Raw genomic sequence first — 68927 nt, 5'->3', positions numbered from 1 at the left:
AGACAGTCAACCCGACAACACGCCCCTCAGGGAGAATCCCCTCGGGGTCAGTGGAGGCTACTGAAGAACTGAAGAGACGAGACAAAGCATCAGGCTTGGTGTTCTTAGAGCCCGGACGATAAGAAATCACGAACTCGAAACGAGCGAAAAACAGCGCCCAACGCGCCTGACGCGCATTAAGTCGTTTGGCAGAACGGATGTACTCAAGGTTCCTATGGTCAGTCCAAACGACAAAAGGAACGGTCGCCCCCTCCAACCACTGTCGCCATTCGCCTAGGGCTAACCGGATGGCGAGCAGTTCGCGGTTACCCACATCATAGTTACGTTCCGACGGCGACAGGCGATGAGAAAAATACGCGCATGGGTGGACCTTGTCGTCAGAGAGGGAGCGCTGAGAAAGAATGGCTCCCACGCCCACCTCTGACGCGTCAACCTCGACAACGAACTGTCTAGAGACGTCAGGTGTAACAAGGATAGGAGCGGATGTAAAACGATTCTTGAGGAGATCAAAAGCTCCCTGGGCGGAAACGGACCACTTAAAGCACGTCTTGACAGAAGTAAGGGCTGTGAGAGGAGCTGCCACCTGACCGAAATTACGGATGAAACGACGATAGAAGTTCGCGAAGCCGAGAAAGCGCTGCAGCTCGACGCGTGACTTAGGGACGGGCCAATCAATGACAGCTTGGACCTTAGCGGGATCCATCTTAATGCCTTCAGCGGAAATAACAGAACCGAGAAATGTGACGGAGGAGGCATGAAAAGTGCACTTCTCAGCCTTCACAAAAAGACAATTCTCTAAAAGGCGCTGGAGGACACGTCGAACGTGCTGAACATGAATCTGGAGTGACGGTGAAAAAATCAGGATATCATCAAGGTAAACGAAAACAAAGATGTTCAGCATGTCTCTCAGGACATCATTGACTAATGCCTGAAAGACAGCTGGAGCGTTAGCGAGGCCGAAAGGAAGAACCCGGTATTTAAAGTGCCCTAACGGAGTGTTAAACGCCGTCTTCCACTCGTCCCCCTCCCTGATGCGCACGAGATGGTAAGCGTTACGAAGGTCCAACTTAGTGAAAAACCTGGCTCCCTGCAGGATCTCGAAGGCTGAAGACATAAGAGGAAGCGGATAACGATTCTTCACTGTTATGTCATTCAGCCCTCGATAATCTATGCAGGGGCGCAGAGACCCGTCCTTCTTCTTGACAAAAAAAAACCCCGCTCCGGCGGGAGAGGAGGAGGGGACTACGGTACCGGCGTCAAGAGCTACAGACAAATAATCCTCGAGAGCCTTACGTTCGGGAGCCGACAGAGAGTATAGTCTACCCCGGGGGGGAGTGGTTCCCGGAAGGAGATCAATACTACAATCATACGACCGGTGTGGAGGAAGAGAGGTGGCCCTGGACCGACTGAACACCGTGCGCAGATCGTGATATTCCTCCGGCACCCCTGTCAAATCACCAGGCTCCTCCTGTGAAGAAGAGACAGAGGAAACAGGAGGGATAGCAGACATTAAACATTTCACATGACAAGAGACGTTCCAGGAGAAGATAGAATTACTAGACCAATTAATGGAAGGATTATGACAAACTAGCCAGGGATGGCCCAAAACAACAGGTGTAAAAGGTGAACGAAAAATTAAAAAAGAAATGGTTTCACTATGATTACCAGAAACAGTGAGGGTTAAAGGTAGCGTCTCACGCTGAATCCTGGGGAGAGGACTACCATCCAGGGCGAACAAGGCCGTGGGCTCCTTTAACTGTCTGAGAGGAATGTCATGTTCCCGAGCCCAGGTCTCGTCCATAAAACAGCCCTCCGCCCCAGAGTCTATTAAGGCACTGCAGGAAGCTGACGAACCGGTCCAGCGTAGATGGACCGACAAGGTAGTGCAGGATCTTGAAGGAGAGACAGGAGTAGTAGCGCTCACCAGTAGCCCTCCGCTTACTGATGAGCTCTGGCCTTTTACTGGACATGAAGTGACAAAATGACCAGCGGAACCGCAATAGAGACAGAGGCGGTTGGTGATTCTCCGTTCCCTCTCCTTAGTCGAGATGCGGATACCTCCCAGCTGCATGGGCTCAGCACCCGAGCCGGCAGAGGAAGATGGTAGTGATGCGGAGAGGGGGGCAACGGAGAACGCGAGCTCCTTTCCACGAGCTCGGTGACGAAGATCAACCCGTCGCTCAATGCGAATAGCGAGTTCAATCAAGGAATCCACGCTGGAAGGAACCTCCCGGGAGAGAATCTCATCCTTTACCTCTGCGCGGAGACCCTCCAGAAAACGAGCGAGCAAAGCCGGCTCGTTCCAGCCACTGGAGGCAGCAAGAGTGCGAAACTCAATAGAGTAGTCTGTTATGGATCGATTACCTTGACATAGGGAAGACAGGGCCCTGGAAGCCTCCTCCCCAAAAACAGATCGATCAAAAACCCGTATCATCTCCTCCTTAAAGTCCTGATACTGGTTAGTACACTCAGCCCTTGCCTCCCAGATTGCCGTGCCCCACTCACGAGCCCGTCCAATAAGGAGAGATATGACGTAGGCGACACGAGCAGTGCTCCTGGAGAAAGTGTAGGGCTGGAGAGAAAACACAATATCACACTGGGTGAGGAACGAGCGGCATTCAGTGGGCTCCCCAGAGTAACACGGCGGGTTATTGATTCTGGGCTCCGGAGATTCGAAAGCCCTGGAAGTGGCCGGTGGATCGAGGCGGAGATGGTGAACCTGTTCTGTGAGGTTGGAGACTTGGGTGGCCAGGGTCTCAACGGCATGTCGAGCAGCAGACAATTCCTGCTCGTGTCTGCCTAGCATCGCTCCCTGGATCCCGACGGCTGAGTGGAGAGGATCCGAAGTCGCTGGGTCCATTCTTGGTCGGATTCTTCTGTTACGGTGCGTGAATGAGGACCCAAAAGCGAATGAACTTAAACAGAGCTTCTTTAATTACCAAACATAGGTAGGCTCAGACGGACCGGCAGATTCCGACAGGACAAGACAAGGTTACAGCAAACATGACGACAGTCTGGTTCAGGCATGAAACACAACAAACAAGAATCCGACAAGGACAGGAGCAGAAACAGAGAGAGATATAGGGACCTAATCAGAGGGAAAAAGGGAACAGGTGGGAAAAGGGGTGACGAGGTGGTTAGGAGGAGACAAGGCACAGCTGGGGGAAAGAGGGGGAGAAAAGGTAACCTAACAACGACCAGCAGAGGGAGACAGGGTGAAGGGAAAGGACAGAGACAAGACACAACATGACAGTACATGACACTTGGCTTTTACTTCGAGCACCACCCCATAGTTAACACCCTTGTTAGGCGCAATGCTTCATAGATCCACATTCCAGTCACTCCTATCTTCTTGAGTCACAGAGCATGCTCCTTCTGTTCCAAAGATATCAGTGGAGGCTGCTGAAGGGAGGACGGCTCATGATAATGGCTGGACTGGAGTCAATAGAATGGCATCCAACACATGGAAACCACATGTTTGATGTGTTGATACCATTCCATTGACTCCATTCCAGCTATTGTTATGAGCTGTCCTCCCTTCAGCAGCCTCCAATGATAGATATACAAAAAAACTAAATATACCCACTTCCCGTTACTCTCATCTACGCCACCTCATCCAATGCATCCACAATTTTCTTCTTCTTCTTATGTTTTTAAATGGCGATTGGGAATCACAAGGTGCATTACAGATACAAATTGAACTGGAGTGTAAATCCATTACACTTTGTAAAACAAAAGGGAAAAAACAAAACAAAACATGCTTCTGACTAACCCTTCCCTCATTAAAACCCATTACCCCATTCCACTACTTTGACCCTATCTGCTCCTACATCATGCCAACGGCCTGTGAGGACAGGACACCACAATTAAACACACCCTGTAACTCTACTGAAGTCAAATCTCGTAAACCCAAGTACTTCTCTGCAGCCATGAACACTAAGAACCTAACCTTATTGAAGCATATATCACTCATTGGCCAATCCCTCTGTGCTGGCACAGATCTACTACTCACAGGGATCCTCTCAGGATTCCTCACCATTGACCCATCCTCCTCTACTTTCTTCATTGCCTCAACAATGACACCTTCTGCACTACTCTGACCCTGGCCACCGCAACCTCAAAAAGGCTCCTCGTCATCTCAACATCACAACAATTGTAAACCTCAGCATTGCCTTCCAGTGGCGATGTATGGTAGAGAAACTCACCTTAGAAAGTATGAATATTGACAACTAGAAACTGTTTAACACGAAGTGTATTAGTTTGATTAGTGTAATAGTCTGATTTCTAATCAGATGTAGTGTCCATCAGTTAAACATTTATTACCATAGCTGTAGCTGCTGTGCATCACCCGACGAGTGCATTATTTGAAGAGTGCATTGGTTGTGAATCTGGACTATGTAGACTTCAAAACACTCAATCCATTTATTCATCATTATTTTACAAAATCAGTATCAGTATATACAACTTATTCCAACATAGATTACTGGTTAAACAAATATTGAATAGTGTCTGAACATCCCCCAGAGCAAAAGCTTGACTGATTCAACTGTTCTATCGTTTAAAAAAATAATTCAACATTAAAAAACTAAGTCTAGTTTCCCATAGTATGTTTATTATTTTATAATAAATGAATAACATAAATACAATCAATTTGATTGAGAGCAAAACACTTTGGCATTCATTCAAACCTAAGACAATGAAAAGTAAGAAATCATCATAATGCATGATTTCATATAATCTAATTGTCACTTCAATGTTTCTATGAAACATTACATCAAGTCATTATAATATCATACAACACTGTCATGACAATATGCAATCATGTGCCTTACTAGATTGTTTTTAAACATTAGATAAACAAATAAAGCATCACATAGAATAGGCTTATACAAAGACTAAGACAGTTTGGCATAGACTAATTAGTAAATTAAAGGTACTGTACCCGAACTACCTGCACTGACTCCATCTTGCACTGACCCTACACACACTCCCTAGACCAGTGCATCCCAAACTTTTTATAGTCCCGTACCCCATCAAACATTCAACCTCCAGCTGCGTACCCCCTCTAGCACCAGGGTCAGTGCACTCTCAAATGTTGTTTTTTGCAATCATTGTAAGCCCGCCACACACACACACTATATGATACATTTATTAAACATAAGAATGAGCTTGAGTTTTTGTCACAACCCAGCTCGTGGGAATTGACAAATAGCACTTATAGGACCAGGGCACAAATAATAATATAATAATAATCAATAATTTTGCTCTTTATTTAACCATCTTACATATAAAACCTAATTTTGTTAATTGAAAATGGTGAATAACTCACCACCCGTTAATGAGAAGGGTATGTTTGAAAGGATGCACATCACTCTGCAATGTTGAGTTGTATCGGAGAGAAATTCAGTCTTAAATCATTTTCTACACAGTCTGTGCTTGTATTTAGTTTCCATGCTAGTGTGGCCGAGAATCCACTCTCACATAGGTACGTGGTTGCAAAGTGCATCTGTGTCTTAACAGCACGATTTGCCAAGGCAGGATAGTCTGAGGGCAGCCCAATCCAGAAATCTGGCAGTGGCTTCTGATAAAATACAATTTTCACAGAACTGCTTGTTGCAATTTTGATGAGACTCTTGTTCAGATATCGGTAAGTGGACTGGAGGCAGAGCATGAAAGGGATAATGAATCCAGTTGTTTGTGTCATCCGTTTCAGGAAAGTACCTGCGTAATTGCGCACCCAACTCACTCAGGGACTAAGCTATATCACATTTGACATTTGCAAACAAAAAAATCATACAATGATTGAAAGACCTGTGTGTTGTCCTTGTTAATGCAGACAGAGAAGAGCTCCAACTTCTTAATCATAGCCTCAATTTTGTCCCGCACACTGAACATAGTTGTGGAGAGTCCCTGTAAACCTAGATTCAGATCATTCAGGCGAGAAAAAACATCACCCAGATAGGCCAGTCGTGTGAGAAACTCGTCATCATGCAAGCGGTCAGACAAGAGAAAATTATGGTCAGTAAAGAAAACTTTAAGCTCGTCTCTCAATTAAAAAAAACGTGTCAATACTTTGCCCCTTGATAACCAGCGCACTTCTGTATGTTGTAAAGGCGTTACATGGTCGCTGCCCATATCATTGCACAGTGTAGAAAACACACAAGAGTTCAGGGCCCTTCCTTTAATAAAGTTAAACATTTTCACTGTAGTGTCCAAAACGTCTTTCAAGCTGTCAGACATTTCCTTGGCAGCAAGAGCCTCTCAGTGGATGCTGCAGTGTACCCAAGTGGCGCTGGGAGCAACTGCTTGCACGCTCGCTACCACTCCACTATGTCTCCCTGTCATGGTTTTTGCGCCATCAGTACAGATACCAACACATCTTGACCACCAAGTCCATTTGATGTCACAAAGCTGTTCAGTATTTAAAAAATATCCTCTCCTGTTGTCCTGGTTTCCAGTGGTTTGCAGAAGACGATGTCTTCCTTAATTGGATCCCCATAAATGTAACGGACATATACCAGGAGCTGTGCCAGGCTCGCCATGTCTGTTTACTAATCCAGCTGTAACGCATAGAATTCACTGGCTTGTATGCGAAGCAGTAATTGTTTCAAAATATCTCCTGCCATTTCACTGATGCGTCGTGAAACTGTTGTTTGATGAAGTCATTGTCTGTATTGTTTTTTTGGCCTTTTCCCCCAGCATTGTCCCAGCCATATTTAATTTTTTAACCTTTATTTAACTAGGCAAGTCAGTTAAGAACAAATTATTATTTTCAAAGACGGCCTTGGAACAGTGGTGGGTTAACTGCCTGTTCAGGGGCAGAACGGCAGACTTGCCTTACTTTAAAAAAAAACATGTATCCATTTTCGAGCGAACGGAATGAGCAGCAGCTACGTTTGGGTACTACAGACTGTTAGTGGAATTCCCGCGAGAGTAACGGTTAACGTGATTGGATGTTAATTATTTGACTATGCTGCCTTAAATACACACGATACCCCATCACAACAAAGCAAAACGTTTTTTTATTTTAGCAAATTTACAAAAATAAACAGAAATACCTTATTTACGTCAGTCTTCAGAACCTTTGCCAAGAGACTGAATTGAGTTTAGGTGCATGCTGTTTCCATTGATTATCCTTGAGATGTTTCTACAACTTCATTGGAGTCCATCTGTGGTAAATTCAATTGATTGGACATGATTTGGAAAGGCACACACCTGTCTATATAATGTCCCACAGTTGACAGTGCATGTCAGAGCAAAATTCAAGCCATGAGGTCAGAGGAATTGTCCATAGAGCTCCGAGACAGGACTGATCTGGGGAAGGGTACCAAAATATTTCCGCAGCATTGAAGGTCCCCAAGAACACCGTAGCCTCCATCATTCTTAAATGGAAGAAGTTTGGAACCACCAAGACTCTTCCTAGAGCATGCCACCTGGCCAAACTGAGCAATTGGGGGGGACGGTTCTTGGTCAGGGAGGTGACCAAGAAACCGATGGTCACTCTGACAGAGCTCTATAGTTCCTCTGTAGAGATGGAAGAACCTTCCAGAAGGACAACCATCTCTGCAGCACTCCACCAATCAGGCCTTTATGGTAGAGTGGCCAGATGGAAGCCACTCCTCCGTAAGAGGCACATGACAGCCCGCTTGGAGTTTGCCAAAAGGCACCTAAAGGACTCTTAGTCCATGATAAATAAGATTCTCTGGTCTGATGAAACTAAGTTTGACCTCTTCGGCCTGAATGCCAAGTGTCCCATCTGGAGGAAACCTGGCACCATCCCAACAGTGAAGCATGGTGGTGGCTGCATCATGCTGTGGGGATGTTTTTCAGAGGAAGGGACTGGGAGGCTAATCAGGTACGAGGGAAAGATCAACAGAGAAAAGTACAGTACAGAAAAGTACTCAGGACCTGACTGTGGTGAAGGCTCACTTTCCAACAGGACAACAAACCTAATCACACAGCCAAGACAACGCAGGAGTGGCTTTGGGACAAGTCTCTGAATACCCTTGAGTGGCCCAGCCAGAGCCCGGACTTGAACCCGATCAAAAATCTCTGGAGACCTGAAAATAGCTGTGCAGCGATGTTCCCCATCCAACCTGACAGAGCTTGAGAGGATCTGCAGAGAAGAATGGGAGAAATACCCCAAATAGAGGTGTGCCAAAATTGTAGTGTCATACCCAAGGAGACTAAAGGCTGTAATCGCTGCCAAAGTTCCTTCAACAAAGTACTGAGTAAAGGGCCTGAATACTCATGTAAATGTGATATCAGTTTTTTACTTTTAAAAAATGTATACAGACCTGTTTATGCTTTGTCATTATGGGGTATTGTGTGTAGATTGAGGGGGGGGGGGGGGGAACTATTTAATACATTTTAGAATAAAGGCTATAACGTAACAAAATGTGGGGGGAAAAAATCAAGGGGTCTGAATACTGAATCCGACTGCACTGTTTGTATGTGTATACACGCAAACCATATATTTGCACTCCCACACTTTCACTACATCACACACACCTTTACACTCATTTACTGCTGCTGCTCTGTTCTTTATTTTACTCTTATCTATCCTGATGCCTAGTCACTACCTTGCCTTCATGTACATACCTCATACCCCTGCACATTGATCTGGTACTGGTTCTCCCTGTATATAGCTCCACATTGATCTGGTTCTTCCTGTATATAGTTCCACATTTATCTGGTACTGGTACTCCCTGTATATAGCTCCACATTGATCTAGTACTTCCTGTATATAGATCCACATTGATCTGGTTCTTCCTGTATATAGCTCCACATTGATCTGGTTCTTCCTGTATATAGCTCCACATTGATCTGGTACTTTCTGTATATAGCTCCACATTGATCTGGTACTGGTTCTCCCTGTATATGGCTCCACATTGATCTGGTTCTTCCTGTATATAGCTCCACATTTATCTGGTACTGGTACTCCCTGTATATAGCTCCACATTGATCTGGTACTTCCTGTATATAGCGCCACATTGATCTGGTACTGGTTCTCCCTGTTTATAGCTCTACATTGATCTGGTACTTCCTGTATATAGCTCCACATTGATCTGGTACTGGTACTCCCTGTATATAGCTCCACGTTGATCTGGTACTCCCTGTATAAGGCTCCACATTGATCTGGTACTTACTGTATATAGCTCCACATCGATCTGGTACTGGTTCTCCCTGTTTATAGCTCCACATTGATCTGGTACTTCCTGTATATAGCTCCACATTGATCTGGTACTGGTACTCCCTGTATATAGCTCCACATTGATCTGGTACTGGTTCTCCCTGTACATAGCTCCACATTGATCTGGTACTGGTACTCCCTGTATATAGCTCCACATTTATCTGGTACTCCCTGTATATAGCTCCACATTGATCTGGTACTGGTTCTCCCTGTACATAGCTCCACATTGATCTGGTACTGGTACTTCCTGTATATAGCTCCATTCTTGTGTATATTATTTTATTTCTCATGTTACTATTTTATTTAGATTTTTAACTTCTTATGGCTGGGGGCAGTATTGAGTAGCTTGGATGAATAAGGTGCCCAGAGTAAACTGCCTGCTACTCAGGCCCAGTTGCTAATATATGCATATTATTAGTAGATTTGGATAGAAAACACTCTGAAGTTTCTAAAACTGTTTGAATGATGTCCGTGAGTATAACAGAACTCACATGGCAGGCAAAAAACAGAGAAAAAAATCTAACCAGGAAGTGGGAAATCTGAGGTTTGTAGTTTTCAAGAAATTGCCTATCCAATATACAGTGTCTATGGGGTCATATTGAACTTCCTACTGCTTCCACTAGATGTCAACAGTCTTTAGAAACCTGTTTGAGGCTTCTACTGTGAAGGAGGGGGGAATGAGAGTTGATTAAGTCAGGGCTCTGCCAGAGTGCCATGAGCTGATCACGCGCGCTCACGTGAGAGTTAGCTGCGTTCCATCGCATTTCTACAGACAAAGGAATTCTCCGGTTGAAACATTATTGAAGATTTATGATAAAAACATCCTAAAGATTGATTCTATACTTCGTTTGACATGTTTCTGCGAACTGTAATATGACTTTTCGTCTGAACTTTTGCCTGAACTTGCCTGCGCCTCATGAGATTGTTTACTAAACACGCTAACAAAAAGGAGGTATTTGGACATAAATGATGAACTTTATTGAACAAATAAAGCATTTGTGGAACTGGGATTCCTGGGAGTGCATTCTGATGAAGATCATCAAAGGTAAGTGAATATTTATAATGCTATTTCTGACTTCTGTTGACTCCACAACATGGGGGATATCTGTATGGCTTGTTTTGTTGTCTGAGCGCTGTACTCAGACTATTGCATGGTGTGCTTTTTCGGTAAAGCTTTTTTAAAATCTGATACAGTGGTTGCATTAACCTCTTAGAGCTCTAGGGGCGCTATTTCATTTTTGGATAAAAAACTTTCCCGTTTTAAGCGCGATATTTTGTCACGAAAAGATGCTCGACTATGCATATTCTTGACAGTTTTGGAAAGAAAACACTCTGAAGTTTCGGAATCTGCAAAGATTTTGTCTGTAAGTGCCCCAGAACTCATTTTACAGGCGAAACCAAGATGATGCATCACCCAGGAATTAGCAGAATTTCTGAAGCTCTGTTTTCCATTCTCTCCTTATATGGCTGTGATTGCGCAAGGAATGAGCCTACACTTTCTGTCGTTCGCCCAAGGTCTTAGCAGCATTGTGACGTATTTGTAGGCATATCATTGGAAGATTGGCCATAAGAGACTACATTTTCCAGAGGTCCGCCCGGTGTCCTTTGTCTAAATTTGTGCGTAATCTTCAGGTGCGGGCATTTTCTCCTGGGATTCAGGAGAGAAAGCATGTGTCCAATAACGATGTATCAATGAAGAGATATGTGAAAAACACCTTGAGGATTGATTCTAAACAACGTTTGCCATGTTTTCAGTCGATATTATGGAGTTAATTTGGAAAAAAGTTTGCGTTTTGAGGACTGAATTTATGGATTTTTTTTGGTAGCCAAATGTGATGTATAAAACGGAGCTATTTCTAATACACAAGGAATCTTTTTGGAAAAACTGAGCATCTGCTATCTAACTGAGAGTATCCTCATTGAAAACATCAGAAGTTCTTCAAAGGTAAATGATTTTATTTGAAGGCTTTTATGTTTTTGTTAATGTTGCGTGCTAGATGCTAACGCTAATGCTAACGCTAAATGCTAACGCGAAATGCTAACTCTAGCTAGCTACTTTTACACAAATGATTGTTTTCCTATGGTTGAGAAGCATATTTTGAAAATCTGAGATGACAGTGTTGTTTACAAAAGGCTAAGCTTGAGAGATGGCATATTTATTTCATTTCATTTGCAATTTTCATAAATAGTTAACGTTGTGTTATGCTAATGAGCTTGCTGATAGATTTACACAATCCTGGATACAGGGGTTTTTTCATAGCTAAACGTGACGCAGAAAACGGAGCGATTTGTCCTAAACAAATAATCTTTCAGGAAAAACTGAACATTTGCTATCTGAGAGTCTCCTCATTGAAAACATCTGAAGTTCTTCAAAGGTAAATGATTTTTTTGAATGCTTTTCTGTTTTTTTGTGTAAATGTTGCCAGCTGAATGCTAATGCTAAATGCTACGTTAGCCATCAATACTGTTACACAAATGCTTGTTTTGCAATGGTTGAGAAGCATATTTTGAAAATCTGAGATGACAGTGTTGTTAACAAAAGGCTAAGCTTGAGAGCTAGCATATTTATTTCATTTCATTTGCGATTTTCATGAATAGTTAACGTTGCGTTATGGTAATGAGCTTGAGTCTGTATTCACGAACCCGGATCCGGGATGGGGAGATCAGAAAGGTTAAGGAGACATTTATCTAAAGTTCCATGCATAACACTTGTATTTTCATTAACATTTATGATGAGTATTTCTGTAAATTGATGTGGCTCTCTGCAAAATCACCAGATGTTTTGGAAGCAAAACATTACTGAACGTAAAGCGCCAATGTAAACTGAGATATTTGGATATAAATATGAATTTTATCAAACAAAACATACATGTATTGTGTAACATGAAGTCCTATGAGTGTCATCTGATGAAGAGCAAAGGTTAGTGATTAATTTTCTCTCTATTTCTGCTTTTTGTGACTCCTCTCTTTGGCTGGAAAAATGGCTGTGTTTTTCTGTGACTAGGTGCAGACCTAACATAATCGTTTGGTGTGCTTTCGTCGTAAAGCCTTTTTGAAATCGGACACTGTGGTGGGATATAACAAGTTTATCTTTAAAATGGTGTAAAATACTTGCATGTTTGAGGAATTTTAATTATGAGATTTCTGTTGTCTTGAATTTGGCGCCCTGCACTTTCACTGGCTGTCATATTGATCCCGTTAGCGGGATCTAAGCCACAATAAGTTTTTAAACTCTATTGTTGGGTAGGGATGGTAAGCAAGCATTTCACCGTGTTCGGCACAGTTGTAATTGTTATTAGTTTATTAGTATTTTATTAGTTATTTTTCACATAATTCCATACAGAAACATAATTAAATCAGTAAACATATCAATAAATCTCAGAACGCAGTAAGATTTGACAGAAAATACGTTCTTACCACTGGAATCCCTCTAGTCCTAGAAAATGTATGAATAATAGCTCAGCAATCTAAACATACCAGTTAAAGAATCAAGGTCCAAAAAAAATCCCTCATATAATAAATGCCTGCATTATGTACATCCTATGGAAAGCATAGGAATACTGCTATGGCACAATTTCAAAGATGATTGTGACAATACAAAAGGCCTTGATCCAAACCTCCTCAATGCAAACCTATAGCCACAGTAAAACTACTAGAATTCAACCACACCAGCCTGACAGCTGAAACAGTGGAACGCCCCATATATTCAAGTGCACATATTAGGCTACCTTCTGACCATAACATGCTATGTCTATCCAAGCGAGTACTACTACTGCCCATCGGCTATTGAACCAGACACTTAGCAAGCTGTAGTGACTGTCACACTGCCCTGTCACGCAGTATGAATGGTCACCTTGGCCGGGTTAACCTCCATCGGGGTGGTGTGGAGCCCAGGACCAAATATGGGGAACACTCTCTCTGTAAACTTGTGTGTGAAGGTGCACAGGTGCTTCCCTCCGTTGCCTGCATCCCAAAATGATACCTCCCCCTTATCCATGTTTAGCTTGACCCGGATCCTCTCTGGCCGCCTCTCCACGACCAGTACTGTACGTTGGCCCGTCAGGGCGCTGTACACCCCTTTGCTCAGCCCGATGGTCCACACGCCCCTGTCTGTGGACACGGTGAACTTCCTCTTGCGAGCCACAGACTCCTTACAGATTCCCAGGATCCACTTCGGGTTGTCTCCCACATGGACCTCCCAGCGGTGCTTGCCGGAGCAGAAGCCCTCAGCTCCAAGGACAAAGACACATGGGTCGAAGCGCTCAGGGTTGTCCGGGAGAGACTGGCGCTCTGGGCTGTCCCGTACGCTGGCCAGGTCTGGGGACATGGAAAGCCAGGGAGAGGCTGTGTTAGGGTCCATCACCACTGGGACTGGAGAGAGAGAGGGAGACGTGTTACGACACATTATGATTGAAGCATAACTGTTGCTCAGTGTTTCCTCCTTCATTCAAAACATTGATCCTTCACATGTTATATAGCCATCCACACCCATTTTATTGTGTGTCATAACTTATGTAGCAAGTTAGAACCCTAACCCTTCAGTACATGTACTCACTGCATGTGACGTGAGCCTGCATGCTCTTCCAAATGCTGTAGCCCAGAGAGCCCACGTGTTTGGCCATGTTCAGGAGAGCATCTGAGGGATTCTGGGGGTCTTCACGAGGCCACTGGGCTCTGTGAAAACATGACATCATAGAAGATGACCATGATATTAGAGGGAGGGTACCTGAACTGTTGGGCAACTGATAGGATGTTACTGTACTTACTTTTTCTTTAAAGCTTGGAAGTTCTGAAAAACAACACAAATGAACCCATTAGTTCATTGTGAATAAGATCGACAAATGCGTGCATTCAAAAATGTCTCACTGTCATGCATAGTGACAATGTACAGTTAGGATGAGAGAGGGCGACCCCCAACCCACGAGAGAGAGACCCATGAACCCCCTCCATGAGGGAGACCCCTCCTGCTTACCTGCAAGAAGGTTAAATCCTCCGCCCCCATCTCCCTCTTTACTGTTTGGACCAGCTTAGTGAGGGCAGCGATGTCACTGGTCAAGGAGCTGATCCTTTCCTCCATACTGGATCTCTTGTCCTCCTCCTCGTCTGCCAGGGCCTTCAGCCTGGCAGCCTCCTCTACACACAGCACCTGACGGAGCCTCTCAAACTCTGCCTTGATCTGCTTCTCTGCCTGCTCTGTCTGGATCTGGGTACGAGAGAGGTTGGAGGAAGAGTGCCATTTTGTAATGATACGGACATACCTCTTGCAATTCATATCTCACACAACATTACTCATCTATAGGCTATAATTATAGTTTCCTCTAGAGTCTTTCCTGGAGTTTTTCCTTGTCAGGACTCCAGGCCCTAGGTTTGATCTACAGTCAACTATTTTGTTATTTCCAATTCTTTCTGGAGGATCAAGGAATCTCAGTCTGTCCCTACCAGTCAAACAGGTTGGTTCACATATCTCATTACAGAACAATGATGAACATCAAACTGTTGGGCTCTGGATAGGCTACACACGTCTGGATAGAACTAGTGAGGGCATCAAAGAGCTCCAACAAATCCCATTATCTTACACAAAACCTTCACCATTAGTCATGGTCATGGATAGGCCCTACAGTGTAGATGTCAGCAGGTCAAGCAGATACAGTATTATAGTACCTTCATGAAATCAACTGTGTTAGAGTATTTCTTTTTCATTCTCTTGAAGGTCTCCACTTTCTCCTCCAATATGTTGACTTTAATGGTCAGTTCTTCCTGCAATAGAACACATAAAACACAATTAATATGCATATTAGTTTGTGATCTAGTGACTACCAGATAATAAAAACATACAGCAACTTATTTTTCAGTATTGTTTCAGGTCCTAAGCTATTGGGTGTTGATTAAGGCCTTGTTCCATAATAACAATAAAGCCTTGTTCACACTACAGGCTTTAAATGCTCAAATCTGTTTTGGAATACTGATTGTCCAAACACCAAGTTACAAGTGACCAAATTAGATGTGTGTGTTCAGACAGCAGTCATTAGCTGACATGGCTATGCTAGTTGTCATAGTAACAACAGGTGTGTCCACAATGGTGTAGGATGATTGGTGGTGGTGCTCATGGTTCCTATCACTCAGAAGTTATATAGCAAGCTAAGGTGACAACAATGCCTGCCGGGAAAGTTTGATTGTTGTAAGCATTAACTTGGGGAGGGAGAGCGATGGCGGAACCAGAAGCAATGCTTGATTCTGTTGGTGCGAGTGAAGACAGATATTTCCGTATTCCAATCATTTCCTCTAAGAACGGAGCTAAAAAAGGACTAAAGTTGTAAATCAAGATAAGCCTCGGTATGATACTGCCTCATTCCTTGTTGGAGTGCGATTCATGAGCAAGGATGTTTTTTGGGGAAACCCGTTTGGTCACAAAAAGGGTAAAGGATGCATTGGGAGAAGTGGAGTCAGAGTGACCAGGAGTGGTATGATGTTGATTTCATGTGTGTCAAAGGAACAAAAAGGAGAATGCACAAATGATCGACGCACAAAGTGGAATGCTATGATTATCGGAGTAGGGCACCAATAAAAGGTGTCATATCTGGCCTCTCTATGGATATTGAGGCTTCAATGGTTTAAGATTAACATGCCAGGAACAGTTTATTCACGTTGCTTAATCCGCACTGTGAATGGAAAGGAGGAAAGCCTTTCTGTGTTATTGATGTTCGATGAAGAATTTCTCCCAACCCATGTAAAGCTGGGATATATGAGATATGTGGTGCGAGTTTATGTACAAAAGCAACTTCAATGTCATAAATGTAAAAAGTTTGGCCATGTGTCAAGTGTTTGCAAACGGAATATCATTGTTGAAGAGTCTGAGGATGCACAATGTTGCCATTGTGATGGGAATCACATCCCAGAGTTCCCCGAGTGCCCTGTTAGGATGGAGGAGGTCGTAGTAGGAAGGATCAGGGCTGTTGAGAAGGTCTCCTATGGCAGAGTCAGTGAAAATTGTCAAAGCAGCAAGTAGAGATGATGAAGCTATGGCAGTGGATGCCCATCAGTCTGTGAATGTAAGTTGAGAGATCCTGAAACACTAATCGTGAAGAATGTTGATTTTGTTGCGTTCATTGCGCAGGTGATTAATTGTATAGGACAAACAAAACCAAAAAAATATAAATATTGTGAAAGCGGCTAAGAGGTTCTTATAACTCCAGGATTTCACATCCCCCTCTCAGGCCCTAGAACCTGTGTAGGGTTCTGAGTACATTTTGACTAAGTGAAGGAGTCCATAGACTTTGTTATGTTTTTTAAGAATAATATGAGTGTTTTATTATGTATTATTATTATTTATTTTCGTTGTCAGTTCTATCCCCCCCAGTAGGTGGCGACAATACACCTTTCGGATGTAGTCTGCCAATAACATCTTGAAGAAAAAGGCCTGAAGAAAAAGCCCTGCCATGGACGTTTCCCAGTTGCTTTGAATGTTCAAAATCATAGTGTAAGAACACGCTTAAATCCTCAAAGGACAAGACGATCGAACGTTTTGGCTAGCCACTGCAGTTCATACAAGTCGCATGGCCAGGAATCAGATTTGTACCTGACTTCAAACCACCTATCAAGGGCAAAAGCGGTGAGGGAGGAGAGCCCTTCTCAAATGAACAGTTATCTGTAGCGCTTGGTCATGTTGTCAACAAGGCAGCATGGTGCATCGTTCAGAAACATACAACATATATTTAACATAAAATAAAATGTTCTAATTTTCAAACGAGTTTTCATTGGGAATGCAGATAAAGCGCTATTAAACGCAATCGCTTAAATCGTTAAAACACAGCATTCTATTAATTACTCCACGTTCTTAATTAACCTGTCACTTTTTTTGCCAACTTCGCCACCGGCCAGAGCCGGGCACCTGGCTCAAGCCCCGGAGGAAAATCGGTTCCAAAACGATTGCAATCACTTTTCACCCAAATCAAACCCCTCTCACCTAGGAAACCCGGCCCAGATAATCAAATCTCCTCACTTCACTTACCTTACACAACGGCGCGCCCTTGTTGAGTGGCAGTAGCTCGTGAGTTCGATGTAGAGTGACACAGTCAACGCACACGGGCTCCTCGTCCTTTACGCAGTAAAGTTGAAGCTCCAGACGGTGCAGGTTACAAAGAGGCACGTTATTGATTGCGTTCGGTCCCCGCCAGCGCTTCTCCTTCTGAAAGGACTCGGTAGCGGCCATCAGCGCCCGGTTAGAGATTGGTTGCTCCCCGTCACAGCTCTTCCTGCACACGGGACACCTCTGCACCATCTTTCGGCTTTGCTCCAAGCACTCCTTGCAGAAGCTGTGGCTGCAGGAAAGAAGCACGGGCTCCCGGTAAAGATCTTTACACACCGGACAGGTCAGATCTTCCTGAAGGAGGTCTGGACCCTCTGACATCTCCTCATTCCAAGCACATTCAGCCATGGTGTCGCTGTCGGCAATGCAGGCCCCTTCTGAAAACGCGTAAAGTTTACTTTCGCTTTCTTCAAAATGCTCCTTTTTATACGCGGACTCTTCCGTTCTGTTTGACGGTTTACCTTTATTGTTTGTAGGTTTGTTAACACCAACACAAAACTTCAGTTTGTAAACAGGTAAAATGTGCCTTTTTGGAGAGCCACCGCTTACAGTTTCAACTGTAACCTCCCTTCTGACTTCCTTCCGCAATGGAGTGGGTGTGTGTATGGTGCGCACCTTTCTTCTTCGATGAGCTTCAAATAAAGGCGGTTGCCACCCAATAAACGTTGCATTACCGCCATCTACTAGACTGGAGTACTACTTTCCTTGAAACAAAATATAAATAAACAAATACCCTACCATCTAACACTAGTCTCCAATAAGATAATACAAAAATAACACCACCCTACTCCACAATTTAAATCTATTTAGTCCTACCTTAGGCCAACAACCTGAAAGGATGGGACACCACTTAACACACCCTGTAACTCTGATGTCAAGTCTTGCACACCCAAATACCTCTGCAGCTGCCACCACAACCTCAATTTTCTGTGACTTACATTCCATCCCTGCAGTACAGTTAATAACCATTGCTTTAAATGCTAAAAATCTAATCTTACTGAAACATCACTTGTTGGCCTATCCCTCTGTACTGGTACAGATCTACTACTCACACCACTCCTCTCAGGATCCCTCCCCTTGACCCATCTTCCACACTGCCTCAGCATTACAACTTCTGCACTACTCTAACCCTGGAAAACTCAACCTGCCTCTCTCTCACGGGACATTTCTCGCACGGACTTTCCCCAATGCTACACATTCCTTTGTCTCATGCCCTTCTGCACACTTCTCACATCTAGTAACCTCCCTCCTACACATTGCTTTCACATGTCCATAAGCTTGACACCTGTAACAACGTAATGTATTGAGCACAAAAGCTTGTGCAGGATAACTTACATATGCTAACATCACTTTGTCAGACAAAGACTCAACATCAAAACTCAAAAGAACAAACAATGACTCTTCTGTTTCACCACTCACACCTGTCTGTGTCGCACCAAATGAAGAGCATCAAAAACCCAGGGAATCTTCCCCTTCAGTTGGTCAACTTTTACATTTACTATTACCCCAGCAATCACTCCTTTCAATGGTGTCCTTTTCTTGAGACCATTCGTTTAACTCGGAGCACCTTTTCCATCTGACCAGCTGAAAAACAAACAATTATCTCAAGACCACTTTTGGTTACCCTCACCGATTTCACACACCCTGAAACCACAAATGGATCAGCCAAAAGGCAAGGGTCCACTTTTTCCTAATACTTTACTCCTACTGTCACAGACTCATCTCTATTCTCTTTTCTGATCCTCGGTGCAAGCCTCTGGCTCAGAGAACTTCACCACACCTACCACCTCCGATACTTCGTCCTCATTCACTTCCATTTCTCCTCCTGTCTTCAGCTCATTCTGCTTACACTTTCTACCATTCTTCTTTAACAAACCATCTCATTTTTAACCAACTCAAGCTCACTGCACAACGGTCCCTAGTGGAGCTTAGGGTGTACAACCATGTATTATACACGTTGCTATTGAATTGGTACATGTAATGCAATGTTAAGTATACATGATTGAATGCTGTGTCAAGATGCATTTCATTGTATACATTGTGCCAGCGGGTAAATTGCTCCTGTCATTGCTGTCTCCCCCCTTTCCCCCAATCCATGATATCCTCCTAAATGGATTTAGGCCTAGAAACAGACTACATGTATGTTCATGATCAATATTTTCTCTCCAACAGAGGGAGCCCAAACATTTGATAAATTATGTTCATAATTGCTCATGAGAGTTTTACCATTGTTTGTGATTTATGAATCACATTTATTTAATGAAATTGTGAAATAATGTTTCCACCATCAAATATTTCTAAATGCAAAAAAAATGAAATGCACATGATATCATTTTTTATTATTGTAAGTATATTTGCATTACAAATCAGTGACAATAAGACCTGAGTTCCACATTATGTGAATGCAAATGTCTCATTGTCGATCAAATGATCTTCATCTGCTGGATGAGTCGCTCCATGGCTCCACTCTGCGTGTCCAACACCATGGAAACTATTCCCAATAATAAACACTTGTTTTATACCTGTTCTCATTATTAACAAAAACATATCAGTCAAGCTTAGACACACTCCACAGGTAATACTGGTTTTATATGTTGCTAATAGGATCTGATTCTATGGTCTGATTGGTCACCATTTCAGCACTGAATCTCACTTGCATTTTAGCAGACACTGTTATCCAGAGTGACTTACAGGCACCATTAGGGTTAATCGCCTTGTTCAAGTGCACAGACAGATTTTTCTCCCAGTCAGCTTGGGGATCTGAACCAGCAACACTTTCAGTTACTGGGCCAACACTCTTAACCACCCCTTGTGGTCTGTGAGTAGTAGCCATAGACACAATATGACATTATTGATAGTAATAGCAGTGCTTGACTTGCATTCAACATATTTTGTTGCCTTACAACCTGGAATTAAAATGTATTTGGGGGGGGGTTGTATCATTTGATTTACACAACATGCCTACCGCTTTGAAGATGTAAAATATATTTTATTGTGAAACAAACAACATAAGACAAAAAAACTGAAAACTTGAGCGTGCATAACTATTCACCCTCCCCCAAAGTCAATACTTTGTAGAGCCACCTTTTGCAGCAATTATAGCTGCAAGTCTCTTGGGGTATGTCTCTCTCTATAAGCTTGGCACATCTAGCCACTGGGATTTTTGCCCATTCTTCAAGGTAAAACTGCTCCAGCTCCTTCAAGTTGGATGGGTTCCGCTGGTGTACAGCAATCTTTAAGTCATACCACAGATTCTCAATTGGATTGAGGTCTGGGCTTTGACTAGGCCATTCCAAGACATTTAAATGTTTTCCCTTAAACCACTCAAGTGTTGCTTTAGCAGTATGCTTAGGGTCATTGTCCTGCTGGAAGGTGAACCGCTTTCCCAGTCTCAAATCTCAAGACTGAAACAGGGTTCCCTCAAGAATTTCCCTGTATATAGCGCCATCCATCATTCCATCAACTCTGACCAGTTTCCCAGTCCCTGCCAATGAAAAACATCCCCACAGCATGATGCTGCCACCACCACGCTTCGTGTTCTCGGGGTGATGAGAGGTGTTGGGTTTGCGCCAGACATAGCGTTTTTCTTGATGGCCAAAAAGCTCAATTTTAGTCTCATCTGACCAGAGTACCTTCTTCCATATTTTTGGGAAATCACCCACATGCCTTTTGGCAAACATAAAACATGTTTGCTTCTTTTTTCTGGCCACTCTTCCGTAAAGCCCAGCTCTGTGGAGTGTACAGCTTAAAGCAGTCCTATGGGCAGATACTCCAATCTCCGCTGTGGAGTTTTGCAGGTCCTTCAGGGTTTTCTTTGGTCTCTTTGTTGCCTCTCTGGTTAATGCCCTTCTTGACTGAGATTTGGTGGGCGGCCCTCTCTTGGCAGGTTTGTTGTGGTGCCATATTCTTTCCATTTTTTAATAATGGATTTAATGGTGCTCTGTGGGATGTTCAAAGTTTCTGATATTTTTTTATTACCCAACCCTGATCTGTACTTTTCCACAACTTTGTCCCTGACCTAGTTCCTTGGTCTTTATACTGCCTCTTGCTTGGTGGTGCCCCTTGCTTACTGGTGTTGCAGACTCTGGGGCCTTTCAGAACAGGTGTATATATACTGAGATCATGTGACAGATCACATGACACTTAGATTGCACACAGGTGGACTTTATTTAACTAATTATTTGACTTCTGAAGGTAATTGGTTGCACCAGATCTTATTTAGTGGCTTCATAGCAAATGGGGTGAATATATGTGCACACACCACTTTTCCCTTTTCTTTTAAAAACATTTTTAGAAACAAGTAATTTTTTTCATTTCACTTTATCAATTTGGACTATTTTGTGTATGTCCATTACATGAAATCCAAATAAAAATCCATTTAAATTACAGGTTGTAATGCAACAAAATAGGAAAAATGTCAAGGTACCGTTTATATTTGGGTGCAGGTGCACCACAATACTTTTGATTTAATATTTTATAAGAGGAATTGGAACTCAAGCTGTAGAACATATGAGGCACCGGTAAGCTCCTGCCCAAGTCAAGCACTGAGTACTACTAGTATTTTAACTAGGCAAGTCAGTTAATAACAAATTCTAATTTACAATGACGGCCTACCCTGGGCCAATTGTGCACCACCCTATGAGACTCCCAATCACTGCCAGACGTGATACAGCCTGGACTCAAACCAGGGACTGGAGTGACACCTCTTGCACTGCGATGCAGTGCCTTAGACCACTTCACCACTCAGGAGCCCAAATATGAAACCATCGCTTTAAGCTTAAAAGGCCTCAGGCAAAGAGACACAGGAAACCGACAAAGGTGCAGCAGACAATGTGAGAAGGTTATATGCCTGTACCACATACACACTCACAAACACACGCACTATAGGGACCACATGCTACAACATCCTCAACACACACATCTAGATCAGACCATATATAGAAATGTATCTATATGGATACGTTGTAGACGCTACAAACTTATCTCTGTCACACAAAGGCTACAGCAGAGCACAACCTACACCCCTGTGGCCAAACTCACACATATACACCATGTCTGTGGGTGTACAACTGTGTCAAATTGATGATTGGAGACATAGGCATAATTACTCTGATAATGTAGCAATTACTAAGAATAGAATTGATAGCAAGGATATCAGCTCCTGTGCCAGATTAAACAGGGTTCAGGTGATTACAGATGACTGGAATGATAAGAAACTGTAGCAGACATGTATGCAAATAACACATTTGTAGGTATTGATATCGTTTCATATCTAGATAGAGCTTGTCATCCCCTTTGATTTCAGCTGTGTCTGACTGTGTCAGTGTGTCAGGTTAGCGGCTGGCTGTGTAGTGTGCTGTGGTGACCCCATTTCTTCCACCAAACAGAAAAATTGAGAGATGAGGTAGGAAAGAGTGGTTTTACGAGAGACCTATTCAAAGTCATATCTTTAGTGCAAATGGCAAAACTCTGGTTTTAAAATAGATTCAGTATTATTTTTCTCAGAAAAAATCACTTGGTGTGTACACCAATTTGAAAACACTAAGAATATATTAAATAACCTTTTAAACTCGGTCAAATTCAGTCCTAATATTTGTGATGTCATTGATACGGTTTGTTTGCTGCTCAAGCACCACAGTGAACTATAATCACAGCTCATGTTTTGTGGTACCAGTTCCTGAAACAACAACATCTATAAAAGAGTTTCCTTTTGACTATGTTTCAGTTCCTGTACCATGTGGAAGTAGTGCACTCAGTCAAACGTGTTACCTTTTTGAAACAATTGCCTTTTTGATATGTTTTGAGAACCTAATATCACGGTTTTCGGGGAAACTAGAAAGATAGACGACAGGCAGGCAGGCGGCAGTGGAAAGAAAGGGGGAGGAAGAGGTGCAAGTTTAGGGTTTTAAGCGGCACAGTGGTTCAGAGTGAACTAAAGGGGGAGAGAGAGAGGTTCCCTTATGACACATCTTTGACATGAAGTAATAATAATAATTGTCATTGTTTTTCACAACACTCAGTGACTTTACATACACAAGATAATCAGCAGGATAAAAAGCAATACAATCACACAAAATAAGTCAGTATATAAAAGTAGACAAACCATTGAGAACACTAACCATGATGACAGACTAACCAGGGAGAACACTAACCATGATGACAGACTAACCATTAAGAACACTAACCATGATGACAGACTAACCAGGGAGAACACTAACCATGATGACAGACTAACCAGGGAGAACACTAACCATGATGACAGACTAACCATTAAGAACACTAACCATGATGACAGACTAACCAGGGAGAACACTAACCATGATGACAGACTAACCAGGGAGAACACTAACCATGATGACAGACTAACCAGGGAGAACACTAACCATGATGACAGACTAACCAGGGAGAACACTAAACATGATGACAGACTAACCAGGGAGAACACTAACCATGATGACAGACTAACCAGGGAGAACACTAACCATGATGACAGACTAACCAGGGAGAACACTAACCATGATGACAGACTAACCAGGGAGAACACTAAACATGATGACAGACTAACCAGGGAGAACACTAAACATGATGACAGACTAACCAGGGAGAACACTAACCATGATGACAGACTAACCATTAAGAACACTAACCATGATGACATACTAACCATTAAGAACACTAACCGTGATGACAGACTAACCAGGGAGAACACTAACCATGATGACAGACTAACCATTAAGAACACTAACCATGATGACAGACTAACCAGGGAGAACCCTAAACATGATGACAGACTAACCATTGAGATGACTAACCATGATGACAGACTAACCAGTGAGAACACTAAACATGATGACAGACTAACCATTAAGAACACTAACCATGATGACAGACTAACCATGGAGAACACTAAACATGATGACAGACTAACCACGGAGAACACTAAACATGATGACAGACTAACCATTGAGAACACTAAACATGTTGACAGACTAACCATGGAGAACACTAAACATGATGACAGACTAACCATGGAGAACACTAAACATGATGACAGACTAACCACGGAGAACACTAAACATGATGACAGACTAACCAGGGAGAACACTAAACATGATGACAGACTAACCACGGAGAACACTAAACATGATGACAGACTAACCATGGAGAACACTAAACATGATGACAGACTAACCATGGAGAACACTAAACATGATGCCAGACTAACCACGGAGAACACTAAACATGACGACAGACTAACCACGGAGAACACTAAACATGATGACAGACTAACCATTGAGAACACTAAACATGACGACAGACTAACCACAGAGAACACTAAACATGATGACAGACTAACCACGAAGAACACTAAACATGACGACAGACTAACCAGGGAGAACACTAAACATGATGACAGACTAAATTGGACTGAACAACAACAGGGAAACGTATCAACTGTGTGTTGATCCAGAGGAAAGAGAGAAGGCTGCGCGTAACCCACTTTGGGGAGTCAACTCTTAATCTCCTGATTGATGGCAGAATTGCTGGGTGAGTCTAGACCAATATCCTTTTAAAAGAACCAAATCAGATTAAAATAATGCATGCAATGAGTGATATGTATCTGTTATATACAAGGGTTCAAGTCCTTTTTTTTATCACAGAGTTTAGTTCTTTGTTTGCTCGGTTAGGGGTTCAAGTCCTCTATTAAAGGGTTTTAGGCCTCTGTTTTTGTTAAACCTTCTTGTTGCATAGAAGTGAGTTGCTAGTTGAGTAGCAATTTTTACACGTGCGGTAAATGTAAGCCTTTAAAGCATTCAACAATCTTTGAAGTGAACATAAGTTTTATGGGTAACCAGGCCCTACATAAACAATTTGTGTTCTAGAGGATAATAGAGGTTTGAGTCCACAAAGGGGGTTACATAAATATATATGTATATTGGGGTTAAATAAATATATAAACATAGAGATATATATTATACAACTTTTGACTTTAATGTAATGTCATTGTTAAGTGAAAAAAACACTCTGGAAAAGGGCGGAACAGCTCTTCCGCATGTGAACATGAAACAGATTTTAAACTCACTGTCCAGTGATATAAAGAACCATTGCAAAGTAGAGGAGGAGACATGGGGGTGAAAAAGTCAGATGTGACCCCCACCTGTAGCCTCTCTGTTCCCTCTATCTATCCTCGCGTTGAGTTGTGCAGCACAGATCTGGTCAGTACTGCCTGGCCTTGAGTCAACGGATACTGACAGCAGTGAAAAACGATGTCTCAGGCAAAACAGAACAAAGGCTGTAAAAGGTAGTAAAGATAAACCTCCAGTGACAGTAATCACACATAGTGGGGCAAAAAAGTATTTAGTCAGCCACCAATTGTGCAAGTTCTCCCACTTAAAAAGATGAGAGAGGCCTGTAATTTTCATCATAGGTACTCTTCAACTATGACAGACAAAATGAGGGAAAAATCACATTGTAGGATTTTTTATGAATTTATTTGCAAATTATGGTGGAAAATAAGTATTTGGTCAATAACAAAAGTTTATCTCAATACTTTGTTATATACCTTTGTTGGCAATGACAGAGGTCAAACGTTTTCTGTAAGTCTTCACAAGGTTTTCAAACACTGTTGCTGGTATTTTGGCCCATTCCTCCATGCAGATCTCCTCTAGAGCAGTGATGTTTTGGGGCTGTTGCTGGGCAACACAGACTTTCAACTCCCTACAAAGATTTTCTATTGGGTTGAGATCTGGAGACTGGCTAGGCCACTCCAGGACCTTGAAATGCTTCTTACGAAGCCACTCCTTCGTTGCCCGGGCGGTGTGTTTGGGATCATTGTCATGCTGAAAGACCCAGCCACGTTTCATCTTCAATGCCCTTGCTGATGGAAGGAGGTTTTCACACAAAATCTCACGATACATGGCCCCATTAATTCTTTCCTTTACACGGATCAGTCGTCCTGGTCCCTTTGCAGAAAAACAGCCCCAAAGCATGATGTTTCCACCCCCATGCTTCACAGTAGGTATGGTGTTCTTTGGATGCAACTCAGCATTCTTTGTCCTCCAAACACGACGAGTTGAGTTTTTACCAAAAGGTTATATTTTGGTTTCATCTGACCATATGACATTCTCCCAATCTTCTTCTGGATCATCCAAATGCTCTCTAGCAAACTTCAGACGGGCCTGGACATGTACTGGCTTAAGCAGGGGGACACGTCTGGACCTGCAGGATTTGAGTCCCTGGCGGCGTAGTGTGTTACTGATGGTAGGCTTTGTTACTTTGGTCCCAGCTCTCTGCAGGTCATTCACTAGGTCCCCCGCGTGTGGTTCTGGGATTTTTGCTCACCGTTCTTGTGATCATTTTGAGCCCACGGGGTGAGATCTTGCGTGGAGCCCCAGATCGAGGGAGATTATCAGTGGTCTTGTATGTCTTCCATTTCCTAATAATTGCTCCCACAGTTGATTTCTTCAAACCAAGTTGCTTACCTATTGCAGATTCACTCTTCCCAGCCTGGTGCAGGTCTACAATTTTGTTTCTGGTGTCCTTTGACAGCTCTTTGGTCTTGGCCATAGTGGGGTTTGGAGTGTGACTGTTTGAGGTTGTGGACAGGTGTCTTTTATACTGATAACAAGTTCAAACAGGTGCCATTAATACAGGTAACGAGTGGAGGACAGAGGAGCCTCTTAAAGAAGAAGTTACAGGTCTGTGAGAGCCAGAAATCTTTATTGTTTGTAGGTGACCAAATACTTATTTTCCACCATAATTTGCAAATAAATAAATTAAAAATCCTACATTGTGATTTTCTGGATTTTTTTTCTAATTTTGTCTGTCATAGTTGAAGTGTACCTATGATGAAAATTAACAGGCCTCTCTCATCTTTTTAAGTGGGAGAACTTGCACAATTGGTGGCTGACTAAATACTTTTTTGCCCCACTGTACATCAGCATCTCCAAAGCAGTTCGATGAATGGTCAAAAACCTTTAAGCATCCACGAGACGTGGGTATCAGAGTTGTGCAAGATCAGAGTTAACCAACAACATTATTCGTTCAGCAAAAAAGGAGCCTGGTGTATGTCATTACTGCGGGATTTCTGTTCACTGGTAATGAGTATGTCGGAAAAGAAAATGTGATTTTATGAGAAGTGGCCAGGAGAAGTAGGGTACGTCTAAGGGAAAATGGAATCAAGACAACAGCCCCAATGACACAATGCTAATGCAGAAATTTAAGAAGCTCTCTCCGGCTCAGCAGCAGAGTTTGCTAGATGCTGTGGAGGTAAACAGGCCGTACAGAAACAATTTGTGTTCTAGAAGATAATAGAGGTTTGAGTCCTCAAAAGGACAGTTGAAGTCGGAAGTTTACATACACTTAGGTTGAAGTCATTAAAACTCGTTTTTCAACCACTCCACACAATTCTTGTGAACAAACTATAGTTTTGGCAATTCGGTTAGGACATCTACTTTGTGCATGACAGAAGTAATTTTTCCAACAATTGTTGACTTATTTCACTTATAATTCATCCCAATTCCAGTGCTTCAGAAGTTTACATACACTAAGTTGACTGTGCCTTTAACAGCTTGGAAAATTCCAGAAAATTATATCATGGCTTTAGAAGCTTCTAATAGGCTAATTGATATCATTTGAGTCAATTGGAGGTGTACCTGTGGATGTATTTCAAGGCCTACCTTCAAACTCAGTGCCAGTTTGATTCACATCATGGGATGTCAAAAGAAATCAGTCAAGACCTCAGAAAAAATTGTAGACCTCCACAAGTCTGGTTGTACCTTCAGGCAATTTCCAAATGCCTGAAGGTACCACGTTCATCTGTACAAACAATAGAACGAAAGTATAAACACCATGGGACCACGCAGCCGTCATACCGCTCAGGAAGGAGACGCGTTCGGTCTCCTAGAGATTAACGTACTTTGGTGCGAAAAGTGCAAATCAATCCCAGAACAACAGCAAAGGACCAGATGCTGGAGAAAACAGGTACAAAATGATCTATATCCACAGTAAAAATGAGTCCTATATCGACATATCCTGAAAGGCAGCTCAACAAGGAAGAAGCCACTGCTCCAAAACCGCCATAAAAAAGCCAGACTACGGTTTGCAACTGCACATGGGGAAAAGATCTTACTTTTTGGAGAAATTTACTCTGGTCGGATGAAACAAAAATAGAACTGTTTGGCCATGATGACCATTGTTTTGTTTGGAGGGAAAAGGGGGAGGCTTGCAAGCCGAAGAACACCATCCCAACCGTGAAGCACGGGGGTGGCAGCATCATGTTGTAGGGGTGCTTTGCTGCAGGAGGGACTGGTGCACTTCACAAAATAGATGGCTTCATGAGGAAGGAAAAATATGTGGATACATTGAAGCAACATCTCAAGACATCAGTCAGGAAGTTAGAGCTTGGTCGCAAATGGATCTTCCAAATGGACAATGATCCCAAACATACTTCCAAAGTTGTGGAAAAATGACTTAAGGACAACAAAGTCAAGGTATTGGAGTGGCCATAACAAAGCCCTGACCTCAATCCTATAAAAAATTTGTGGGCAGAACTGAAAAAGTGCGAGCAAGGCCTACAAACCTGACTCAGTTACACCAGCTCTTGACAATAGGATGTTGGGGAATAATCAGAATTAGTTGGTAATATAGGTAAGATGTTTTATATTCATCATATGTTTGTAAGTTACTTCTCATCAGAATGTGTTTGTATAATACTGTGGCGGCGTTGCAGTATCTGTTCTATGTCAAGACTAAGTTGCTTGGGCCGGGGAGAGGTCAAGCGTGTATCTTTTGGCTCCACAATGTCTGTGTGCCAGTCAGTGTGTCTCTGTGATCTTGTCAAGATAGGATGGATTTGATATATGCCTGTTGATATGGAGGATTGGTTTATGGTTCTGAGTTTGAGAAAAGAACATAGTTTAGGAGACAAAGCTGAACGATAAATTATGCCTATGCTGTCTGGATATGTGTGTCTTTGCTATAAAGCAGGGGTGTCAAAGTCAAATGGACGGAGGGCCAAATAAAAAAATCAGCTACAAGACGAGGGCCGGACTGTTCGAATGTTCATTGAAAAATTTTTAAATGACGCATATAGTCTAGTGAACCTAATTGAACCTACTGAAAACCTAACAAATATATTACAATATGATCAGATAAATAAAGCAATATTTTCTTATGGCTCTGTCAGTAATCTTTAATTTTCAACAGACACAAAAGACAAATTTCCTTTATATAAATATCCCCATAACATGAACATTAAATGAAAGAAACCGGTATTCAAGGCACCATCAGTAGACTATATTTTCTATTTTAGCAAAAGTGGGCTAAATTTACTTCAAAGAAAAAACAATAATAGCAATTTTCTATCATCCACTCAACTGAAATATTTTAAAAATATAATTGGATTGAAATACAAAAAAATAAAGTGCAAAAATCTATTAATCAAAAACAACACTTTGTTTAAGGAGAAGTAACATGCAGTGAAAACAAATATTAAATTTTAACTTTTAAACTTGAACTGAGTAAAAACTCTAAATATGTGATTGCACAGTAATGTTCACTTGTTTGAGGTTGAGGGTGATACTTGGTGGTGTCCCATCTTTTCCACAAGTTCATCAATGTTCGGGGTAAGGCTCTGAGCTGAAGAAATCCTCAGAATTGAGTGGAGGTGTTCAGCAGTAAGTCGACTTCTGTGTGATGTTTTGTTCAGGTTCATCAAAGAAAACATGTATGTATGATACAATGATAAGCTGTCAGCTCACCTGTCGCGTTTTCCTCTTGCATCTTTTCCCGTATCTTCGCCACCAGTCCGCTCCTGTGTCCACACATCGCAGGTGCTCCGTCGGTTGTCAAACCCACAAGTTTTTCCCAAGGCAGCTCCATCTCATTTACACATCTTGACACCTCTTCATACAAATCATGCCCCGTAGTTGTGCCATGCATAGGACGTAAAGCCAAAAACTCCTCTGTCACGCTTAGGTTGGAGTCCACTCCGCGGATGAAAATTGACAACTGGGCAATGTCAGAAATGTCGGTGCTCTCATCCACAGCCAAGGAATATGCAATAAAATCTTTTCCCTTTTTCACAAGCTGCTCTTTTAGATTGATGGACAACTGGTCTACTCTCTCGGCAATGGTGTTTCTGCTCAGACTCACATTTAAAAAGAGTTGCCTTTTTTCTGGGCAAACTTCGTCACAAACTTTAATCATGCAGTTTTTGATGAAATCCCCCTCCGTAAATGGCCGGGCTGATTTAGCGATCTCTTCTGCCAAAATAAAACTGGCCTTGACAGTTGCGTCCGCGTGTGTGTCCGCGTGTTTCGTTTCATAATGTCGTCTCAGATTATACTCTTTCAGTACCGCCACACTTTCTCCACACAGAAGACACACAGGTTTTCCAGCTACCTTCGTGAACATATACTCCGACTCCCACCTTGTTTGAAACCCCCGGTTCTCAGTATCCACCTTCCGTTTTGCCATTTTTGATGGGTATCTGAAAGTTAATTTTACTGTGATGCTGACGACTGCTGTGCCAATAAATATTGAAATGAAGCAGCCTACTGCTCGGTGCGTCACCTTTGCATTGTGGGAAATGTAGTATTGGTGCGTGTAAAAGATCTGCGGGCTGCCGGCTTGCTGCGGGCCGGTTCTAATAATAAATCAAGATCATCCCAGGGGCCGTAAAAAACCTTCTTGCGGGCCGGATGTGGCCCGCGGGCCTTGACTCTGACATATGTGCTATAAAGGATCTCAGTAACAATGTGTGAGGGACTCTCAGAGAATTCATTGATAGACACTGAATTGATCTGAGAGTCACAGGGTTGTGATAGAGCTCATATAATTAAAGATGGACTTTTGTGATAACTAACTCTGACTTGTGTGTGGTTTGCTCTCATGATTTGGTAAATAGAGGAAATTTCCACGACAAGGACTATTGAATATTATTGTCTTGCAGACAAGTGAAAGATGTTTGAAATTATTTTCCTTGTGAGCTTCCTCCAAATACAGTATGTGGGTGGTGTTTCCATTTCTAACACAGAGATGAATCAGAAGGATGAGGGACACTCGGGCGTCAATACGTTTCTAGCTCTCTCGCTACACTATGCCACAGTAGTCGTAGTCAATCAAAGTAGTTGTTGGGTTTGTACGCATGCTCCATTTAAATCAAGGCCAGGTATTCCATTAAGGGCTATTCCTCTTAACCAGAGTGAAATGTTGGTTATATGGAGAGATAATAATTGGTATAAGGTGATTATTGGTACTAATTGGGGTGAGAATGTTGAGTATCAACATGCAAGAGTACCTAGATCTGCAGATAGGTGCTGAAGGAGGTCTGATACTCCTGGATGTGTGTCCATTCAACAGCATGTGGATGAGTTGGGGGTGTAAATGACATTACCTAGTTATTACAGAAAAACAGAAAAACCCTGGGATTACAGAAAAACCCTGGGATGTCCAAACTTTTAACTGGTACTATATATATACACATATATAGACAAAATTAATTACTTTAAAAAAATGGCATTTCTTATGGAGTGTGGCAGCACCCACAGCACCCCAACATCTCGTTGCTATGAGTGTAGGGGTGCATGAGGTCCGTAAGGTATGTGGTCGCCAGTCCATTGAGTGCTTTATAGGTGAGCATGAGCAATTTGAAGATGATCCTGTATTGAACTGGGAGCCAGTGGATTTTGATGAGAGTGGGGGTGATGTGGTCCCAAGGTCTGGTGTGTGTGATGACTCGTGCGTAGGCCAGGTACCAAAACAAAGGCATGAATGAGGGTTTCTGCAGTGGGGTCAGTGAGATAGGTTCTGAGTCCTGAGATGTTTTTGAGATGGAAGGCTGACTTGGTGATATTCCCGGATGTGGGGTGAAATGAAAGAGTTGGGTCAAATGTCACCCCAAGATTCCTGACTTTGGAGTTGGAGTGGATAGTGCAGCCGTCGACTGTCATGTTGAGTTGAATACTCTGACCCACTAAAATCTTTTCAGTCAAAGAATCGAGGGCAGGGGTAGGCAACCCTGTTCCTGGAGTGCCACAGGTACTGCAGCATTTTGTCCCAACTAGGCACCACACCTGACCAACTGAGCTCATTGATCAGTTCAGTGATTGCCTAAATTCAACATACCTGGTTTTTCAGGTTGGGTAATTCAAAAACATGAAGTGCCTGCAGCAGTCCGGGACCAGGGTTTCCTACCCTTGGTTGTCTATCCCTGGTCTAGGGTCACATCTATCCACCGCTCATCCTCTTACAGTCACTGAGACACAGGAAGTCAGACCCCACGGAACCATGTTTTGTTCAAGTCCTGGGTGGGATTGTTTGCAGTAACAGTAAAAGACAAAGACTCTGAACAATAGTGTTGAGGGAGTCGCACAATAAATTTGAGGTTTTGGTACCGCTTAGTTTTTCACTGTTAGCATGTAGGCGTTTTGTCTGGAGTCTGTATCGTGTTTTCTACTTTAGGGGGTCTCCTGTTTATCATGTCCTTGAAACTGTCTCTGTTAGGAGCCTACAAAAAACTGTTAGGAGCCTACAATAATGTCCTGCCATTGCTGTCACGTATACTCCCTCTCTGGCCTCTAGGTCATCAGGCTGCTGATCCTGCACACCTGTCACCATCATCTTGCACACCTGCGCCTCATGACACTCACCTGGACTCTATCACCTCCTTGATTATCTTCCCTATTTCTGTCACTCCCCTTGGTTTGCCTTGGGTCCGGAAACTGCTACAGGGAACTCCCCTTGAGTCCGGGAACTCCCCTTGGGTCCGGGAACTGCTACAGGTTCTCATGCCTCAACCAGATCGTCGGGCTTCCCCCCCTTCAGCCGGCTCGTCAGGTTCCTGCACCACAGCTGAATCGACAGGCTCCCACGCCTCAGCTGGCATGACCACAGCTCAACCCGTCTGACAGGTTCCTGAGCATCAGCAGGGATGACCAGTCTTCTCCTGATCCCCAGGTTCGTCCCCTTTGACAGTGTCCTGCGGCTGAAGCCGCCCGTCAGGGAGGGGGTACTGTCATGTATACTCCCTCTCCGACCTCTAGGTCATCACCTGGACTCCATCACCTCCTTGATTATCTTCTCTATCTGTCACTCCCCTTGGTTCTGTTATTGACTATGTGTTCATGTCGGTGTGTTTGTTTCGTGTTTATTCTATTTATTAAAACACTCACTCCCTGAACTTGATTCCCGACTCTCAGCACACTCGTTACAATTTCAATGCTTTTTTGTTGATAATATATTGTTTGATACAGTATTTTTATGAATGCAGTATATGTCGATGTTCTGAAGTTCTTGTAAATTATCCCGTAAAATATTGACTGTCTTCCTCTTTTTCTCTTCATTCCTCTCAGATGCATCTCTTCTGGTGGATCACCCACATCTTTCTATCCCTCCCTTCTCTCCTCTCTTGTCCAATCCTTCACGTGCGACAATGAGACACAGTATGCTTGGTAAGCCAATGGTGCTGCAACAAATGTCCACCAGGTAAGCCATTTTGAATAAGACGTGTGTGTGTGTGTGTGTAAAATGTACTGTATTGTCCTATGCAGGCCAGCGTATGGTGGGACGCTGCATTGGTCAGAACAGCCCTAACAAGAGTGCTGAATAGTCTGAATGTAATTGATAGCAAGGATATCAACACCTGTGCCAGATTTAACTGGGTTGAGATGATTAGAGGACATAAAATGTTTTGTGATTCAGTATTATTCTCTCTCAAAAAAAGTTACCCGTTGGGCACAGACGTCAGTTCAACGTCTAGTTTTGATTTACATTTGGTTGGGCTTTCAACTAACGTGAAATCAACCAAAAATGTCAACCTGTCATTGGATTTAGGTTAAAAGTTCAACATCATGACATTACATTTTTTACTTGAAATTATGTGGAAACAACGCTGATTGAACCAGTTTCCCCCCAGTAGGTAATGTGAACACCAATTAGAAAACACTTAGAATAAATTAAATAAAGTTTTCAACTCTGTCAAAATCAGTCCTATTATTTGTGTGGTCGTAGATACGGTTTGTTTGCTGCTCAAGCTTAGCGTCACCATAGCGAAATAAAATCACAGACCATGTTGTTCCAGGAACTGGTAAGACAAAACACATCTGTAAAAGAGGTTCCTTTTTACTATTAGCACATTTCATTTCCCATACCACATGGAAGTAGTGTACTCAGTCAAACCTGTTACGGTACACACAGGTGTAACATCATGGGTATCCAAATGCATTAATCAGCAATGATGAAGCCAAGTTCTATTGTTTCAACTAATCAGAAATCCTGTAATACATTACTCTTGCCTAAATGGATTTGAGTGAAATCTTTTGTTTGATGGTGACTAGGCCCATTCACACCTCTCTGGCCTACAGGACCTCTGCCATAAACAGAGTAAGTCAACCACCTATCTATCCATCAGTTGCTGACTGCAGAGGCAAGACACTTCCAAACTCATCTCTGGTAAGAAATAACATTGCTGCAGTTTTTGTGGCTCAATTATGTTTTCATGACTTTTACCCTCAACACATTCATACAATCGTTGGCAGTCAGCATTTCTAAGTAGGTTACACAACTAGCACCACCAGTCATTCAGGTGGTTTATACCAGTGTGTCCTCACATGACACTTATTACAGACTACCCCTCTACTTCTTCAGTAAGCTTCCCCAGTCCCATGGGAAACAGTGTCCAGCAGCCACATGTTCCATGAAAAAGCTGCAGCATCTCCCTCAAAAAGTACTACACAAGATATACACAAAAACTACTGGTTATACTACTTGGTTGATACTGAGATGTGTAGTGATTTATGTAATGATAAATTGGGACATTTTACTACTGGTGAAACCCTACATATTTCCTATTTAAATCACTACATATTTCTCCCTTAATGGCTACTGTGTAACTAATGAGCTTTTGGGTATCTAATACTTAAAACCTACACATAAACAATTCCTACATGTTCACTACTGAATTACTACACAATGCCTACACATTACTGCTGTATGCCTACTCAATCCCTATTGATACAACTGCCAGTGCCATCTGTGTGTTTAGTGTTGTCACTACTGATTTGCTCCTGATCCTTTTTCCTTTCCTACATAAACCCTTTTGAATTACTATTAAAAACATTTACTACTGTTTGCTTATTCAAAATCACTATTGACACCTTGTTTAACTACTAGACTGGTGCACATGTTGTTTCTAACTGTAGTTATATAATCAAACAAGAAATAATACGCTTATACAAACTTTATAGCACTTTGTATTAACAAAATGAAGTCCCTTTGAGGCCTTGTTTTCATGCAGCGTTGATAGAGCTATCCTCAGATCCTCTTTTTTTTATATTTAGAAAATAAAGGAAAGCACAAAAAAACAACCAGTTATGTCATTATCAATAATCTGCTAACAGAGGTCACATAATACAACAGAAAAACATTTGATAAACAATGTACATTTTATCAACAATGGCCTCCAGTCTTCTTACAGATGTAGGATCTTAATGTGACCTAATTTGCTACATCAGGAAAATACATCTGCAACAACAGGAAATGTGAATCATTAGGATTATAGTTAATGGACATTTGTGTAGGGGTTGATACATTTTCATAAGGGCAAATCAAGTCTGAAACTTAGAAGTGGAAATCCAAGCTGTATAAGTCTCTTTAAGCCTCATGCACTACAAGTTTGTATTTCCTGTTGTCCAGGACAATTCTCAGCAACAAAAGAGTGATCAAATTAAGATCCTACATCTGTCTGTCGAGGGCTTCCTTGGCAACAGGTTAAAAGAGGTAGGTAGAATGGGTAAGTAAACCAACAGGAACATACTGTACATTTGCATACAAACACACACACTTATTAGCTAGCATGACAAAAACAGAGGCTACATGGCTACATTTCAATCGTGCTAGCAAACATATAGGTTAAACTCAATACATCTCTATGACAACGGCTAACAGCTAATACCATTTTGGCTAGCAATCTAAAAAGATATATAAACGGCTAAACAACGATATGAAAGTATTCATAAAACATAAAGCACAGTTAAACTTACAGATGGTGCCTGCATAAGTGCTATCAAAGACAGGATGATAAAGGACGGAAGGTGATTACATTCTGGATTGTCAAAAACAGTAGCTAGCTAACAACAACCAATTACTTCCTGTTTTGCCTTCTGTGGTTTCAAAAAGCCAGTGTAGTCTGGCTGTAGAGTTGTGATACTTATTTACTACCATCATCAAGTAGTCACAACTCTGCCTGATTACTGTTGAAAAGACTGTTTACACTCTCCTTCACTGCAGCCGAGGTGAGTAAGACATTTAAACGTGTTAACCCTCGCAAGGCTGCAGGCCCAGACGGCATCCCCAGCCGCGCCCTCAGAGCATGCGCAGACCAGCTGGCCGGTGTGTTTACGGACATATTCAATCAATCCCTATAGTCTGCTGTTCCCACATGCTTCAAGAGGGCCACCATTGTTCCTGTTCCCAAGAAAGCTAAGGTAACTGAGCTAAACGACTACCGCCCCGTAGCACTCACTTCCGTCATCATGAAGTGCTTTGAGAGACTAGTCAAGGACCATATCACCTCCACCCTACCTGACACCCTAGACCCACTCCAAATGCTTACCGCCCAAATAGGTCCACAGACAATGCAATCTCAACCACACTGCACACTGCCCTAACCCATCTGGACAAGAGGAATACCTATGTGAGATTGCTGTTCATTGACTACAGCTCGGCATTCAACGCCATAGTACCCTCCAAGCTCGTCATCAAGCTCGAGACCCTGGGTCTCGACCCCGCCCTGTGCAACTGGGTACTGGACTTCCTGACGGGCCGCCCCCAGGTGGTGAGGGTAGGCAACAACATCTCCTCCCCGCTGATCCTCAACACTGGGGCCCCACAAGGGTGCGTTCTGAGCCCTCTCCTGTACTCCCTGTTCACCCACGACTGCGTGGCCATTCCATATTCTTTATCCCCTTACACTGTGTACAAGACAGTAGTTTTGGAATTGTTAGTTAGATTACTTGTTGGTTATTGCTGCATTGTCGGAACTAGAAGCACAAGCATTTCGCTACACTCGCATTAACATCTGCTAACCATGTGTATGTGACAAATAAAATTTGATTTGATAGTAAAGCTGTAGTGTTTTGGCTAGTTATGAACTACCAACATAAAGTAAAAATCTCTACCTGATTCCAACTGGAGACGCTACTGTTTTCCTAATGAACACTAAACAACTCTACTTATGTATCTTGAGTAGTGCATAAATTACACATTCACTACACAATCCCTGCAAGTCTCTAAATAGTCGCAAATGTACAAATAGGTTTTGTGTAGTAATTCAGTAGTACTTTTCATGAGGATATATTTAACTGTCTATCAGCCCACAACAATAACAATGTGAAACACCGTACGTTGCTACACAGTAACAAAGAGGAAACATTATTTTGGGAAAAACGCTGTTTCCCTTCACAATTACTCATCACGTGCTTCGTTCATATTTTCAACTGTTTACATGTGTCTTTATTAAAAAAACACATCTTGAATGGGTGAGGGGTAGTGAGAGTGGAAGTGGGCTGCCTGGCAACTGTACTTCACCTTTCAAATGGCAGACCAAATGGCACATTACTTCCTGTTTACGCTAATAACTCATAATATATCAATCAGGCTGTTTGACCACAAATGTTTAGAATTCATTGATATCCAATTTCGTGAGTGCATCTGTGCATCTGTGTGTGTGTGTGTGGTTGGTGGTTGGTGTTGGGTGTCTTTGCATGTGAACAGTGCTGAGAAGAGCAGAGTTTAGGGTCCATTATAGAAATATATAGAGGACTCATTGTGTATATATAACCTGTTTTAGCATAAACATGGCCATTGAGGGCTTCCACTATGCGCTGGCCATGCTGTCACAGATGCTATAATGGCACAGATATAAAGATGAGATCTCTTTGTGTTCCACATGCAGCTTGTTCTATATAGCCCACCTCACATACCACAGCTGCACCGGACGCTGCAAAGGTGTGAAAAAAACACTGCAACTACACCATGTGCACAGACCAGACAAGAAGAACAGAGACCGACACTGAAACAAACCAGATGTGTGTGTGTGTGTGTGTGTGTGTGTGTGTGTGTGTGTGTGTGTGTGCGCGCGCGAGAGAGAAAGGTGATGTGGTTTGATGGCTTCGGTGGGGATTACAACATGAAAGAAAGTAGCAGAAAAAGGATGTAAAGAGGGTTAGAAAGTAAGATAAGATTTTTTTTCATCAAAAGTTTGAAATCTAGATAAAGAACATTTGGTTCATTCATAATGAAAACCTTAGAGATCACAATGTCATAATACTAGTTCCGCATTTAAGATGCCATATGTCTGTGGCAGAGTTATTGCAAATGATATATCTCTTTTTTCATGGGCCTAATGGGAAAGACGTAACTTAACTGTAAAAATGTGAACACAACCAGTCATAATGTTTTTATCTGATTGTCAGAAAAGCCACCTGCTCAAGTTTTTCTACTCCAAAATCATTCCAGCATCCAAACAGTGCACTGTGTGCACCTGCCATTTGATGAATGGAAAGACACAATTGTTACAAATTGCTTAGAAGTGACATTTGATGATTGTCATTAGGTCCACATTTTTGTTGCCTGAATTAATTGATGCATCTTGCTGATTTTTTTTGAAAAAAGAAAACTCAAGACACCTGAAAAGGGGCTGAAATACGTGACTGTCTGTCGTAGCAGAATCAGAATTAGTTAGGTAACATTGATAAATAAGATGTTTTATCTACATTCATAAATATGCTTATGTGGATAAAGTCACCTGGGGCCCAGAGAGGGGAGAGGTCAGGCTTGTCAACATATGTGAATGTATCTGTTAAATCATGTGAAGGGCTCCACAAGGCCTGTACGCCAGTCAACCCCTCCTTTTCCCATTGGGGGGAGGAGTATGGCAGTGTCTGGAACCATTGTATGTCCCCTCTGATGTCGAAACTTGTCTTTCATAGTATCTGACCTAGAGGCTCACTCCTCTCCGTGAGCTTGTCCAGGAGGAGTTGTATTTGAGATGGGAGTATTTAGAATTGACAATTGATATATGCCATTGGATGAGGTAATGTTTTGGTAATATGAAGTACCAAGAACGAGAAGTAGAACCTTGTCTTAGAGAGCAAACTGAACAATAATTTATAGCTAATGCTGTCTGGCTATGGGATACTCCACTCTCAAGTAAAAGTCTTCCTTTGTGCAGTTTTCCTAAGACCTGTGGTTCGTCATTGTGGGTTGAGAGGGGTGGATCTTTGCTATAAAATATCTCAGTTGCCATTTTGTTGACACTCTCAGAATTCATTTATAGACACTGAATTGATCTGAGAGTCAAAGGGCTATGGTGAAGCTTTATATTATTAAAAGATTAAGTGTAAAGTATAACTCTGACTTGTGTGTGATTTGTAAACTCTCCTTTCACTTATTAATACAGGAAATTACCACGACACTGTCCCAGGATGAAAAGTGCAGCTACATGGGAAAAACAATGTTAAAACTATGACAGCGAGTTGGGAGTGTTCGTTTCATTTGGACCGACTGGCACTTCCTGGAGTCTGTGATGGACACCAGACGAGACAAACAGGAGTGTGTCCACAACTACCTGTCTCTCTCCCAGTCTGGGTTTGACTGGCGCCTGGCCTCCCGCCTGCTCTACCATACAGTGGGCTTCCTCCTCCCATCTGCCGTGCTGCTCTTCTGCTACTCCTGCATCCTGCTGCGGCTGCAGCGTGGCTCCCAGGGCCTCCAGAAGCAGAGGGCCGTCCGGGTCATCCTGGCCCTGGTGCTGGTCTTCTTCCTCTGCTGGACGCCCTACAACATCACCCTAATGGTGGACACCCTCTACTCCAACAACACCCTGGAGGTCAACTGCGAGAGCCATAAAGCCCTGGACATCTCCCTGACGGCCACCTCCTCTCTGGGCTACCTGCACTGCAGCCTCAACCCTGTGCTCTACTCCTTCGTGGGGGTGAAGTTCCGGCACCACCTGCTGGACATGCTGAGGTCCCTGGGCTGCAAGCTGAAGAGTGGAGTCAGGCTGCAGACTGCCAGCCGGAGGAGCTCCATGTGGTCTGAGTCTGGAGACACCTCCCACACCTCTGCCATCTATTAAGGACTTATCTCTCTATCCCAAGGTCTCCCAAACTATGTCCTAAGGACCCCAAATGGTGCATGTTTTGTTTTTTACCCTAGCACTACACATCTGATACAAATAATCAGCTAATCGTCAAACTATGATAATGTGAATCAGCTGTGTAGCGTTAGGGCAAAAACCAAAACGTGCACCCCTTGGTATCCCGAGGACCGAGTTTAGGAAACACTGCTCTATCCTGTTGCTCTTGAGTTGTCGTTGACTCAATAAGTGGATTATCAATGTGACCTTTAGCCTACTCCAACTTCCCCTCCAGCAGATTTGGACTGGAGGAAAGGTTGTTAGATCCGCACTGTTTCACCATCATCTTTTCCCAATTTTCCCAATTTTGTAGAATTATTGCCTATTAAAGAAACTCTTTGTAAATAATGGGGCCTATAATGAAGTTACACATAAGTAAATCAGTTGTACACAACTAAAAAATAATAAAGTGATTACAAAATGATATACACTTTTTTAGAGTATGAACAATATCTTATGAGTTTTAAGCTTGTCATTTATAATTTTACTTACCTGCTTTACGTTTTGTTATAAAATGATAACTGGCATATGTGCTCTGTTATAGTTAATGCATTTGTTATTACTGACACATGCAATGATTTGATGTATATTTTTTCATTACAAAAATGCACAGTATCCTATGACAGGTTACAATTTCAAGGAACCATAGTGAAATACTGAATAAAGTTTAATTCGTTATACTATCATTCAGAATCTCTGTCTTTTAATGGTTGGTTAATAGATGTCTGTACACCAAAAACGAAAACCCCTAGAGGAAGCCAGACCCAGATCAGCAGAGATTTAGCCACACCACCAACAAGGGCCTGTTCAGGATGATTGAACATCAAAGAACAATCATAAACATGTCAGGATTTGGCCAGGGTTGTTCCGGTTTTTGGTCACTAGATGCCCCCATTGTGCTTTTTGACCTTTTGTTTTCCCTTGATCCCCATTATTATTTGCACCTGTGCCTCGTTTCCCCTGATTGTATTTAAACCCTTAGTTTTCCTCAGTTCTTTGCTCTGTGTTTGTATGTTAGCACCCAGCCCTAGTATTCTGTGAACTCTTGTTGATCCCAGTGGACTCGCTTGTGGAATTCTGTTTTTGTTCTTGTTTATTTATTTTTGAGTATCTTTTGAGGCTTTTTATGCTACTCCTACCACCTTGTGGATTTACCTTTTTTGTCTTGGAGGATTACCTTTGTTCTTGTGGAATTCCTTTTGAGGTTGTGGAGTTACATGTTTTCCTGAAGGACTTCTCTTTTTACTTCATTAAATACACCGTCTCAAGTACTGCTGTGTCTGCCTCATCTTCTGGGTTCTGCCGACTATTCGTGGCTCAGTAGGTTAAGTGACTGTTTCTCACTCCGGAGACCCGGGTTCGTAACCGGGCCCTGACAAAACATGTATGATTGTCTGGCATGTAGAATGGGGAATTGTGTCAGCTCTATACATTACATGTCTATCTATAAACATTCTGAACATTTCACCTCACTAAACTGGTAGCCTGGTAGCCTAGCAGTTAAGAGTGTTGCACCGGTAACCGGAAGGTCGCTGGTTTGAATCTCTGTGGAGACTAGGTTAAAAAAAAAATAGTCAGATGTACCCTTGAGCAAGGCACATAACCCTAATTACTCTGGAAAAGAGTGTCTGCAAAAAGATAACATAATTACCCAAATTCTCTGTGATTTCAGCTGAAAAATACATACTTTTACTGTGGCAGGAAGCCAAGTAAAGCTTACCAACATGGGGTGACAAAGCTTTGTACCAAAGGGCTTTGCACACAATAAAAAAAATATATAACACAGGAGTGAAGAACGATATGAGAAGTCACCACCCAAGATGACGAAGAGACAGTCTGCCTCTCTTCCTGTCCCTTCTCTGCTTTACTACAGCATCTGTGCACCTAAATGTTTATTCTAGAAGGACATACAGTAGCAACAAAAACGTTCACTTGTTCCATTCAAGAGCTTCATAAGCACTTCAGCCTTTAGTTAGCTTTACTTAATCATCAACAATATTGAGTGACAAGACTTAAATGGACAGCATCACTCAGTCCAACTGAACAGCTTGCCTCTACCACCTTTTAGCAAGAAGAGAAAAGTATAATCAACTTTAGCTGATACAGGAAGAGAAACAGGAAGCAGGTCATATCTTGAGTTTGGTGTGTTGCTGCTACTGCCACATGATTTCTCTGTCCTCCATATCTCATAGAAAACAAGTGGTGAAATATCACACAGTGAAACAAAACCAAAACATGTATGGTCATAATTGAAAACAGGAAGGAGGAAAAGTGGTTAAAATTGTGTTTTGTGCTAAAAAAATTGGAAACCAGACATTCAGCTTAACCAAAATACAAATAGGGTCAAGTTCTGTCATGAATATTCCATGTCAGTTCTTCTGTACCATTCCATGTCAGTTCTTCTGTACCATTCCATGTCAGTTCTTCTGTACCATTCCATGTCAGTTCTTCTGTACCATTCCATGTCAGTTCTTCTGTACCATTCCATGTCAGTTCTTCTGTACCATTTCATGTCAGTTCTTCTGTACCATTCCATGTCAGTTCTTCTGTACCATTCCATGTCAAATTTGTTCTGTATCACATATATATACAGTACCAGTACAAAGTTTGTACACACCTACTCAATCAAGGGTTTTTCTATATTTTTACTATTTTCTACATTATATATATATTATATTTACTATTTTCTACAATTATATTGTATAATAATATTAGTGAAGACTTCAAAACTGTGACATTTTGATTAGTTTAACACTTTTTTGCTTACTACATGATTCCATATGTGCTATTTCATAGTTTTGGTCTATTCACTATTATTCTACAATGTAGACAATTATAACACATTTAGAAAAACCTTTGAATGAGTAGGTGTGTCCAAACTTGACAGTTTCAGGATATTTTTTTACAACTCATTTACATTACATAATCTGGTCAAAAATAGCCCATTGTATTTAAAATACATGTATTGACTCGTATGATAATGTTTAGCATTGAAAACAAAGGATTAGTGCGTCACACACCATGCAACCCTAAAAACATCTCTCTTTCTCACTACAGTCCTCTCTTATTAAATAAATAGTGGAGTATTCAGATGGATATCGATTAACCATGGCTGTGTGTGTCATCAGGCCTGCCAAGGGCCTAAACAGCCTGTTGCAACAAAGAAATTAACTCAAGCCTGGGATGCCTGGGACAGAGTGGGAAACCCTGTCTCATGCTGCTGTCAGACACGTTAAAACCAGTCAAAAGAAAGGGTAAAAACAACATCGGGCTTCCCCAGAGTGGGTCAATTTACAGGATATTGTGAAACCGACTTGAGGAAATCAAAAGTGAAACAATTGTTGTAAAAAGGGAAACATATTCTCATTCGTTAATTATAATTATAAAATAAAAAAACAGTAAATAATAGAAAAATATAACATTATAGTTACACAATAGAACAGTAACATATATGACATTTTAATGGCATCGGACCGAGGCTCTGCATCTGTCCTCGTGCTCCTAGACCTTAGTGCTGCTTTTGATACCATCGATCACCACATTCTTTTGGAGAGATTGGAAACCCAAATTGGTCTACACGGACAAGTTCTGGCCTGGTTTAGATCTTATCTGTCGGAAAGATATCAGTTTGTCTCTGTGAATGGTCTGTCCTCTGACAAATCAACTGTAAATTTCGGTGTTCCTCAAGGTTCCGTTTTAGGACCACTATTGTTTTCACTATATATTTTACCTCTTGGGGATGTTATTCGAAAACATAATGTTAACTTTCACTGCTATGCGGATGACACACAGCTGTACATTTCAATTAAACATGGTGAAGCCCCAAAATTGCCCTTGCTAGAAGAATGTGTTTCAGACATAAGGAAGTGGATGGCTGCAAACTTTCTACTTTTAAACTCGGACAAAACAGAGATGCTTGTTCTAGGTCCCAAGAAACAAAGAGATCTTCTGTTGAATCTGACAATTAATCTTAATGGTTGTACAGTCGTCTCAAATAAAACTGTGAAGGACCTCGGCGTTACTCTGGACCCTGATCTCTCTTTTGAAGAACATATCAAGACCATTTTAAGGACAGCTTTTTTCCATCTACGTAACATTGCAAAAATCAGGAACTTTCTGTCCAAAAATGATGCAGAAAAATTAATCCATGCTTTTGTCACTTCCAGGTTAGACTACTGCAATGCTCTACTTTCCGGCTACCCGGATAAAGCACTAAATAAACTTCAGTTAGTGCTAAATACGGCTGCTAGAATCCTGACTAGAACCAAAAAATTTGATCATATTACTCCAGTGCTAGCCTCTCTACACTGGCTTCCTGTCAAAGCAAGGGCTGATTTCAAGGTTTTACTGCTAACCTACAAAGCATTACATGGGCTTGCTCCTATCTATCTCTCTGATTTGGTCCTGCCGTACATACCTACACATACGCTACGGTCACAAGACGCAGGCCTCCTAATTGTCCCTAGAATTTTTAAGCAAACAGCTGGAGGCAGGGCTTTCTCCTATAGAGCTCCATTTTTATGGAACGGTCTGCCTACCCATGTCAGAGACGCAAACTCGGTCTCAACCTTTAAGTCTCTACTGAAGACTCATCTCTTCAGTGGGTCATATGATTGAGTGTAGTCTGGCCCAGGAGTGGGAGGGTGAACGGAAAGGCTCTGGAGCAACGAACCACCCTTGCTGTCTCTGCCTGGCCGGTTCCCCTCTTTCCACTTGGATTCTCTGCCTCTAACCCTATTACAGGGGCTGAGTCACTGGCTTTACTGGGGCTCTCTCATGCCGTCCCTGGAGGGGGTGCGTCACCTGAGTGGGTTGAGTCACTGATGTGGTCATCCTGTCTGGGTTGGCGCCCCCCCCCCCCCCCCCCCCTTAAGTTGTGCCGTGGCGGAGGTCTTTGTGGGCTATACTCAGCCTTGTCTCAGGATGGTAAGTTGGTGGTTGAAGATATCCCTCTAGTGGTGTGGGGGCTGTGCTTTGGCAAAGTGGGTGGGGTTATATCCTTCCTGTTTGGCCCTGTCCGGGGGTGTCCTCGGAGTGGGCCACAGTGTCTCCTGACCCCTCCTGTCTCAGCCTCCAGTATTTATGCTGCAGTAGTTTATGTGTCGGGGGGCTAGGGTCAGTTTGTTATATCTGGAGTACTTCTCCTGTCCTATTCGGTGTCCTGTGTGAATCTAAGTGTGCGTTCTCTAATTCTCTCCTTCTCTCTTTCTCTCTCTCGGAGGACCTGAGCCCTAGGACCATGCCCCAGGACTACCTGACATGATGACTCCTTGCTGTTTCTATAATTTGGGATGTCTGTGTTCGGCCTAGCATGGTTCTCAATCAGAGGCAGCTGTCAGTCGTTGTCGCTGATTGAGAATCATACTTAGGTAGCCTGGGTTTCACTTTTGGGTGTGTTTGTTTTCCGTGTGAGTGTTTGGTCCACACGGTACTGTTTTCGGTTTTGTATATTCACGTCATCGTTTGTTGTTCTGTTCGAGTGTTCTATTGTCTTTATTAAAAAACATTATGGACACTTACCACGCTGCGCATTGGTCCTCCGATCCTTCTCGCTACTCCTCAGAAAAGGAGGAGGAGAACCGTTACAAAAACAGAAACGTATGAAAACACCCTCAAATAAAAGGTGACATGATGTACCATCGCCTAATACAAAACATTTGATTTCAAATCCAAAATGCTGGAGTATAGAGCCAAATAAAAGTTTGTAGGTTTGAATAATTAATGCATGAATCTTTCCAACAGATTCTACAGAGCCAGACGACATCGATAGGTAAAACAAAACGTGAAGATCAGACAACCCACTGACTTTATACGAATATACATTTAGTGTGAGCGTTATCCATTAAAGTGCAATTCAAAGAAAGCAGTCCTCATAAGGGGCTTTCTACTATGCATGTCTTTCTCTCATGACCCAGGTTACGGTCACCCACCAGTCCCCAGACCCATGACCCATACAACTTCCCCTCAAGGCAGGAAGACATACTATATTAGTCATTAGGATCCTCTTCCTACCCATCAGCTCTGGGTGGACTGTACCTGTCCCATGGTTGTCATTGGGTTCAACGTCCCCATCTCCTCTGCTTGGTCAGGTGAGTCTTCAACCACACCTGAATCCCATAGTGAGAGTTTCGGATCGTTCTGCACCCCCTCAACACACCTCACCATTTCCAGTCGCCGGAAGTTTCTACACAGTCCGAGATGGAGCACTGGGTTGAGGCAAGCGTGCAGGCAGGCTAGAGCGAACGTAACCACCAGACTGTTCTCCAGAGCTGTCCTCCCGTTCTCACAGGACCCAGAAACAGGCTCCCCAGGCCTCCCCTGAAAGGTGTCCACCATTAAGGTGATGTTGTAGGGAGTCCAGCAGAGGAAGAAGACCAGCACCAGGGCCAGGATGACCCGGACAGCCCTCTGCTTCTGGAGGCCCTGGGAGCCACGCTGCAGCTGCAACAGGATGCAGGAGTAGCAGAAGAACAGCACGGCAGATGGGAGGAGGAAGCCCACTGTATGGTAGAGCAGGCGGGAGACCAGACGCCAGTCAAACCCAGACTGGGAGAGAGACGGGTAGTTTTGGACACACTTCTGTTTGTCTCGTCTCACAGACTCCAGGAAGTGCCAGTCTGGGATGGAGAGGAGGATGGAGAGGAGCCACACGGACAGGCAGCTGGCCTGCACCATCCAGGGCTTCCTGCGAGAGTACATCTGGACTGCGTGGACCACGGACAGGTAGCGGTCCAGACTGATGCAGGCCAGCAGGAAGATGCCACAGTAAAAGTTGATCTGAGGAGAGAGAGAGAGAGAGAGAGAGAGAAAGAGAGAGAGAGAGAGAGAGAGCGAGAGACAGAGAGACAGAGAGATATAATCTCGAGAAAGCTCTTAGCTGGAATGAACATTAAGATGAAACAGCTGTGTTCCTCTTCGGTACTTCCTCTTTTCCCAGAAATGTTGACAGTTTATTATTGGACTCAGAGGAAGAGCCCCTTAAGAGTACATTAACCCTGATCTGGATTGAATGATGCATTGAAAGTGTATCTGATGACTTAGAAGAATAATAGGATGTAAAAACCCTTCCTCCCCTTCCTATCCAACACTACCCAGCCCTCGGATTTCACAGCACTAGAACCCCCCATCATATACCACACTACTCCACACTAGTCCTTTACCCCCTCTCCCCATCCCCAACCCCCAGTTCATGTGTTCATACAGATATATACACTTGCTAGACCAGTCCCCCCCTACCCCCCACAAGTCCTTACTGTGAACATGGCTCCAGTGATCTTGCAGAGGGGGGTCCCGAAGCTCCATTCCCCAGTGGCCTGAACAGCCCAGAGGGGCAGGGTGACCAGCAGCAGGGTGTCGGCCAAGCCCAGGTGCAGGATGAAGGTGTCCATCACGCTCCAGCTCCGCCTCCTCTGGACCAGAACCACCAGGACCAGCACGTTACCCACTAGCCCCAGGACCAGTGTCAGGGAGTAGAGCATTGGGAGGAACACCGTGCCAAAACGCACTCCAACGCCATCTTCAGGGGAGCATTCCTCTTTATAAACATAGTCCCCATCGTAGTTATAGGTGCTATTCTCTAGAAATATCCCTCCCAGGTCCAAATCCATGTCTGTCTGTAGAGAAGTCGAGAATCAGTTTATCGTTTAGGTAGTACAGATCAATCTATTGGGTTTAAGACAAAAACAATGCGAGCAGAATGTGTGTTGGCGAGGACAACAATTTCCTCTTTCACCAAGTTACACCTAGAGAGATCTGTCTTTAGTCTCCGGTCCTCTGCTCTAACACTGACAAGTTGTGTGAGAAAGAGGTATCCCCTGAAGTGTCTCATCTGACAAGGGCCAGAACATATTATATTCACGCTGCTCACATGATTTCCATGTAACCAGACTAGGCAACACTACACACAGCATAGTAAGAGAGGAAAGTACAGTTCCCCTTAAGGGGGCTGTCCACTGCACTACAGACCATCTGACTGGTGCCATTGACACACTATGGGAGCTTGTCTCGTTGTGCTCTAACCACACTCTCTAACCTCTCTGTAGGTATTCTATACTTCAGAAAGACTGGTGAGAGATGGCAAGAGAGAGGGGGAGACAGAGAGAAAGCAAGAGAGACAGAGAGAGAGAGAGAAGACTTGTCCTGGGAATTTTGGATGCACAGACATATGCACAAGCACACACAGGAATTCAAATAGCATGAAAGACATAAGCGGAGTAAAGAGAACTTGTGAAGGACAAAGACCACAGACGAGGAGAAAAGAGAAAACAACATAGACAGTAGAAGGGGTTTGAAATGAGAAATGTACTTACCACATAAACCGTGTTCTGTAGTTAAATAAAGGTTCAACTAAAAATAAAAATAGCCGATCATTCAGTAGTCCCAGTAGCATTGGAGAGACGGGAGACAAACACTGCTCTGTTTGCTTACACTATAAATAGAGAACATACCGTTTGTTTGAATGGCTGCATTCCCTGAGCAGGAAAGAGAGAGGACAAATTGAACTAACAGTTCACACAAAACAAAAGTGAAGGAGGTCAATGGGATGATGTACGACTTTTAGAAGAGAGGAAGTATAGTCATTTCAGTCCTCCATTCTCACGGTAAACAGAGTTGTACAGTACACATGTCACACACCCAGAGAACCAGCGCCAGTATTTTTGGAGCTTTACAGAAGAGAGGTAATGCATACCTCAGCTGCCTGTTGTCCGTCAATAACACGTACTTGGCAGGGCTTACGCTAACAAAAGCAGTGATGTGCGCAGTGTGAACACGGTCGCGAGCCGGTGAGAGTGGATTTGTCAGAATGTATTGTGTCGATGTTGCAGCCTGGTCTCATAGACAAGACTTAACATAGTAAACGTAAATCCGGATCCAGGACACTTAAATTAGTATCATATGTTATGTTTGGGATGGTAACACAAGACAGATGGTTACTTAAGGAAACAATGAAAGTATGGTGGTTGGTCGGGGTTGGTGTATAATGGGAACGTCTAGCAACCCAAAGGTTGTGAATTCAAATCTCATTATGGACAAATGTAGCATTTTAGTTAATTAGCAACTTTTCAAATACATACTACTTTTAAACTACTTTGCAACTACTTAGCATGTTTGCTAACGCTTCCCCTAACCATAGCCTTTTTAGCTAACCCTTCCCCTAACCTTAACCCTTTAATCTAACTCCTAAACTTAACCCTAACCTCAAGGCTAGCTAAGAAAGGGCAAGCTAGCTAACATTAGCCACCTAGCTAGAATTCGTAACACATCATAAATTTTGCAAATTCATAAAATAAACATTTTGCAGATTCGTAACATATTTTACGTTTTGCAAATTCATAACAATATAGCAATTTTAATTTGTAACATATCTCACGAAATGTGCGATGTACACCCACATATTAATACATACCATACTAAACGTAACATATCATAATAAATTGAGCGTCCCAGATTTAAATACAGAGTAATACAAAATGCTCTGAGACCAGGTTGGGCCATAAGGTATATAATACATAATAATTATGTATGCATAACCATGTTGCTTTTTGTAAGTTAATCTTGTGTCTTCAGATCAGTGAAGGAGGAAAGGAGATGAGATTAGAGCAGGAGGTGTCCTTATTCTAAACTATTGAGATGGACATGCACCACGAATTTAATATAACTGAAGCACTATTCTGTCAGGCGCAGTGTAGCACAACTGCTGCTGGTGTAGCCTAGAATATGCATGCAAACTAGAAGTCTCCAACACCTCTTGTTTGGACCTTGGCTCTCATATGAAAAAGAGCAGTGCCTAACAATACAGAAGCGGATGAACATTTCCCTCTAGGTAACCGCAGCTGCTGAAACCAGCAATATATCTCCTTCTCCATCTCTCCCCACCTCCTTCATTTCTGTTTGCTCTTATCTTACCTTCTCCCACAGTTTCATCTGGTTGACAATGCCTACTACAGTCCTCTCTTAGTAAAACAAACAGTGGTGTATTCAGACGGATATTGAGGACACAGACCCGTGAAAAGGGAGCAGGTCACAAAGAGGAATATTACTGTCTCCCTCTCCCACCACATCTGACCAATGATGTCACTAACCATGGCTGTGTGTGTCATCAGGCCTGCCAAAGGCCTAAACAGCCTGTTGCAACAAAGAAATTAACTCAAGCCTGGGATTCCTGGGACAGAGTGGGAAACCCTGTCTCATCCTGCTGTCAGACACGTTAAAACCAGTCAAAAGAAAGGGTAAAAACAACATCGGGCTTCCCCAGAGTGGGTCAATTTACAGGATATTGTGACACCGACTTGAGGAAATCAAAAGTGAAACAATTGTTGTAAAAAGGTAAAAATACTCTTATTCATTAATTATACACAGTAATGGAATAATACAATAACAGGATATACTTGTTTAATATAACATTATAGTTACACAATAGAACAGTAACATATACAAGTCCTACTAAAAATGTAATATTCTGTGAGAAAATGTTGGGATTTCTTCATACAGATAATTATGAATGAATCGTGAATAATATTGAGTGAGAAAGTTACAGATATATAAATATCATATTCCTAAGAAAATCCTATGCTCCCCTGTTATTGGTAATGGCGAGAGGTTAGCATGTCTTGGGGGCATGATCTTTGTGCATCTGTAATTTTCTTACTCATCATTAATCACGATTGATTCAGGATTATCCGTAATCATGGTAGCCATTTTAATATAGAAGAAAACACATTCTATTATTATTTATAATAAAGGTGACTCCAAAATGACACAATACAATATTTACCATTAATTTATATTCGGCACAAAATAATCTGAAACACAACAAAAACAAACTGCAAACGCATCCAACAAGTTTGTAGAGTCACATGCTTGATGTAGCCATTGTGTGCTAGAATTATGGGACCAAATACTCAACTTTTGACTAAATTTAACACACTAAAGTGAATTTGTCCAAATACTTATGACACCTAATAGGGGGACTAGATACATAAAGTGCATTCATTTCTAAACAGTAAAACAGAAACGTATGAAAACACCCTCAAATAAAAGGTGACATGATGTACCATCGCCTAATACAAAACATTTGATTTCAAATCCCAAATGCTGGAGTATAGAGCCAAATAAAATGGTTTAGCTTCACATTCCAAATAAATATGTAGGATGTATGTGTCTGCTGAGAACATTGTTTACTCTAAAATCCATTACATTCAGTGAAGTGCTCTGTAAAAATAATAATACAATAGATATAGGTTTGAATAATTAATGCATGAATCTTTCCAACAGATTCTACAGAGCCAGACGACATCGATAGGTAAAACAAAACGTGAAGATCAGACAACCCACTGACTTTATACGAATATACATTTAGTGTGAGCGTTATCCATTAAAGTGCAATTCAAAGAAAGCAGTCCTCATAAGGGGCTTTCTACTATGCATGTCTTTCTCTCATGACCCAGGTTACGGTCACCCACCAGTCCCCAGACCCATGACCCATACAACTTCCCCTCAAGGCAGGAAGACATACTATATTAGTCATTAGGATCCTCTTCCTACCCATCAGCTCTGGGTGGACTGTACCTGTCCCATGGTTGTCATTGTGTTCAACGTCCCCATCTCCTCTGCTTGGTCAGGTGAGTCTTCAACCACACCTGAATCCCATAGTGAGAGTTTCGGATCGTTCTGCACCCCCTCAACACACCTCACCATATCCAGCACGCGTCGCCGGAAGTTTCTACACAGTCCGAGATGGAGCACTGGGTTGAGGCAAGCGTGCAGGCAGGCTAGAGCGAACGTAACCACCAGACTGTTCTCCAGAGCTGTCCTCCCCTTCTCACAGGACCCAGAAACAGGCTCCCCAGGCCTCCCCTGAAAGGTGTCCACCATTAAGGTGATGTTGTAGGGAGTCCAGCAGAGGAAGAAGACCAGCACCAGGGCCAGGATGACCCGGACGGCCCTCTGCTTCTGGAGGCCCTGGGAGCCGCGCTGCAGCTGCAACAGGATGCAGGAGTAGCAGAAGATCAGCACGGCAGATGGGAGGAGGAAGCCCACTGTATGGTAGAGCAGGCGGGAGACCAGACGCCAGTCAAACCCAGACTGGGAGAGAGACGGGTAGTTTTGGACACACTCCTGTTTGTCTCGTCTCACAGACTCCAGGAAGTGCCAGTCTGGGATGGAGAGGAGGATGGAGAGGAGCCACACGGACAGGCAGCTGGCCTGCACCATCCAGGGCTTCCTGCGAGAGTACATCTGGACTGCGTGAACCACGGACAGGTAGCGGTCCAGAATGATGCAGGCCAGCAGGAAGATGCTACAGTAAAAGTTGATCTGAGGAGGGAGAGAGAGAGAGACAGAGAGACAGAGAGATATAAACTTGAGAAAGCTCTTAGCTGGAATGAACATTAAGATGAAACAACTGTGTTCCTCCTCTGTACTTTCTCTTTTCAAAGAAATATTGACAGTTTACTATTGGACTCAGAGGAAGAGCCCATTAAGGGTACATTAACCCTGATCTGGATTGAATGATGCATTGAAAGTGTATCTGATGACTTAGCAGAATAATAGGATGTAAAAACCCTTCCTCCCCTTCCTATCCAACACTACCCAGCCCTCGGATTTCACAGCACTAGAACCCCCCATCATATACCACACTACTCCACACTAGTCCTTTACCCCCTCTCCCCATCCCCAACCCCCAGTTCATGTGTTCATACAGATATATACACTTGCTAGACCAGTCCCCCCCCTACCCCCCACAAGTCCTTACTGTGAACATGGCTCCAGTGATCTTGCAGAGGGGGGTCCCGAAGCTCCATTCCCCAGTGGCCTGAACAGCCCAGAGGGGCAGGGTGACCAGCAGCAGGGTGTCGGCCAAGCCCAGGTGCAGGATGAAGGTGTCCGTCACGCTCCAGCTCCGCCTCCTCTGGACCAGAACCACCAGGACCAACACGTTACCCACTAGCCCCAGGACCAGCGTCAGGGAGTAGAGCATTGGGAGGAACACCGTGCCAAAACGCACTCCAACGCCATCTTCAGGGGAGCATTCCTCTTTATAAACATAGTCCCCATCGTAGTTATAGGTGCTATTCTCTAGAAATATCCCTCCCAGGTCCAAATCCATGTCTGTCTGTAGAGAAGTCGAGAATCAGTTTATCGTTTGGGTAGTACAGATCAATCTATTGGGTTTAAGACAAAAACAATGCGAGCAGAATGTGTGTTGGCGAGGACAACAATTTCCTCTTTCACCAAGTTACACCTAGAGAGAAATGTAGAGAGATCTGTCTTTAGTCTCCGGTCCTCTGCTCTAACACTGACAAGTTGTGTGAGAAAGAGGTATCCCCTGAAGTGTCTTATCTGACAAGGGCCAGAACATATTATATTCTCGCTGCTCACATGATTCCGATGTCACCAGATGAGGCAACACCACACACAGCATAGTAACAGCGGAAAGTACAGTTCCCCTTAAGGGGGATGTCCACTGCACTACAGACCATCTGACTGGTGCCATTGACACACTATGGGAGTTTGTCTCGTTGTGCTCGAACCACACTCTCTAACCTCTCTGTAGGTATTCTATACTTATCAGATTTTCTGTTAAACCAGAAAGACTGGTGGGAGATGGCAAGAGAGAGGGGGAGACAAAAAAGAGAGAACATTGGAAATGTGGACGTATGGGTGCACGGACATATGCACACAAACACACGAAACATGAAAGACATAAGCGGAGTAAAGAGAACTTGTGTAGGACAAAGACCACAAACGAAGAGAAAAGAAGAAACACATAGACAGTAGAAGGGGTTTGAAATGAGAAATGTACTTACCACATAAACCGTGTTCTGTAGTTAAATAAAGGTTCAACTAAAAATAAAAATAGCCGATCATTCAGTAGTCCCAGTAGCATTGGAGAGACTGGAGAGAGACGTACACTATAAAAAGCCAGTATATAACAGACAGTTTGTTTGAATGGCTGCATTCCCTGAGCAGGAAGGAGAGAACAACTTGAACTAACAGTTCACACAAAACAAAAGTGAAGGATGTCACGGGGATGATGCAGGACTTTTAGAGAGTTAACGCCTACCACAGGTTCCGATTGTCGGTCAATAACATGTATTTGGCGGGGCTTGCGCTCACAACAGCTGTGCTGTGCGCAGTGCAAACATAGTCAAGATCTGGCAAGAGTGGATTTTGTCGGAACGTGTTGTGTTGCAGCCTGGTCTCATTGACAAGACTTAACATAGTACATATGTAACGGATGTGAAACGGCTAGCTTAGTTAGCGGTGCGCGCTAAATAGTTTCAATCGGTGACGTCACTTGCTCTGAGACCTTGAAGTAGTGGTTCCCCTTGTTCTGCAAGGGCCGCGGCTTTTGTGGAGCGATGGGTAACGATGCTTCCTGGGTGTCAGTTGTTGATGTGTGCAGAGAGTCCCTGGTTTGCGCCCGGGTATGGGCGAGGGGACGGTTTAAAGTTATACTGTTACAGTGATGCTGTTGACCTGGATCACTGGTTGCTGCAGAAAAAGGAGGAAGGTCAAAAGGGGGGTGAGTGTAACGAATGTGAAACGGCTAGCTTAGTTAACTGTGCGCGCTAAATAGCGTTTCAATCGGTGACGTTACTTCCTCTGAGACCTTGAAGTCTCAGAGCAAGACCGCGCTTTTGTGGAGTGATGGGTAACTATGCTTCGTGGGTGTCAGTTGTTGATGTGTGCAGAGGGTCCCTGGTTCGCGCCCGGGTATGGGCGAGGGGACAGTCTAAAGTTATACTGTTACACATATAAATCCGGAACCGTGACAAAGAAATGTGTATGACATGTTATGTTTGGTATGGTTAGATAAGACAGATGGCTACATAAGGAAAAACTCAAGTAATGGTGGTTGGTTGGGATCGGCTTATAACATGAACGTCTAGCAACCCAAAGGTTGTGAATTCAAATCTCATCATGGACAAATTTAGCCTTTTAGCTAACTACTTTTGAGCTACTTTGCAACTACTTAGCATGTTAGCTAACCCTAACCCTAGCCCTTTTAGGTAACCCTTCCCTTAACCTTAACCCTAACCCATAGCATAGCTAATGTTAGCCAATAAGCTAATGTTAGCCTCCTAGCTAATGTTAGCCACCTAGCCACATAGCTGAAAATCGTAACATATTTTACCTTTGCAAATCCATAACATATTGTATGTTTTGCAAATGCGTAACATATAATAGGATTTGCAATTGTTAACATATCATAAGAAATGGGTGATGGACATCCACAAATGAATACATACCATGCGAAACGTAACATACAGTATCATCCGGCCGTGATTTGGAGTCCCATAGACCGGCGCACAAGTGGCGCCGAGGTAGGCCATCATTGTAAATAAAAAATTGTTCTTAACTGACTTGCCTAGTTAAATAAAGGTTAAATAAAAATTAAATAAATAAAAATCATACTAAATGGATTGCTTCGGAACATACAGAATAATACGTAATGCTCTGAGACCAGGTTGGCAGATATACTGCAGGTATCAACAGCTGTGGTTACTTCGGGGGAAACTTGTATCCACTTCTGTATTGGTAGGCGGCGCTGCTATACATATGAGCTCCAAGGTCCAAACATTAAGTGTTGGAGACAGTTCTAGTTTGCATGCTTAACCTACCGTTCAACCGTGGTAGTTGTGCTACATCGGGGCCTGAGAATAGTGCTTCAGTTATAATAAATTCGCGGAGCAAGTCCATCTCAATAGTTTAGACTAAAAACGCCTGCCCTAAATCTAATCTCATCTCCTCTCCTCCTTCTCTGATCTGAAGACAGAAGATTAGCACCGAGGTAAAGTTAGTTTCAGGTTGTATATTCGACGGATATTCGCCTGTAGTTTTCCTTACATCCACCAACAGCAGTTAGGGACCGTCAACATAGTGACAAATCAACATTTTCAAAATTCAATAGCTCTTTAACCATTACTCCTAACAATTTCTAAATTGGTTGTAGCTAACCCGATGGCATAGACACACATTGCACACCCTGTAGTTTGTCCATTTTCATCTCACATGGTTTTACATGAATTTTTCAAAATGTTGAATTTCAATAAATAAAATCAAATCAAATCAAAGAGCCCTTACTGCTGCTCGATCATCCTATTTTTCTAACTTAATTGAGGAAAATAAGAACAATCCGAAATTCCTTTTTGATACTGTCGCAAAGCTAACTAAAAAGCAGCATTCCCCAAGAGAGGATGACTTTCACTTTAGCAGTGATAAATTCATGAACTTCTTTGAGGAAAAGATTATGATTATTAGAAAGCAAATTACGGACTCTTCCTTAAATCTGCGTATTCCTTCAAAGCTCAGTTGTCCTGAGTCTGCACAACTCTGCCAGGACCTAGGATCAAGAGAGACACTCAAGTGTTTTAGTACTATATCTCTTGACACAATGATGAAAATAATCATGGCCTCTAAACCTTCAAGCTGCATACTGGACCCTATTCCAACTAAACTACTGAAAGAGCTGCTTCCTGTGCTTGGCCCTCCTATGTTGAACATAATAAACGGCTCTCTATCCACCGGATGTGTACCAAACTCACTAAAAGTGGCAGTAATAAAGCCTCTCTTGAAAAAGCCAAACCTTGACCCAGAAAATATAAAAAACTATCGGCCTATATCGAATCTTCCATTCCTCTCAAAAATTTTAGAAAAGGCTGTTGCGCAACAACTCACTGCCTTCCTGAAGACAAACAATGTATACGAAATGCTTCAGTCTGGTTTTAGACCCCATCATAGCACTGAGACGGCACTTGTGAAGGTGGTAAATTACATTTTAATGGCATCGGACCGAGGCTCTGCATCTGTCCTCGTGCTCCTAGACCTTAGTGCTGCTTTTGATACCATCGATCACCACATTCTTTTGGAGAGATTGGAAACCCAAATTGGTCTACACGGACAAGTTCTGGCCTGGTTTAGATCTTATCTGTCGGAAAGATATCAGTTTGTCTCTGTGAATGGTCTGTCCTCTGACAAATCAACTGTAAATTTCGGTGTTCCTCAAGGTTCCGTTTTAGGACCACTATTGTTTTCACTATATATTTTACCTCTTGGGGATGTTATTCGAAAACATAATGTTAACTTTCACTGCTATGCGGATGACACACAGCTGTACATTTCAATTAAACATGGTGAAGCCCCAAAATTGCCCTTGCTAGAAGAATGTGTTTCAGACATAAGGAAATGGATGGCTGCAAACTTTCTACTTTTAAACTCGGACAAAACAGAGATGCTTGTTCTAGGTCCCAAGAAACAAAGAGATCTTCTGTTGAATCTGACAATTAATCTTAATGGTTGTACAGTCGTCTCAAATAAAACTGTGAAGGACCTCGGCGTTACTCTGGACCCTGATCTCTCTTTTGAAGAACATATCAAGACCATTTCAAGGACAGCTTTTTTCCATCTACGTAACATTGCAAAAATCAGGAACTTTCTGTCCAAAAATGATGCAGAAAAATTAATCCATGCTTTTGTCACTTCCAGGTTAGACTACTGCAATGCTCTACTCTCCGGCTACCCGGATAAAGCACTAAATAAACTTCAGTTAGTGCTAAATACGGCTGCTAGAATCCTGACTAGAACCAAAAAATTTGATCATATTACTCCAGTGCTAGCCTCTCTACACTGGCTTCCTGTCAAAGCAAGGGCTGATTTCAAGGTTTTACTGCTAACCTACAAAGCATTACATGGGCTTGCTCCTATCTATCTCTGTGATTTGGTCCTGCCGTACATACCTACACGTACGCTACGGTCACAAGACGCAGGCCTCCTAATTGTCCCTAGAATTTTTAAGCAAACAGCTGGAGGCAGGGCTTTCTCCTATAGAGCTCCATTTTTATGGAACGGTCTGCCTACCCATGTCAGAGACGCAAACTCGGTCTCAACCTTTAAGTCTCTACTGAAGACTCATCTCTTCAGTGGGTCATATGATTGAGTGTAGTCTGGCCCAGGAGTGGGAGGGTGAACGGAAAGGCTCTGGAGCAACGAACCACCCTTGCTGTCTCTGCCTGGCCGGTTCCCCTCTTTCCACTGGGATTCTCTGCCTCTAACCCTATTACAGGGGCTGAGTCACTGGCTTTACTGGGGCTCTCTCATGCCGTCCCTGGAGGGGGTGCGTCACCTGAGTGGGTTGATTCACTGATGTGGTCATCCTGTCTGGGTTGGCGCCCCCCCCTTGGGTTGTGCGGTGGCGGAGGTCTTTGTGGGCTATACTCAGCCTTGTCTCAGGATGGTAAGTTGGTGGTTGAAGATATCCCTCTAGTGGTGTGGGGGCTGTGCTTTGGCAAAGTGGGTGGGGTTATATCCTTCCTGTTTGGCCCTGTCCGGGGGTGTCCTCAGATGGGGCCACAGTGTCTCCTGACCCCTCCTGTCTCAGCCTCCAGTATTTATGCTGCAGTAGTTTATGTGTCGGGGGGCTAGGGTCAGTTTGTTATATCTGGAGTACATCTTCTGTCCTATTCGGTGTCCTGTGTGCGTCTAAGTGTGCGTTCTCTAATTCTCTCCTTCTCTCTTTCTTTCTCTCTCTCTCGGAGGACCTGAGCCCTAGGACCATGCCCCAGGACTACCTGACATGATGACTCCTTGCTGTCCCCAGTCCACCTGGCCGTGCTGCTGCTCCAGTTTCAACTGTTCTGCCTTATTATTATTCGACCATGCTGGTCATTTAAGAACATTTGAACATCTTGGCCATGTTCTGTTATAATCTCCACCCGGCACAGCCAGAAGAGGACTGGCCACCCCACATAGCCTGGTTCCTCTCTAGGTTTCTTCCTAGGTTTTGGCCTTTCTAGGGAGTTTTTCCTAGCCACCGTGCTTCTACACCTGCATTGCTTGCTGTTTGGGGTTTTAGGCTGGGTTTCTGTACAGCACTTTGAGATATCAGCTGATGTACGAAGGGCTATAAAATAAATGTGATTTGATTTGATTTGAATTTCAATAGCTCTTTGGTCATGTGATCTGGTGAATTCAAGCACGTTTCAGAATGTCCACTCAGTGGGCCTACACATTGCACACCCTTGAGTTTGTCAATTTTTATCTCACATGGTTTTACATGCATTTTACAAATTTTAGAATTTCAATAGCTCCTTGGTCATGTGACCTGGTGACTTCAAACAAGGTTCAGAATGTCCACTCAGTGGGCCTACACATTGCACACCCTTAAGTTTCTCCATTTTTATCTCACATGGTTTTACATGCATTTTACAAATTTTAGAATTTCAATAGCTCCTTGGTCATGTGACCTGGTGACTTCAAACAAGGTTCAGAATGTCCACTCAGTGGGCCTACACATTACACACCCTTTAGTTTGTAAATTATTTTTATATATATACATATATATATATATATTTTGATCTCAGATGGTTTTACATACATTTTTCAAAATGTAGAATTTCAATAGCTCCTTGGTCATGTGACCTAATGACTTCAAACAAGGTTCAGAATGTCCACTGACTACCCTTCTATATTGCACACCCTTTAGTTTGTCCATTTTCATCTCACATGGTTTTACATGAATTTATAAAAATGTAGAATTTCAATAGCTTCTTTGTCATGTGACCTACTGAACTCAAACAAGGTTCAGAATGTCCACTTTCACGATACCTTCATATCGCACAACTCTGATGTTTGTCTACTTTCATCTCATGCTATTAGACTTAAATCTGTAAGCTTTGCAGGTCTTCATTTTACATGGGTGTTAAAAAATGTTTTTAAGTCAACAAAAGTTCCATCCTCGCAATAACTATCTTTCACATGGACACTGAAAATATCCGCAAATGGCTGTATGTGGTATGGATCAAGGACAGGAGAGGTGTTCAAACTGAGGTGCTTAACCTGATAATTACTTGATATTTGAGTGCATTCACAACAAGCCACCTGCAGACAACTTACAAAATGCAATATTGCATTTGAGGGTTTGTTTTTCTGATATAAATAGTTATTTGATGCATGTGTAGCGTGGTTCGTTCTGCGTTGTGTACTTTTAATTAGGACGCTGCCACAACTGAAGGTCTGTTAGTGGAATTATTTTTATTTGTCCTGCACACGAAGAGACAACACACATTATGTTAACCCTTGGCGCGGTCCTATCTCTCTGGCACCTTGCTAGCCGAAGGTCAGGCAAAAGAGAACAATAAGGGGGTACGGAAATACAGATAAATATACAAAACTTTTACAATCACATGTATGTACAATATTGATATGAAAAAGTGTTTGTACACCAAAGAAAAACATGAGCTATGCAGCTGTAATTAAATAAAAAAATATACTGAATTATTATTATTATTATCAAATTATTAACATCCCCTCTTGACCTGGCCTATTTGAATTGGTCCTTGTGTGCAACTTGGTGCATAATCTAGGGGAACAACATCACACTGCTACATTCACCCCCACTGTTTTACACTAGATTATAGGCACAAAACGCATTACCTCGAAGGTAACAAAGCAAACAAAGAAAAAAAACATTTCACACCCGCAGGGCGACAGTGTAACCCCGTGTACTCCCTTAATTCTAGACCCCATGCCGATGGACTACACACAAAGTTACATGAATTGTCAAGTATATTAGACAAACCCACAAATGTCACACCCTGACCATAGTTTACTTTGTATGTTTCTATGTTTTGGTTGGTCAGGGTGTGATCTGAGTGGGCATTCTATGTTACATGTCTAGTTTGTCCAGTTCTATGTTCAGCTTGATATGGTTCTTAATCAGAGGCAGGTGTTCGTCATTGTCTCTGATTGGGAACCATATTTAGGTAGCCTGGGTTTCACTGTGTGTTTGTGGGTGATTGTTCCTGTCTATGTGTTTTCACCAGATAGGCTGTTTAGGTTTTCGGTACGTTCTTTATGTTGTAGTGTTTGTATTGATTCGTGTTTTACGTTTGTTTATTAAAACATGGATCGAAATCTACACGCTGCATTTTGGTCCGACTCTCCTTCTCATATAGAAAACCGTTACAGAATCACCCACCACCAACGGACCAAGCAGCGTGTCAACAGGCAGCAACAGCAGCGTAAAGAGGAATGGACATGGGAGGACGTTATGGACAGCAGGAGTATGGACTATACTACTTGGGAGGAGATCGACAGGTGGGCGGCCGACCCAGGGAGAGTGCCGGAGCCCGCCTGGGATTCGCTGGAGCAGTGCGAGGAAGGTTATCGTAGAATGGAGGCGGTGAAAGCAGAGGCGCTGGTATGAGAAGGCAGCACGGCGATGCGGATGGAAGCCTGAGAGGCAGCCCCAAAAATGTATTGGGGGGGGGGGGGGGGGGTGGCTAACAGGGAGCAGACCTGAGCCAACTCCCCCTGTTTATCGTGAGAAGCCAAGGAGGAGACCAGAACCAGAGCCGGTGTTGGAGGTGAGCGAAGCAGAGACTGTGAAGGAGTTAATGGGGAAATTGGAGGAGAGAGTGATGAGGGAGTTGCTGTGTTGGTGATTTAAACATGGAATTCGCCCGACGGAGCGTGTCAGGGATTTGATGGCACCTGGGTCTGCGCTCCATACTCGTCCTGAGGTGCGTGTTAGTCGGCTGGTGAAGATGGTGCCAGTCTCACGCACCAGGCCTCCTGTGCACCTCCCTAGCCTTGCACGTCCTGTGCCAGCACCGCTCTCAAGATCTCCAGTACGCCTTCGCGGTCTAACCCATCCTGTGCCACCTCCACACCCCAGCCCTCCGGTAGCAGCTCCCCGCACCAGGCTTCCTGTGCGTGTCCTCGGCCCAGTACCACCAGTGCCAGCACCACGCATCAGGCCTACAGTGCGTCTCGCCTGTCCAGCGCTGCCAGAGCCTTCCTCCTCTTCAGCGCTGTCGGAGTCTCCCGCCTGTTTAGCGCTGTCAGAGCTTTCCGCCTCTACAGCGCTGCCGGAGTCTCCCGCCTGTTCGGAGCTGCCAGTCTGCAAGGAGCTGCCAGTCTGCAAGGAGCTGCCAGTCTGCAAGGAGCTGCCAGTCTGCAAGGAGCTGCCAGTCTGCAAGGAGCTGCCAGGCTGCAAGGAGCCGCCAGAGCTGCCAGGCTGCAGGATGCCGTCAAAGCTGCCAGTTTGCAAGGAGCCGCCAGAGCTGCCAGTCTGCAAGGAGCCGCCAGAGCTGCCAGTTAGCATGGAGCAGCCAGAGCCGCCAGTCAGCATGGAGCAGCCAGAGCCGACAGTCAGCATGGAGCAGCCAGAGCCGCCAGTCAGCATGGAGCAGCCAGGGCCGCCAGTCAGCATGGAGCAGCCAGAGCCGCCAGTCAGCATGGAGCAGCCAGGGCTGCCAGTCAGCATGGAGCAGCCAGAGCAGCCAGTCAGCATGGAGCAGCCAGTCAGCATGGAGCAGCCAGAGCTGCCAGTCAGCATGGAGCAGCCAGAGCTGTCAGTCAGCATGGAGCAGCCAGTCAGCATGGAGCAGCCAGAGCTGCCAGTCAGCATGGGGCAGCCAGTCAGCATGGAGCAGCCAGAGCTGCCAGTCGACCAGACTCTTCCAGATCTGCCAGTCGACCAGACTCTTCCAGATCTGCCAGTCGACCAGACTCTTCCAGATCTGCCAGTCGACCAGACTCTTCCAGATCTGCCAGTCGACCAGACTCTTCCAGATCTGCCAGTCGACCAGACTCTTCCAGATCTGCCAGTCGACCAGACTCTTCCAGATTCTCCAGTCAGCCAGGATCTGCTAGATCCAACTACCTGCCTGGGCTTCCTCTCAGTGCTGAGCTTCCTCTCAGTCCCGAGCTACCTCTGTCCCGAGCTGCCCCTCTGTCCCGAGCTGTCATTTAGGAGGGTAACCTATCTAGGCACGCTAAGGAGGTGGACTAAAACTATTATGGAGTGGGGTCCAGCGCCAGAGCCGCCACCGCGGACAGATGCCCACCCAGACCCTCCCCTATAGGTTCAGGTTTTGCGGCCGGAGTCCGCACCTTGGGGGGGGGGGGGGGTACTGTCACACCCTGACCATAGTTTACTTTGTATGTTTCTATGTTTTGGTTGGTCAGGGTGTGATCTGAGTGGGCATTCTATGTTACATGTCTAGTTTGTCCAGTTCTATGTTCAGCCTGATATGGTTCTCAATCAGAGGCAGGTGTTCGTCATTGTCTCTGATTGGGAACCATATTTAGGTAGCCTGGGTTTCACTGTGTGTTTGTGGGTGATTGTTCCTGTCTATGTGTTTTCACCAGATAGGCTGTTTAGGTTTTCGGTACGTTCTTTATTTTGTAGTGTTTGTATTGATTCGTGTTTTACGTTTGTTTATTAAAACATGGATCGAAATCTACACGCTGCATTTTGGTCCGACTCTCCTTCTCATATAGAAAACCGTTACAACAAATCATTCTAAGACACACTTAGATTACTACACATATATATATATATATACATAAAAAATAAAGGTAGGCAATATCCTACCGTCACCGAGAAACCAGGAACTGTTTCATTTCCTGTGTAGACATAGTTTGGATTAGTCTATTCACTGGCTTAATAAATCTACCTAGTCTAGTCCGAACACCCTCACCCAAAAACCTAGCAGGAATGTCACAGACAGCACTAACCATGCTCAGAGGTCTAACCTCAGGATGGGGAGTACTACAGATCCGCATATCTGGAGCCAGCACACTTTCAGTTACCGACTCAACACTAGTAGTGTCAGACGACTGATGAGAATCCTGGTAGATTGTCACAGACCACACTGACGAAGCATCTTCAACCAAGGTCACAGCATCATCCACACTGAATGGAGTTTCGCAATCAGAACTCTTGTAGGCTTTGGGGATATCTCTCTGGTCCACTTCTGCTGAGCACACCTCACTTAAGGGGACTTCATACAGTTGTTCCACCTCACTTCCATCAGCTGGGACTTTACCACCCTCCTGTCTCAGCCTCCAGTATTTATGCTGCAGTAGTTTATGTGTCGGGGGGCTAGGGTCAGTTTGTTATATCTGGAGTACTTCTCCTGTCCTATTCGGTGTCCTGTGTGAATCTAAGTGTGCGTTCTCTAATTCTCTCCTTCTCTCTTTCTCTCTCTCGGAGGACCTGAGCCCTAGGACCATGCCCCAGGACTACCTGACATGATGACTCCTTGCTGTCCCCAGTCCACCTGGCTGTGCTGCTGCTCCAGTTTCAACTGTTCTGCCTTATTATTATTCAACCATGCTGATCATTTATGAACATTTGAACATCTTGGCCATGTTCTGTTATAATCTCCACCCGGCACAGCCAGAAGAGGACTGGCCATCCCACATATGCTCTCTCTAATTCTCTCTTTCTTTCTCTCTCTCGGAGGACCTGAGCCCTAGGACCATGCCCCAGGAATACCTGACATGATGACTCTTTGCTGTCCCCAGTCCACCTGACTGTGCTGCTGCTCCAGTTTCAACTATTCTGCCTTATTATTATTCGACCATGCTGGTCATTTATGAACATTTGAACATCTTGACCATGTTTTGTTATAATCTCCACCCGGCACAGCCAGAAGAGGACTGGCCACCCCACATAGCCTGGTTCCTCTCTAGGTTTCTTCCTAGGTTTTGGCCTTTCTAGGGAGTTTTTCCTAGCCACCGTGCTTCTTCACCTGCATTGCTTGCTGTTTGGGGTTTTAGGCTGGGTTTCTGTACAGCACTTTGAGATATCAGCTGATGTACGAAGGGCTATATAAAATAAATTTGATTGATTGATTGAGTATCCTCCCAGAAGACTCAGGAAGGCCTGCTACCCAGTGGACAGTCCTGGCGTCACTCCCATCCATTTGGCTGGACTCTGCAGACATCTCAGAGATCACGTCACCACTCGATAGAGATCCGTGACCCTCAGGTTCCTCCCACGAAGGCAAAGGCAGAAAGTTGACTGGCATAATCAGGTTCCTATGCACAGTTTTGATGCGTCCAGTGGTAGGGTGTTGGATACGATATGTGTTCAGTGAGCTGTTCTTCGCAACCACTATGTACACCACACTCTCCCAGCGATCAGCCAGTTTCTTCTTGCCCCTCTCCCCCTTGTTTGCAAGTAGAACTCTTGTCTCCCTTCTGCACCGAGTGACCCTTTGACCGTCTGTCGTAGACCACGGCTTGTCTCTTTTGTTGCTTACTGGCATGCTGCTGGGCCAATGTCATGGCCTCTTTCAGATCCTCACCCAGAGACGGGACATACTTATTCACATCTAATGTGTCCCCATCCAACAGCACACTTTCAAACATAACATCTACTACCAACCTAGGGGTGCGTCCGAACATCAAGAAGAAGAGTGGAAACCCAGTAGTCTCGTGAACAGTGCAGTTTTAGGAGATTGTCAATGTGTTCAACATCTGAGGCCATTTAGCCTTGGACCTAGCTGGCAGAGCTCTAATCATCCCACCCAGTGTGCGATTCAGACGTTCTGCTTGACTGTTACCCATAAGGTGTGGTGTGGGACTTTTCAACACCAGATAACTGAAGCAATTCTGCAATAAGCAAACTCTCAAAATTAGCACCCCTGTCAGAATGTCGGACATTTCCACCTGGCCTAATTGACTGGCCCAGCACAGTCAAAACAGTGGTGACGTTTTTCTCCTCTGTGTACTCGCTGGTGTAAAATCTTGAGGTGTTCTGATCTGGAGAGACTCTTCTCTGCCTCTTCAGCATCATGATGTTGTTGAGGATCCCCAGAGGATCCACAATAGTCACGTCTCTCTCCTGCTTGTTCCTTTTTGTGTTGTCAACTTTTCGGTAGGGATGTTACGTTTGATACCGGAGCTACGAGGCATGCGTCCAAATAGCTAACCAGTAAACTTAGAGATCGCCTGATCTCACTGCTTTCTCTTCCTTAACTCCGTCTGATCCAAAAGTTCTCTGCGTCCATGAATCCACGTAAGGCCACCGACTCTGTTACCTTTCATCTGAACTATCTGTGGTGATCGGGGGAGTGGGCCATCAGTTATTGCTTATAGTAATTACCGTGGGGCGCGGCTTGGAGCGCACGCTTCAAACATATTGTGTAATGTGAATTGTCAATGATCATGGCCCTACAGATCCTCATAGGCCAATTATGCAATCGATATGGTTAATATGTAATGAAATTAATTATATGTACACATGAAGACAATTGAAAGGGTGAAATGAGAAACGTCGTTGTTTGCTAACTGATCAACATTTGATACCAAACTAATGGGGATTATAGATTGAATTATCAATCACTGTTTGTATTCTTTCATGTTTTATGATAAATAGTTACGAGCCTAAATGACTCACGGATGATAACTATTGACTTCTTAATGAACTGGATTGTTGACTCCCCTAATTATGTTAATCATGAATGATTGTTATGATATGATCTTTGGGATGAGGAATTTGATCGCATACATGTTATTTGTTTCCTTTGTTATGCAGCACAGACTACTCAGTAAATATACCACTTTATGGTTATAGGAATTCCTGCCTCAGTCTCATCCATTCCTCTGTCACCTGACACTTGACCTGTTCACCTTCACTGTCAGTCATCCTACCTGTCCAGCAACCCACACAGATTCCACTAATTTTTCAGGCGTACTGCATTAGCATCGAATAGCCCACGTGATATGCAACTTTTCAGGGAAGTTAGGAACCAATATACACAGGCAGTTAGGAAAGCAAAGCCAAGCTTTTTCAAACAGAAATTTACATCCTGTAGCACAAACTCCAAAAGGTTCTGGGACACTGTAAAGTCCATGGAGAATAAGAGCACCTCCACCCAGCTGCCCACTGCACTGAGGCTAGGAAACACTGTCACCACCGATAAATCTACGATTATCGAGAATTTCAATAACCATTTTTCTACGTCTGGGCTTGCTTTCCACCGGGCTACCCCTACCCCGGTCAACAGCTCTGCACCCCCCACAGCAACTTGCCCAAGCCTCCCCCATTTCTCCTTCATCCAGATAGCTGATGTTCTGAAAGAGCAGCAAAATCTGGACCCCTACAAATCAGCTGGGCTAGATAATCTGGACCCTCTCTTTCTAAAATAATCCGCTGCAATTGTTGCAACCACTATTACTAGCCTGTTCAACCTCTATTTCGTATCATCTGAGATCCCCAAAGATTGGAAAGCTGCTGCGGTCATCCCCCTCTTCAAAGGGGGAGACACTCTAGACCCAAACTGTTACAGACCTATATCTATCCTACCCTGCCTTTCTAAGGTCTTCGAAAGCCAAGTTAACAAACAGATCACCGACCATTTCGAATCCCACCGTACCTTCTCCGCTATGCAATCTGGTTTCCGAGCTGGTCATGGGTGCACCTCAGCCACGCTCAAGGTCCTAAACGATATCATAATCGCAATTGACAAAAGACAATACTGTGCTGTCGTATCCATCGACCTGGCCAAGGCTTTCGACTCTGTCAATCACCGCATTCTTATCGGCAGACTCAACAGCCTTGATTTCTGATAGAGGAATTAAATTCCTATGTTTAATACCCAATTAAATTAATACACTCAGCCCATTTCTAAGGATTTGTAAGAAACTTATTTGCTTAAAATGGGCGGAGACCAGTCTCAAAATCAAGCACTAGCGTTTATTCTCGAGAGTACTGAACACGATACAATTTACCACAGGTCATAAACTGAAAATGACGTCATTAGTTTTCGAACTGCCCCGTCTCTTCTCCACTCCAGTACAATGGCAGTATAGTTCTCAAGCCTTCCCACATCGTCTCTCACCAATTTAGATAATTTATGACCGAGCCAAGGTCTTCCTGTGTAGATAAGCATTCTAGCCAGTCTGACGATAAGTTCATTAATTTCTACCAAGGAACAGACAGTCATTGTTCTAATTCTTGATTATAATTACACACATTATATTATGTACTAGGATTCAAATACAATTCATACATCTTATACAATAACATAATAGTATTCTGATTAGTCAATCTTGATTGAAATGTATACATAATTAGTCATTATTGATAAAAAATCCCTTAACAGTTTCTCAAATGACTGTCTCGCCTGGTTCACCAACTACTTCTCAGAGTTCAGTGTGTCAAATGGGAGGGCCTGTTGTCCGGACCTCTGCCAGTCTCTATGGGGGTTCCACAGGGTTCAATTCTCGGGCCGACTCTTTTCTCTGTATATATCAATGTCGCTCTTGCTACTGGTGATTCTCTGATCCACCTCTACGCAACCGACACCATTCTGTATACTTCTGGCCCTTCTTTGGACACTGTGTTAACTGACCTCCAGACGAGCTTCAATGCCATACAACTCTCCTTCTGTGGCCTCCAACTGCTCTTAAATGCAAGTAAAACTAAATGCATGCTCTTCAACCGATCACTGCCCGAATCTGCCACCCCCCTAGCATCACTACTCTGGACGGTTCTGACTTAGAATATGTGGACAACTACAAATACCTAGGTGTCTGGTTAGACTGTAAACTCTCCTTCCAGACTCATATTAAGCATCTCCAATCCTAAATTAAATCTAGAATCGGCTTCCTATTTCGTAACAAAGCATCCTTCACTCATATTGCCA

The 68927-nt window shown here is 43.4% G+C and overlaps 4 protein-coding genes across 6 annotated transcripts; 1 reads left to right on the top strand and 3 right to left on the bottom strand.

Moving 5' to 3' along the window:
• Nucleotides 1-12476: 12476 nt before the first annotated feature.
• LOC110537775 (zinc-binding protein A33) lies at nucleotides 12477-17897 on the bottom strand. The gene is made up of 6 exons (XM_021624155.2): nucleotides 17202-17897; nucleotides 14855-14950; nucleotides 14166-14396; nucleotides 13960-13982; nucleotides 13749-13867; nucleotides 12477-13564 (listed from the first exon to the last, which is right to left on the bottom strand). The coding sequence occupies exons 1-6, from the start codon at nucleotides 17625-17627 to the stop codon at nucleotides 13026-13028; spliced, it is 1434 nt and encodes a 477-aa protein (XP_021479830.1). The 5' UTR covers nucleotides 17628-17897; the 3' UTR covers nucleotides 12477-13025.
• A 15113-nt stretch (nucleotides 17898-33010) lies between these two features.
• LOC110537643 (C-X-C chemokine receptor type 3-like) lies at nucleotides 33011-41641 on the top strand. Of its 2 annotated transcripts, XM_036941829.1 has the most exons (5): nucleotides 33011-33239; nucleotides 33635-33767; nucleotides 34646-34733; nucleotides 38236-38512; nucleotides 39742-41640. In XM_036941829.1, exon 5 carries the CDS (start codon nucleotides 39868-39870, stop codon nucleotides 40417-40419), a length of 552 nt encoding a protein of 183 aa, XP_036797724.1. In that variant the 5' UTR covers nucleotides 33011-33239; nucleotides 33635-33767; nucleotides 34646-34733; nucleotides 38236-38512; nucleotides 39742-39867; the 3' UTR covers nucleotides 40420-41640. The 2 variants fall into 2 exon arrangements, with proteins under 2 accessions (XP_036797724.1, XP_036797732.1); XM_036941837.1 differs by lacking the exon at nucleotides 38236-38512 and having other exon boundaries at nucleotides 39742-41641.
• Nucleotides 41642-46284: 4643 nt separating this feature from the next.
• On the bottom strand, nucleotides 46285-49382 carry LOC110537629 (C-X-C chemokine receptor type 3-like). The gene is made up of 3 exons (XM_021623817.1): nucleotides 48789-49382; nucleotides 47733-48092; nucleotides 46285-47256 (listed from the first exon to the last, which is right to left on the bottom strand). The coding sequence occupies exons 2-3, from the start codon at nucleotides 48084-48086 to the stop codon at nucleotides 46495-46497; spliced, it is 1116 nt and encodes a 371-aa protein (XP_021479492.1). The 5' UTR covers nucleotides 48087-48092; nucleotides 48789-49382; the 3' UTR covers nucleotides 46285-46494.
• Nucleotides 49383-49882: 500 nt separating this feature from the next.
• LOC110514317 (C-X-C chemokine receptor type 3) lies at nucleotides 49883-56351 on the bottom strand. Of its 2 annotated transcripts, none has more exons than XM_036941801.1 (3): nucleotides 55734-56351; nucleotides 53234-53593; nucleotides 49883-52794 (listed from the first exon to the last, which is right to left on the bottom strand). In XM_036941801.1, the coding sequence occupies exons 1-3, from the start codon at nucleotides 55818-55820 to the stop codon at nucleotides 52027-52029; spliced, it is 1215 nt and encodes a 404-aa protein (XP_036797696.1). In that variant the 5' UTR covers nucleotides 55821-56351; the 3' UTR covers nucleotides 49883-52026. The 2 variants fall into 2 exon arrangements, with proteins under 2 accessions (XP_036797696.1, XP_036797705.1); XM_036941810.1 differs by lacking the exon at nucleotides 55734-56351 and adding an exon at nucleotides 54288-54765.
• Between the last annotated feature and the right edge of the window lie 12576 nt (nucleotides 56352-68927).

Source organism: Oncorhynchus mykiss, chromosome 2 (assembly GCF_013265735.2).
Source record: "Oncorhynchus mykiss isolate Arlee chromosome 2, USDA_OmykA_1.1, whole genome shotgun sequence".
Classification (NCBI taxonomy): Eukaryota; Metazoa; Chordata; class Actinopteri; order Salmoniformes; family Salmonidae; genus Oncorhynchus; species Oncorhynchus mykiss.
The sequence above is the reverse complement of the archived record's forward strand: the minus strand, read 5'-3'. Positions and strand labels throughout refer to the sequence as shown.

Excerpts from the sequence above, each read along its gene's own strand:
- LOC110537775 (XM_021624155.2), bottom strand. The coding sequence starts at position 17,627 with ATGGCTGAATGTGCTTGGAATGAGGAGATGTCAGAGGGTCCAGACCTC. Across the intron at positions 13,983-14,165 it reads AGGATTTAACCTTCTTGCAG|AACTTCCAAGCTTTAAAGAA; the intron begins GTAAGCAGGAGG and ends GTTGTTTTTCAG. Across the intron at positions 13,868-13,959 it reads TTCCAAGCTTTAAAGAAAAA|AGCCCAGTGGCCTCGTGAAG; the intron begins GTAAGTACAGTA and ends ATGTTTTCACAG.
- LOC110514317 (XM_036941801.1), bottom strand. The coding sequence starts at position 55,820 with ATGATGGCCTACCTCGGCGCCACTTGTGCGCCGGTCTATGGGACTCCA. Across the intron at positions 53,594-55,733 it reads TGTATGTTACGTTTCGCATG|ACAGACATGGATTTGGACCT; the intron begins GTATGTATTCAT and ends ACTTCTCTACAG. Across the intron at positions 52,795-53,233 it reads TCACTGGAGCCATGTTCACA|ATCAACTTTTACTGTAGCAT; the intron begins GTAAGGACTTGT and ends CTCCCTCCTCAG.
- LOC110537629 (XM_021623817.1), bottom strand. The coding sequence starts at position 48,086 with ATGGATTTGGACCTGGGAGGGATATTTCTAGAGAATAGCACCTATAAC. Across the intron at positions 47,257-47,732 it reads TCACTGGAGCCATGTTCACA|ATCAACTTTTACTGTGGCAT; the intron begins GTAAGGACTTGT and ends CTCTCTCCTCAG.
- LOC110537643 (XM_036941837.1), top strand. The coding sequence starts at position 39,868 with ATGGACACCAGACGAGACAAACAGGAGTGTGTCCACAACTACCTGTCT.